Here is a 72,089-nt window from a genome sequence, read left to right as displayed (position 1 = left end):
TAATTCTGTATTTCCAAACATTAGATTGTTTGCATAGAATGATGGATATATTTATACATTAAGTCCCTTCAAGGAAACGTAAAGAAAAAAAGATGGATGTTCTGTCAGTTGAAACCGATAATGGAAAGCAGACTTTATAGAATTTGAGGCTCTAATGCAGTGTATGTTTTTTTTGTTTAATGTGTATCTCTGAATGGCGAAATACTTGCTTTTAAGGAGAGCTATTTCTTAACACACACATATATAATATATATTAGAATATATACACACACAAACGCGCGCCGAGATAAAATAAACGCAAGGAGTAGCAAAACGGGGGAAATAAATATAAATGGACGAAGGTAAAATACATATCCACATTCGTTTAAGATTTAAGACAAGCACAATGGTTCCTTAAAACATTAAACTTACCATCTAGCAGGTCCCTTATCTTGTCCAAATATATTTCAAAGTACGACACCTAAGCAAAATAAAATTGCATGAGGATCGCGCGTTTTCATTTAGACCATTACAAGATTTTAATTTTGTTTCTTCCAGATTATTTTATCCGATTTAACGAGAGGTCCGGGTAACTATGACCATGAGGAATCCAATATGTTCTACAAGCAGCCCTTAAAACATTTTTTCCGAGGTTTAATTGTATTTTGGGGTAAACATAGCGTTGTGCTAAGATATGGTTTACAGGGATATCAATAAAATGATTGCCTTAACTTTTGAGAATCGAGGAAACGGTGGGCAAGCACTCTGATTCTAAAGCACGTTGGCACGAATATGTAAAGTTATAATCTTAAACATTTTAAACTGTATAATTACCTTTATATGGAATTCCAAATTTTCATCCATAGAGTAAATATAATTAAATATATCTTGTACTATTCTGGGAATAATTCCCATCCCGTCTGGATCATGGAGTTTCCCCTGGATGGAAAGGAAAAGATTTGTTTATCGGCTCTACAACATAACAAGAAAAACAAACAAAACTAAAATAAATGTTACCTCCATTGTATGGGTCTTTCCAGATGAGGTCTGCCCGTATGCAAATATTGTACCATTATAGCCCTCAAGCACATCTATGAAAAAACAAAGTCAAGAGTTAATTGAACCAATAATCCTCCTATTACCTCAACTGGTTTTAACAGACGAGCATCCCAACCAGGCCCCTATAGCTATACAGATCCTGGGATATGTGGACAAACTACACACTCTACAATCCAATCAGGGGAAGGGCAAGGCTATTTAAAGCACTCGCAATCCTCATTCTCCTTTTAAATACCACGTTTTTGGTACTTAAAAGTTGTGAGGTCTTAAATTGCCTAAAATAAGTGAATATTAATTGGATGTGAACCTAATTATGAAAAATTGAGACAGATACAAAAAGGGCCTCCAAATTTTTACAGATATTGTGAATAGAAACTGACCAGAATGTAAAGACTCCAGCGAAGAGTAATGCAATGGAAGGAGAGCCCCTACCTACCGCCAAGTACAATATGGATGCTTAGATACAGCAACTGGCCAGACACAAAGACAGAGCGCAGGGCTTGTGACTTCCCAAAGGAGTCATCTCCCTGTCATCAATGCCTGGACCGATCATACGCGTGATCACAAGTCACTTAATCGATAACGGAACAACTATTTTAAAGAAGTCATCCTTAATTTAGTGCAAACACTCAGCATGCTTACTTGTCATGTAATAGCCTTTTAATGTGTTTAGGACCAATTATCTATATATAGTGGTTTTCACAAACAAAAGTGTATACAAACACACACATATCTACACACACAAACATTACCTTTGACGATTGCTTTTGCACATGCATTGTAAACTTGCTCTTGAGACGCATTAGACTGAAACACTCTGTCAAAGGCATATGGCTTGGACTGAAAGAAAAAGAAAGAATGTTATTTACATATAAAGATGTTCAATGAAAACGGTTCTGCATATCAGAGATAACCAGGGGCTACAAGAACCAAATCCCTCTGCAAAACGGCGACCGCAACGTAACACGGGATAAATCACTTCATGAGCAGAAAGCCAGGCAGGTTCCGAGCTGGAAGCGCAGACGGAGATACTGAGCGCTTCTACTACAGCAGCAGCCGGTGGCAGATCCAGCATTATCTTATCGACAGGTACATTTCTTCTAATAATTACTGCGAGAGGGCCTACTAGCAGCCACGGCTATAAATAATTATTCCATAAAAAGAACAGGGAGAACAATCTAAAAACATAACCCAGCGATGGCGACTGCTGTAGGTGGACATCGCTTCCTAAAGTCCCCATAACTCAAATGTTCACAATTAACTCAATCTGCTATCGAGGGTTTGAATTAAACACAATACAAAAAGTTGTCATTTGAAAAAAGAAGTTATTGGCCTTTTCTCCTAGGCAACGGCCCAATCAACATAATTTGGTTGCTATGGTGGTAAAAAAAAACCTCACTTAAAATTGAAAGCATAAAGTCAGAATATTTCTATAAAGACAGTTCTAGAATCTGTGCATTAAATGTGTCTAACTTTATCTCACCAAGCCTAAGGATTTCAGAACAAAAAGTTACAATATTTACAATTTATAATTAACTCCTCACAACGAGCACAACAGCCCAAGAATAGTTAACTAAAAATACTGATTTCTGAATATAAATCTGTTCTCCGAGGGACAGAAACATTGAAATCAAGCGGCAGACGCAAGTGCGGGATTAGCGCGATGCTTCACGATGGAATCCATACGATGGAAACAGAACGTAAATTTAAACTCCCCAGTCATCAGAGACACGACCCACCCTGCGAAGCTATGTGTGCGAACCTGGCACATACCGAGTGAAAAATAAATGCGTGATCGCTACACGAAGCAATTAAGCCAAATCCTCAGACGAGACAATGATGTAGATGACAACTCGCGTTGAGAATGACATCATACACGCGTTCTGCAGAGTATTCTTAAGAGCACTGCCAGCCCTGAAAAAGCCAAGGAAGACGCAGGTCTGGTTTTTCAGACCGGACAAATGGGAAGATATAATTACACAATTCTTTGCGGGGTAACGTTAAGGCGCGACACGTGTCCGGCAAGAACATTCTTCCCAAAGACTCACAAAACAAACGGAGCTACTGGTGGAGATCTTTCACCAACGCGGCACATTACAGCGTAACAAGAATTAAACAGCTGCGCTCCGTACACATAATCAGCTTTTATGGCCATATGGAGATAAATAAGAAAAAACAGACCAATTGCTTGGTAACTACTTCCGATCAAAAAAATAAAAATAAAATAAACTCTGGTTCATGTAGCAGACGAGCAGAACAATGAAGTTTCATATATATATAAAAAAAAAATAATAAATAAATATACATATAATTTGTCTTCTTTACCATAACCACTGAGCGCCCCGCATCTTCCACCCGCTGAAGACTGCAGTTCAGATGCAGGGAAGGTTTGGACTCTTAGGCCACAAGGCAGCCCGATACACAACCGGCAGAGAACATGCGCCAAGTGCATCTAACCTTTACCGAAAAGGAAAAAATGCATAGAAAACGCATAAAAGCCACAGCAATGTGAAATAATTCCTGAATTCCACTTTACAGCTATATGGAGAACACATGAAAGACACTCACAGCTTTGGGTAAATCAGATAAGGCCAAGGGGTAAGAGAGGGGGTAAGAGTCCCCATGCCCCTCTAACCTTGCCTGTTTAGGTCCCAACTACAACTGTGCTTGTGCCAAGGTTGGACAGCAAGCCTGAAAGCAGCGTCCCGACAATACATTCACCGCTCGCAGCCGGGGGCAGGACGGAGTCCATGGAACGGTTTGTGCCAACGGCATCTGCTGAACAGGCTACTGCTTCGGGGGCATGGAAGGTAGAGCTGGGTTTGCTGGAGTGAAATCCAGAGGTAGCTAAAATGTCTACACTCCATAGATTGTAAGCTCTGTGACACAGGGTCCTCCTTTTCCATTGTATCTATGCTTACTGTACCCCGTTTGTGACATCTATGACTACCTACCCTTTATCATACGGCTAACCGTAAAGCTCTATATAAATAAACATGCTCCTGTACTCGAGAAAACCATCAACTGGAATACTCAGTTACGCCAAGATATAACCCCTGACTCCGCAGGTAAGATCCCACGTGTGCTGCAGTGTACAGTAACCCGTTTAACACCAAGTTACACAAAAGCCAAAATAAGGAAGATAAACGGGTCAATCCCCACAGAGTTTCATACAAGAAACAGAACAGCGTAGGTACATCAAGCATTCTTCTTAACCTCAGAGAAATATAATGCAATCTCTGTATTAGAGCCCAGAAACGGGTGCCTGGGGGCCAAAGATGTCTGAGGTTCAACACCAGTACACAGTATGCATTAACAAAGCTCTGGTCTGATACAGAACAACATCCGCATTACAGCTCCCTAAAACATCTAAACATCTGATCATGTCACAAATAACTCTGCTTGACACGCAGTATCTCAGAAACGTCCTCCATTAGAAAAGGTTGGCGGAAACAGTCACAGAATGACTGAAACCTCACGGGACCCCCAGCCATCAAACGCACTTTAACGGAGCACGGCCCATCTTTGAAAGGGGGAAAGATCTTGTAGCATGGCTGCAAATTCTATGCCAGATAAGCACTATTATTTTACCCCATTTAGGAAGAATGTATATTAAAGTACGCACAGAGGGTGAGGGTTACTCAGAGTACTTGAGTATGCATTCTTCTACAGCAGGGGCGTCGGGGACATTAAACTGTCCCTTTAACAAGAGAGACAACTAAATAGATTGAGGGAATAGAAAGTCGCTGAATCTACAGTATAAACGCAAAACATGTCTCAAAAACATAATATCGCAATCTGTTAAAAATATATGTTTGGCACATAAGATTGTTAAAGGTGCCATTCCACTTCGACAAAATATTAATTGCATTCCTTTATGCTACGCAAATAAATTAAACTAGTTGCCGTTTTATGCAATTAAAACTCCAGAGGAAAACAATAAAACCAATTCTCTGCTATTAAGGAGGTACCAATAGGTTGTTTCCATAGAAACAGGCTTTTTTTGCCACAAGACAACTAAGCATTACCGAAAAATATTACCGTATTTGCTCGATTATAAGACGAGGTTTTTTTCAGAGCAAATGCTCTGAAAAATACCCCTCGTCTTATAATCGGGGTCGTCTTCTAATCAGACCTCAAATAGAGGTCTGATTAGGAGACTAAGATCCAGATCCCCCGCACCGCTGCAGGGGACCTGGATCCTCCTGTCGTCGCCCCCCCCCCCCCCCACACACACTTACCGGTGCTTCCGGAGGTGAAGTTGGCAGCGGGGGTTTGTATGCGTCCGTCGCAAATACCTTCCCCGACTGTCAGAGATCATTGTTCCAGAGTTCCTGATCTCTGACAGCCGGGGAAGGTATTTGCGACGGACGCATACAAACCCCCGCTGCCAACTCCACCTCCTTCCGGCTGCCGCGGAATGAGACGTCAACCCGCTGCCCCGGCAATACACCAGGAAATTGGAAGCACCGGTAAGTAAGTGAGTGTGTGTGTGTGTGTGTGTGTGTGTAGGGCATTTCTGGAATGCCTTACACCCCTATATGCCACTCTGGCACTTAGGGGGTTAAAAGGCATATTATGGGGCAGAGTGGCATATAGGGAGGTATAAGGCATTTCAGGAGGCAGAGTGGCGTTAAGGGGGCATTTAATAGTGCACTCTGCCTCCTGAAATGCCTTATACCTCCCTATATGCCACTCTGCCCCATAATATGCCTTTTAACCCCCTAAATGCCAGAGTGGCATATAGGGGTATAAGGCATTTCTGGAGGCAGAGTGCTCTATATAATGCCTTTCAACTCCCTTAATGCCACTCTGCCTCCTGGAATGCCTTATACCTCCCTATATGCCACTCTGCCCCATAATATGCATTTTAACCCCCTAAATGCCAGAATGGGATATAGGGGTATAAGGCATTTCTGGAGGCAGAGTGGCACATAGGGGGTCAAAAGGCATACCATGGGGCACAGTGGCATATAGAGGGTTAAAAGGCATATCATGGGCCACAGTGCCATATTGGTGTGGCAAGCCTGGGGGCAGATGTGCGTAACTGGGGGACAGGTTGGAAAATACAATAGAAAATATAAAAGAAATAAAAACAAAAAAAAAATATTTTTCTCAATCATAGCTTTTATTAAAAAAAATAGTTTACATGAATTAACATTTACTGGTAAAACTTTTTTCCTTTAGGGTCGTCTTATATTCAGGCTTTTTCTTTTTTTCCTAAGTTAATGTTCAGATTTTGGGGGGTCGTCTTATAATCAGGGTCGTCTTATAATCGAGCAAATACGGTACTAACAAGGCAAAACCACTGAAATAATTATTTCTGGGGATGGTTTAGGCTTTCAACAGCAACAAATGGCTCAACATAGGTGAAACAGCACTTTTTGGGGTAAGACTTGTGTGCCCAGAATCTGTATTTTTTAAGAGGCAGCTTGGTTCCACTTCCACCACTTATTTACATACACACTGTTGAAGCAAACTACATTTCCACGAAGAACATCAATCATCACGAATACAAAATCGAGTTACCCGTGTGCCAGGGTTTTACCAAATAACATCCAAATCTTAATGATCAAGCATTTAATAAAGAATAATAAAAAAAAAACACAAGAAACGCATCACATTTCTGTCATAATGGGAACAGTCAGCTATGAATTTGTTTCTGCACAAACATATCTGATGTACGATATCTCCAGATGAAGACGAGGTATACCAGCCAATATCTTGCTCTCTCTGAACGGTGGCATTTAATGAAGTCCAACACGGCCTCAATTAATACTGGCTGCCTGGAAGGTTCCAAGGTCATTAATTATTAAAGACCAACTTTAACTCTTTATAGGCTTGGTGTATTTAAAGGTTATGGAAAAAAAATAAAGCAGAAAGCATTAAAACAGAAATGTATTCCTAGACCAGCAATGGCGAACCTACGCCGTCTGTGCCATAATGGGCATGTCAATGACACGCAGCCATGCTGCCGACCGCCCAGTTAATTTTGTAGCCCGTGCTTTGTCCGCGTTGACGATGTTAAGCGGGGTCAGTTCACAGACTTAATCGACGCCAAAGAATACCTGCGTACAGCTTGTAGGTTCATAGCACAGCGAGGAGTATACTTGGTGTGTCACAATAGAAATCACAACAATATTTCCTACGTAATTATAAGCCCATGGCCGATGTGTTGGCGAGACTGCACCTAGCAACATGCATGCAATTGGCTCCTCGAGCAGCCACATGCAGGGAAATGCTTCCCATTGGCTGCTGCTGGTTTGCCTGGCTCTTTGGGCAGCCGTGCCCCCCGATAGTAGCTGCAATTAGCCACAATCCGTGACGGTAGCGGAAGAATATATTTCAGCTTTTTTTGCAGGGGCGTAACATTACGTCCTCGATCCAATAAGGAGTAAAAAATAAATGAGCACAAAGACTAACGTAGCAAACAAGTCACACTGAAAGATTTCATTACAAACAAAAATCACATAAATGCCAAAGCACAGCCCTGATGTCATTCAAGTCACATCCAAACTTGCTTAGTCAGGAGCCGGCAGCCTGAATTCACCGTCACACCCTTTCCTGAAGAGAAACGCCATAATCAAGAAGTACGAGGCCTGCCCGACTGCCTCCGACACGTGCTTCCAGCAGCCATCAAATGCAAAACCAGAGAGCTGATCTCACCCCAAATGTCAATAGAAAGTCCAGCGGCTCTTGTAAGAGTCAGGAGCTGGCCGGGCGGGGGGGGGGTGGTAGTGGTACGGGCAGACAGACTGGCACAGAAAATTATTAAGATGCAGGCATAAAGAACGCGATCAAAGTAATACGACCTTCCTTTACGCCACTTAAGGGATGACCTCCGCCAATAAGTGTTACCAGCGCATAGTAGGATGTTCATACAACTCCAAATAAGAATGACTACAGTCCAGCAACCACACAGTTTTAAATACACTTGCATGGTGTGGTTTTTAATGCTTAAAAGGGAGCCCCCGGCAATCACACGCACTTTAAAGCATCAGATAAGCGAGACGTCCCTTTAAACTCATGCCCCCCCTGCAAACGCATGTGGGAATTCTGCAGTTCGACTCTATATGCCACGTTTCGTGCTCGAGAGGTGTTTGGCATTACATGTCCTCGCACGCGATGCACTTACTGCCCAGTCACCTTCAGTGCTGGCTCGGCAAACAACGCGGGTGGTGGGCTATGGAGACCCCTATGCGGAGCACGCTCCATTGGATTTCAAAGCAGGCAATGAACCTGCCACTGATTGGCCGTTCAGTGGCGTTAAAAGCTGGGACATGAGGGGGGTTGGAAGCTGCAGCTTCTCCCTTTTTTAGGGGGCTACTTGGCACACCGGAGTCTGAAAAATAAGCCATGTTTAATGGACATTAATACGTAAATATTATACACCAGGCTGTTATTAAAAAGACTGTCAGAGCTGGCAGGTGCAAAAGCATTACAACAACTGTACCTTTCCAAATAAAAAGGCACTAAGTATTTGATCATCAAGACAGGACTCTTCATCGTTTCCGCAGCGGCTGAAGTCAGCCAATTCAGCAAGGGCTCACCAAAGATGAATGCAAGCTAAAGTGCCAAGTAAGTACTTTAATATCCATTTTCTTAAATGCCGCAGCGTACTCTCCGCTAACGCAGCCTCTGGCAGGAAAGTCCGGCCATAAAGATGTAAGAGAGCGCGTTATTAAAGGTTAGTGTATGTATGTATGTATGTATGTATGTATGTATACACAGCTGCTGGGACAGGCATTCCCAGAACAGAATCTTTGAAACAGAAGACGATCCCTTAAGATTGTAAGCTTGTTTGTCAGTCTGTCAAGTCTACCCCTTGAATATATGTATTGTATTAAGCGCTGCGTTGGCCCTTTATAAATAAAATAAATTCTTGGAGGACGTGTGGCCTACTTGGAGGAGCGTGAGGATTCTGGGAGACAGAGACTTATATTAAATCACACAATTTCTACAGACTGATCCCAGATAGACTTTATCCCAACATTTAATATGAAATTATCATTATTTTGTGTTATATGCTTGTGCTGTAGTTAGTTTTTGTTGAATATCTTTACATTTAGGATGGAACTGTGTGCCAACATAATTTTTTAGTAAGATAGTAAATCACATGAGTTAAAGAGCTTGTGATGGCTTGAGTGTAGGCTTGGTTGTAATGTTGCTCATGACTTGGTACCTGTGCTAGTAACAAGGATCTCCCGCCTAATAATTCTAAATGTACTATTTCTCATTAAACAAGATGCCATCGCTCCTTTCATTTGCCAAGTTATGCTATGTAGGCACCAACTTGCATTATAAGGGCTTTCAAAATAAAACGAGAGGGTAACAGTATGAAGCGTCACTCCATCGGCACTAGCGAGTCGCGAGAGATGACTAACAGAAGCCAGCACGCCCAGCGATCAGACAGAAAAGGCGTAAGCAACATCACAATCCCACAGGTGGCACGGCCTATTCACAGAATCACACAATAACAATGAGCTCATAGCTCCTCTGCGAATTCACACGTTAAAGAAGATAATGTACAGGAGGTAAGACGGATGCGTTCAGCACTTATCTCGAAGGCCGTGGAAATCAACTGAGAGCAACAGTCGATTTGTGGCTTTTTAAAATTCAGAGTCACCTTGGCAATCCGAGCGCAAATCTCTCTGCCAAAGATATGGAAAGTCTGAAAATCTCAAAAAAATAAATAAAAAAAGCCTTCAAAACTTTGTAAGACTAAGCAGGGAAATACGGTGCGTCAATCATTTTACTGCGACATAAACCACAAGACGTAGGAATTTGTTTTTATGTAAATACAAAGCTTTTTGCTCTTCCTTCCAATGGGAAAGACGTGGATACTTCGTGGTACCTTTAATCTGCGCATGGAGCACGATCGCTCATCTTCCTGCCCAGAAAGCCCTGCGTGTCAGGGGCAGAATATCGCACCCTGACCCAGGACCCCATCCCGCTGCATCCTACGCTGCCCGGAAAGAGACGTCCGGAAGGCAACCTGAACGTCTCGCTAATTAATAATTTGCTGTATATGTAGCTGAAACCCTTACGAGTTCTAAGAAGTAAAACCGACCATTGAAACAGAAACATGGACAGTAAGTAAGCGCCGCCGTTCAATTAACTCAATCCATGGCCGCGAGGATTCTGCAGACACCTTAAATCAGGTAACGATCCGTTTAAAGCACAGGGAACAGATCCCCCAAACCGGCCGAGATCCGGAAACCTATCCATTCAAAGTATCTACTAATCACTTCGGGGACAATACGTTTAAGTTCCAGATAGCTTTAGATGGAGTTTAGATGGAGAAAATCAGCCGCAAACAAACAGCCATTCACATAACCGTGTGATAACACACCAAAGTATAAATGATCGTGGGTCATGGGCATCTCGGCACTATCACACAACTTTTTTATTTCCAGTATTAAAGCAAGAGCCTTATGTTAAAGGCAATTCTTTTCTTGGACCAACAGATATGTGCATAAACAGAAGCTTCTGGGACCTCGGGGGTCTCTGCTTCACATGTAATCGATTACATCCTCATTGTATAGAAATATAAAGGTAGCCCTTGATCTTTATCCTCTTATAAGCTGAGCTACGTCAAGAATTGTTTCAGGTTACAAATAACCTACATTTTCTTTGTACTTGTCTACTATTGTATAAAAAGGGCTCTAACAATCATCTACCATGATTTACACGCAAGCAAATTAACTCTAAAACCTGTACCAAAAGAAGCAAAACACTTGTCCCTTTCACCTTTATAACCCGAGAAAAGTCACAACACACACACACACATTTTGGGCCGTGTATACACACCGAACCTGCGCTAAACACACAACACCGCCGTATTGTCTCCATTTACTTCCAGGAAAAAACACACTGTGCTGCGGAAAATGTTGGCCTGTATAGAAATTAATAGCAATATTAATAGCAATAATAGAAGAAACAACAGCAATAATAATAATAATAATGGTGTACTGAAATGAAGCAGGCGGGGGAAGAACACAGACGCTGATGCAGTAGAGAACAGCCCAAAAGAAGTATATGAACAGACCAGGGCCGGATTGGGGTGTATGACATCATTAAGTGTTTTAGAAAAACCATGTCATGATGCGACTGGCGACTTAACGGCATTCGTCCGACTCGCCTTTATTATAATTTGTGAATTCTGGTCTATTAAGAAGTGCTTTGTCAAGAGGAGCAGCCCCGTCTCCAAATGAACACAACAGGAAACAAGGAAATCCAACAGAACCATCGGAACCGGTTACCAATCCAAAGCATAACCATGTCAGGTACCGGTATGACGGGCAGGTGGACTGTTAGGGTGCAGGTAAATGCCCCCAGAAGCTTACGCTCTTAATGAACTCCGCACCAGACTGGGATGAAAGGTAATATCACCGATGACACATAACCCGTGTTTCATGGGACGCTGACAGCACGCGTGTCTCTAGTGTATATCACGTCACACGGGTAACACCTCTGTACCTAGAAAAGGGTTAAATGACCCACTCAATGCCTGCTTAACCCTATCGGTGCCAGAGGTACAAGCAGCACATTGTACACAGTTATGTATGAAGCTAATGGCAATCCCGGCTACTGCCTGTGGCTCCTGGCCAGACGCTGACAGGGGCCACAATATGCAGCGTCCCCAGGAACTAAACGCGCAGCTATGGGCGGGACTGCTGCTCAAACACCAAGTGTTACTGTCCGTGAGGGGACTCTAGTCCGGCAATGAGGCGGCGAAGCCTTCCCGGCTCAGGCAGTCATATCCCGGTAAATTACATTCCTCTGGCCAGGGGTGGGGCAGCTTCGTCCCATACATTATATCCCCAGCCCCGCATACCCCTGGAGTCAGTACCCTAACCAGCCGGCCCATGGGTAATGTCATTCCGTGACAGTCCCCCCGGGCTCACAGGTCTGTGCTAGTAAGGACTGTAGCCGCCATGTACAGGTCACCCGGACACTCCCAGCACTCACCCCGATGACCACCGTGTCTTCCCCTTGGAACTTGGCCACGTACTTGTCCCCACGGACCACCTCGGAGTCGTTGAGCGGCCTGAAGCGGCACATCACTTTGATGCTACACTCCGCCGGGTCCGCCATCTTGTCCGTTCACTAACCTCCGCCTCAGTCCCGGGGCAGCTTAACCAAACAAAAATGAACACAATAGGCGGCGGCGACCGGCTGACGTGATGGAGACGGTGCACAGACTAAAATCCGCCACTTCCCAAACCCACCCCCCGAGTCAGGGAGCCGCCGAGCTCAGTGGGCGGAGGGATGAGATTCACTTCCCATCCAATATGGCAGCCATGGCGGTGGCCGGCGGTGACATCACTTGACTCCTCCCCCGCCACTCCTGGTGGTGACGTCACCTCGCCCACACAGCGCATCGCCCTGCTCCTGCCGCGCATGCGGGTTGAGGAGGGAACGGGTTCGCGGTGACGCAGGCGGGAGACGCTCGGTGCGGGGCGTCCTGGGGCAGTCTGTCTCCTGGTTTCATGCAGCAACTTCCCGCTGACGTCAGATTTCCATATTCATCAAAAATTGCCTCGCGTCATCTGCCTTCTATTTGGTATAAAACTAAATAATTCCTGAACTGCAAACTTTCATGTGCTTTCTACATAATTTTCAGGCTGAATTAGTGAAATCTTAGGGCCACGCGTTTTAGAACCGCCTCCAGGTTTAATAAGATCTCAACATCCTCTGTGGTGCTTATCTTACTTGCATATTCAAAGCCGAACTCCCTGATTTAATACAGGTGGCTTCATTAAGTATGACATCACCATCTGACGCATAATGGTTCCTATAAAGGCCATTTGTGTTTATTCACTAAAAAGAAAGGGTTCGAAGGTAAGTTAGTGAGACGGTTGAGGTTTGTCACTATACATTATGATGAGCCAACCCTAGAAAGCTTCTGCCACAGGAAGTGCTTAGCTGGCCCTGTATCATGTATAGTTAACCCAATGAGAGTTCTCCCCTATTGAATTATACATTATGCAGGGCTCTAACGAAAGCATGGAAACTGCAGCCCGCCGGCCAACTGTTCTTTAGTAACAAACCCTGCTTTAAATTATGATGAAGCGACCGAGGATAGCCCCTGTGTAATGATCGAGTCACCCATTAAACTATGCATTATGCAGGGTCCGGGAGCTCAGACCTTCTTGCAGAGAAATTTGTCAGGGACTGCCCTTTATAATGCATAGCGAATACAGGCAGCTTAAACCACATCTCTGCAAACACACAGGTTTCCGCTGAGGTCAAAGGTTGCTTAACGAGAGGGATGCTTTCAGTATCTTCTGTTTAGAGGTCACCTATAGTTTACAATGTTTGTAACTAATTACCCCCCGTCCTAAACCTACTTCCCGTCTCGCTTTCTGTACCGCTGCCAGTTTCCAATGAAATAACCTAATGGGGAGGGATAATTGCGGAAATCTTGAGAGCAGTTAGTTAAAGGCTCGGTCGTACCAGTGGACGAATTGGCAGCTGTGCAGCTTTGTGCTATTTTAAGATCACAGATACTTAGCGCATGATGTCGTTTATAAAAGGAGGACTTTTTCCCACTTTTGTATGGGTTTCTCTATTATCTCCTTCTCAACCAGTGATGTAACTGGTACCTCCTGATAAAATGTCCCTAGAGGACCAGCGACGTACTCTGCAGTAAAACAGAGCCCCCCACCCCCAAACCAATGATCACACGGGCTCAACACAGCATAATCAAAATTGCAAAATGAGTATCGATTTTTTTTTTTTACATACTAGCACTTTTGTGCACTAAAAACCTTAAGTGGTTAAGGGGTATTTCTTTTGGAACAATCTAATATCTGATTTGGTGTTACCCCCTTCTTTCCCAGACGATAGATTGCACTGTGTTCTGTATTTGTTTTTTGAATTGCCGATGCGTTGGAAATGAAGTGCCGGTGCCCTGGAATACGACGTTTATACCGTATGAGATTAAAGGATTTCCTTGCACAAAATTGTAGCCACAGGAAGATATAAATTGATGCGCGATAGAAGATTATCCAGGAATAATAACGCAGCCTGTCTGATCTTTGAACTAATCCGGCAAAGAAGACCACATAATATAAACTGAATGTATCCGTTCCAGAATAATAGCATTAAAAAAAATGGAATAGCTATATTAATAAGTCACTTTAACATCTTGTAAGAAGATACGTTGATTGTTGTCATGTAACAGGGCGACAGCTGGGAGTCTCATTGATGGATGATGTCATTGACTTAACATGTTCTATCTCCATTCACTCGCTTGTAGGTATCCCTTTGATATGTTGCACAGCACAGCTGTAACTGAGAGAGAAGGCCATGGAATGACTCATGGAGACGTCAGGATATTCATGGGGAACATTCATTTTTCTCCTTTCACTCGTAATATTTTGGGTGGGCATTCCTTGTCCGAACACCACAATGAGTTGATTCTTTATGGTAATGAAATCCTGTTTGAGGAACCAGCTGGGTGATTAACACAAGACAGTATGATAAGGGTCTAGTACAGGGCCAGACAAGGCGGCCCTGGCAATCTAATGGTGTAAGCATTATGGCTTTGTGCTCACATATTGTGTGACCAGGCATATGCAGCCAGTGGTGGCTGGTCGCTGCAGCACCCAATGTGCATACTCTGAAAACATAACATGCAAAAGCTAGAACTGTTTTTAAAAGAGGAAACATCTCAATACTTTTGGGAACTATTGTTTTATATGATACCAGTGGGAAAAAGTGGTGAGGTTCTTCCAGAATTTGTACCCTCAACGGAATGAAGCGCTGATTCCTAATCAGAGAGTCAGGAGACAACGTAGGGGGTTTTGGATGTTTTCTTTGGGTGTTTAACCAGCAATGAGCTCTTCACAATAATTAAAAATAATGCCGGCATTTCTTAAGTTAGATTATGCAGAAGCAGATGGTCACACGGGTTCGTGTTAGCACCGACAATGGAAGCCATGAATCCCCGTCTCAAATTCCAGTGGATGAAACAGATGTCAGACTATTTTTTTCATGGTTGTAAATAGTTCAACAGAATTCGCTAATCTTTGAAACTGCTTTAGCTTTACTCGGCCAGCAACATTACAGAATACATAAATAAAAGTTATCTAAATAGTCCAAAAATCTGAAAATACATATAAAAAATGATTTTCGATTGGCAGATTTCCAGATGATACAATGGAAAAAAAAAATGAAAAGTGATGTATTTCTTTCCATTTCTCTTACCTCACTTAGAATGTGATAATGATTTTTCCCTTTCACTCTCATGAAGGATTAGAATGCTGGAAAGAGTAAAAATTCAGATCAGATGCTTTTCTACAACAAAACAGCCATGTCTTCCCTCAAACACATTAAATTACATTTTTATATGTCTGTCTCCATTTTGTTTTAGAAAATCTGAAATAAATACCCGTCTGTAATATCCAATTAAAGGGACACTACAGCCATCGCATGTACTTTGATACATATGGTGGCTGATGGGTCCCTCTACATTTTTGTGGTGTTTGCCATCCAAATAAACACAAGGGGGGATTCTGTATTTGCCCCTTTGCCCACAACCAAGCGAGATATATCAGGCTGATCACAACTCCTTCCACATGGTATGCTTACTATGGGTTAACATAAGCAGATGCTCTCGGCAGGGCTCTAAAGAGACCCCCATGCACATACACATCAGATCTTTGGGGCCAAAGAGCTGCAGCTTCTCTTTAAGGTAAGTGTTATATGTCTTTTTTAGGTTAAATGAATGCATATTAAAGTACTTACAAAGTTCTCTCTAGATTGCAAGCTCATTTGTGCAGGGCCCTCCTCACCTGTTCTTTCTGTATGTCTATATCTTGTTATATACTACTTATGTCCTGTCTACCCTTTGTACAGCACTGCAGAATCGGATGGCGCTATATAAAACAATAAATAATAAAATGCTTTCATTATTCACTGGAGTAAGGAAAGGCTTATGCACCCTGGAACCTGCATTGCATAGGTAAAGTTTTAGTGAGTGGTATATAATAATATATGCAACTCTTACACATGAATACATTCAGTACGGAGGTTTAAAATTCATTTTGGTTTACGTTATGATTTATGAGTGTAGAAAGCCTATTGTGCAGGTAATTTAGAGAAAATCACCAACGACATTTAGATGCTTAAAATGTATATTCTTTAAACAATGTTTGTCATTGCTTAAAATTATCAGAGATAGTCCATACAATGCAAAAGTTAGAAGGTGGACACAAAGCAAAATACTATATACTTGTAGCATTTTAATAATGTACAAGAGCAGGAGTGCATCCAAACAAACACTTAGGAGTGGACACGGATCAATACGGTATCCGGTTTCTGAGTGTTTGCTTTGGGTGTGCTGAACTTCTTCTTCGGTTTGAATTACGGTCGCCTATTTGATTTGCAGGCTGTACATTACTGCAGAAGACATCAAATCTCTTATTGAAGCACAAATAGTATAATTTACTAACAAGATAGACGTGGTCCAGTTCCACCTTAGGAACGTTTCGGTGGTGCTAGACCTTAAGGATTATATTTGGGCATCTTTACTTTACTCTCTTTACTAAGAGGACTGGAAGGAGAACTCACCAAGCCTGAAGTTCCAGTAACCGTGAAAGCGTTTTTGGAAAGCGATAACCGTTTTTATTAAGAAGAATGAATGTCCTGAAGTCTGCCACAAAGGACAATGCTGTGTGATCTTTAAAATAGAACTCAAGATGCTTACTGTGTGAGTTTTATATAAAAGCTTCAAGCTGAACCAAAAGGGAAAATTCCATATCATTTATTTTCTTCAAATAGTTTTAAAAACGGCTTGGAACATTGCTAGATATATTGCATGATAAAATTGTGCTAGATTTAATTTAATAGCATTTCTGTTATGTACGTGCTTTGATTACCTCTATGTGTGATTCTTCACAATAAGATAAAGGAGGACTAGCTGAATTTATATAAAACTCTGAATTCACATCCATCGGCTAAGTTTAGTGCCTGAATATACTCAGGGGTAGCCCTAGACTATTGCAGTAACTAAAAAGTTTAGACAAACTCTACAGAGTCAACATTCCCAAAGGTGACTTCCCAACCTCTGCAAGATGTCCCAGCTGATCTAAGTAAACACTCAACCCAGAAGCTCGACTTTATTATTATTATTATCTTTTATTTATTTAGTGCCAACAATTTACGCAGCGCTTAATACAATACAGATATTCAAGGGGTCTGACGAGACCGATACGTTAGGTGGAGAGAGCCCGGCGCACAAGCTTACAATCTAGAGGGAATGGGGTGCAAAAACATAAGGCACAGAGAAAGGGTGAGAGGTAGTGTGTGTGGGGGGGGGGTTGTATTAGTGGTGGATACCGAGATGGTGCGTCTTCTCTGAAGAAGTGGGTTTTGAGAAGTTTCTTAAATGTTGGGAGGGAGGGTGAAAGCTGAAGGTTCTCAATTTGCTACAAGTTTCCATGCAGAGAAAATCCCATTACCGTATTTGCTCGATTATAAGACGAGTTTTTTTCCAGAGCAAATGCTCTGAAAAATACCCCTCGTATTATAATCGGGGTCGTTTTATAATCTGACCGCAACTAGGTCTGACTATGAGACTAAGATCCAGATCCCCCGCAGCGATGCAGGGGATCTGGATCCTCCTGCCCCCCCCTTCCCGGTACTTCTGAGGCCCCGGTGCTTAGTCCAGGCAGCGTGTTGAGCTCTACGCAATTCGTGTACACAACCTCCACTGCAGCCGGGAGGAGGTGCGGTTAGCGGCGGGGGTTGTCTGCGTCCATCGCAGCTGTCAGAGATCACTGAGAATTGCGTAGAGCTCTACACACTGCCCGGACTACGCACCGGGGGCTCAGAAGCTCCGGTAAGTTTGGAGGAGGGAGGGGGAGTGAGTGTTAAATGGGGGTATAAGGCATTTCTGGAGGCAGAGTGTTCTATGAAATGCCTTTTAACCCCCTTAATGCCTCTCTGCCTCCAGAAATGCCTTTTAACCCTCTATACACCACTCTGCCTCCTGAAATGCCTTATAGCCAGTTATACCATTGACCCGGTGTGCCGGAACACTAAGCTCCAATTGCAGCCGATGCAGCTGACAGTTTCAAAGCGGCTGTAAAACCGCCTCCACTGGCTGCTTAATGGATTGCTGGCATGCCGATCACTGACTGAGGCTCTTCGTCCCGCCCCTTTGAAGGGGGCGGGCTCTTACGGAACAGTTGCTTGTCACTGCCTGACAGGGAGGAGAGCATGAGGGAGAAGAGCAGTCTGCTGTGTTACAGTGGAAGAATGAAGGCCAGCAAAAAAAGTATTTTATTTAAAATAAATAGTGGATGTGACAGAAGGAGGGACATTAACAAGGTGGGGCTGCATTAGGAAAATTAAATAATACAAAAAGATGGTGGCTGGGGACATAATTACATATCAGTGTGGTTAGAAGGATGTCACATATATCAATACACAAACGGGGGGGGGTTAATACACATGGGTATGGGGGCCATTATATTAACCAGTACAAGGGGTTGGTGCATCAATACACAAGGGAGGGGGGCTGGCTGGGGCATCAAATGAATCAATACACAAGGGAGGGGGGGCTGGCTGGGGGCATCAAATAAATTAATACACAAGGGTGTATTGCAAAAATGCACAAAGGGGGGTGGCTGGGGGGGCACAAATACACAAGGGTCAATACACATAAACAGCAAAGCAATGTGGAAGGCATTTTATATGGTTATCCCATCCTGATGTGGGGGTCCATGTGGCAGCAGAGCCTGTCCTGGGGTATGTGTTTGGGTGTCAGTGTGGGAGACCCTGTCCTGATATGAGTTTGGTCATCTGTTTCCTGGCACTTTACTTGCTCTAGAGGGTTAAATAGAACTTTGTGATTTTTATTTATCCAGATTTTGTGGTCACTTCAGAGGACAAAACTTTCTAGGCCTAGAAATCAGAGGAAAAGTAAAGGTTTTGTGTTATTTACTCTTATTTCAATCTGAATATATTATTAAAAGTTAGATGTTGGTTCAGAGTTTGTGAAACTCAGTTCTTGATTTCATTATACAGGACGCTATTCCCCTTTGGTTTCACAGGCCTTCACAGACCAAGTGCTATTCAGCTTAGTTATATGCAGCTGTATGCATTGTGTTATCTGTGATGAGTGTTCATTTGTTCATTTGGTGACGCAGCGCTAAGATGGTTGTGATGCATTAATGGCTAAAAGTTTTGTTGAAGTTTCCATTATGTCTAATCTCCTTAATTTATTTGGGCCTTTTAACTTTTTTGATTTCTGGGATTTTAATAATGTGATAAAAAAGAATGATTTATAGTTGTTTGGATGTCAAATAGTGTGTCAAATTCTGTTGATCTGTAACTGCTATGTTTCCATACATTATTTATGTATACCTGCAAATACAGGTTTTTTTTTATCTCATTCAGTTGTGTGTGCTGTTTCCATTTGTTGTTTATTTGATCTATACCTGAACTACAGGGTGTAAGTAAAAGAGCGGTATGGTTTAGTGAATGAGGGGACAAAGGGACTCTGGGGATGATTACAGGGGAGAGGACCTCTCAATGTCACGATGCAGTCAGAAGGAGGGAACACTGCACTGACTCTCACTGTCTTCCCCTGATCTGCAGTCAGTGTGGCAAATATATTGGCAGCAGGGTCTAATATTAATATATATTGGCAGGGCCGGACTGGGACTGAAAAGCAGCCCTGGAAAAATTTGGAGAGCAGCCCCATCAAGTTTATCTCACGGTCGCGCTCTTTAACCACACGCACCCCTTATACACACCCGACTCACACTATGTGCCATTCTTTTTATCTCATTATTTGTATTAAAATGCCAGAAAGCAAAAGTGTTAAAAGGCCCTAATAAATGAAATACATTACACATAATGGGATCAAAACATTTACTACTGCGAACATTTTTAGATGAAAGAGTTCCATTTTATTCAGTGGAACAAAACACTGATCACATTATTCTTCACAATATTCTGGTAAGAAACTTTTGTTTCTTTATTAATTCATGTAGACTATTTTTTTCATATTTAATATAAGCTATGATTGAGACATGTTTGTTTTTTTTTCCTTTTATTTGCCAACCTACCCCCGAGTTATGCACCTTTGCCCCCAGGCTTGCCACTCTGCCCCCCTGATATGCCTTCTAACCCCCTATATGCCACTCTGCCTCCAGAAATGCCTTATACCCCCTATATGCCACTCTGTCCCATGATATGCCTTTTAACCCCCTGTATGCCACTCTGCCATATAGGGGTCAAAAGGCATATCATGGGACAGAGCGGCATATAGGGGGTATAAGGCATTCCTGGAGGCAGAGTGGCATAAAGGGGGTTAAAAGGCATATCATGGGGCACTCTGCCTCCAGAAAAGCCTTATGCCCTCCTATATGCCACTCTGCCTCCCCGATATGCTTTATACCCTCCTATATGCCACTCTGCCCCATGATATGCCTTTTAATCCCCTATATGCCACTCTGCCTCCCTGATATGCCTCAATCCTCCTATATGCCCCTCTGCCCCGTGATATGCCTTTTAACCCCCCTTTTGCCACTATACCTCCAGATATGCCTTTTGACCTCCTCTATGTCACTCTGCATCCAGAAATGCCTTATACCCCTATATGCCACTCTGTCTCATGATATGCCTTCTAACCTCCTATATGCCACTCTGCCATATAGGGGGTTAAAAGGCATATCATGGGACAGAGTGGCATATAAGGGGGTATAAGGCATTTCTGGAAGCAGAGTGGCATAAAGTGGGTTAAAAGGCATATCATGGGGCACTCTGCCTCCAGAAAAGCCTTATGCCCCCCTATATGCCACTCTGTCCCATGATATGCCTTTTAACCCCCATATGCCACTCTGCCTCCCTGATATGCCTCAACCCTCCTATATGCCCCTCTGCCCCGTGATATGCTTTTAACCCCCTTTTTACCACTATACCTCCAGATATGCCTTTTGACCTCCTATGTCACTCTGCAGCCAGAAATGCCTTATACCCCTATATGCCACTCTGTCCCATGATGATATGCCTTTTAACCCCCTATATGGCAGAGTGGCATATAGGGGGTTAGAAGGCATATCATGGGACAGAGTGGCATTTATGGGTATAAGGCATTTCTGGAGGCAGAGTGGCATAAAGGGGGTTAAAAAGGCATATCATGGGGCACTCTGCCTCCAAAAAAGCCTTATGTTTCCCTATATGCCACTCTGTCCCATCATATGCCTTTTAATCCCCTATATGTCACTCTGCATCCAGAAATGCCTTATACCCATATATATGCCACTCTGGCATATAGGGGGTTAAAAGGCATGTCATGGGACAGAGTGGCATATAGGGGGGTAAAAGGCATTTCTGGAGTGGCATATAGGGGGACACACTTACATACACACACATGCCGATTTTTTTTGTTTTTAACACATTCAAAAAAATATTATACATTTTGTACAAAAAAATACATTACTTTACTCACCTTCTACTTCTCTTGACTTCCGTCCTCTGATAGCCGCACACTGTTCTCTTCTCTCTCCTGACAGGATGTCACTGACCTGACATCCGGTGCTGCAGCGAGGGGGCGGAGCTTCCACCCCTCACGCTGCTCCCATCACTATGCAGCCATCAGACTGCTGGGAATGTAATCTAAACGGCCGGTGCGTGCTGATGCCCCCGGCCGGAGCTACTTTAACACTTTTTTTTAATTTATATGGTAAGCTGGATCGGCTCGCCATATAAAGTTAAAAAAAAAGTATTAAAGCAGAGCCGGCCGGCGGCATCAGCACGCATTGGCCGTTCAGATTACATTCCCAGCAATCTGACGGCCGCATAGTGATGGGAGCAGCGTGAGGGGTGAAAGGTCAGTGCGAGGGGGCGGAGCTTTCACCCCTCACGCTGCTCCCATCACTAGACTGCCATCGCACACGGCTGCTGGGTGCCGATGCGGCCGGCCGGCGATACTGTAATACATTTTTTAAATTTAATATGGCAAGCCGGACCAGCTTGCCATATTAAATTAAGAAAAAAGTATTATAGTAGCGCCGGCCGCATCGGCACCCAGCAGCCGCTCAGATTAGATTTCGGGCAGCCTGGGGGGCAATTGCCCCTGGTCCCAGCCCACGGACCTGCCGGCCCACCGGGAAATTTCCCGGTATCCCGGTGGGCCAGTCCGGCCCTGTATATTGGCTGCAGGGACTAATATTTATATATATCGGCAGCAGGGGCTAATATTAATATGTATTGGCTGCAGGGCCTATTATCAATAAATATTGGCTGCAGGGGCTAATATTTATATATATTGGCTGCAGGGACTAATAATATATATTGGCAGTAGGGGCTAATATTAATATATGTTGGCAGCAGGGTATAATTTCTATGTATAGCGGCAGCAGGGTATAATATAAGTATGTATCCGCAGCAGGGGGTAATATTTATATATATCCGCAGCAGGGGTTAATATTAATATATATCGGAAGCAGGGTGTAATATTTCTATATATCTGCAGCAGGGTCTAGTATTTATATATATTGTCAGCAGGGGCTAATATTAAAGAATGAAAAATAACTGTTACTTTAGCTGTTATTTTGAAATCATATTTTAATCGCAGTCTTTACTTCAAAGAGATAAATACATATTATGTAGTTAAAAATGCACGTCTTACGTGTGTATGTGTATATATATATATATATATATATATATATATAGTGTATATGTACCGTTTTATAATTGGCCCCCCACTTTGGTCCCTGGCCCCCCATGTGCCCCCCCTAAATATGAAAGCTGGAGACGCCACTGCTTATAGCTCCCTATATGCCACTCTGACCCATAATATGCCCATTAACCCCCTAAATGCCAGAGTGGCATATAGGGGTATAAGGCAATTCTGGAGGCAGAGTGGCACATAGGGGGTCAAAAGGCATATCATGGGGCACAGTGTCATATAGGGGGTATAAGGCATTTCTGGGGCAGAGTGGCAAGCCAGGGGGCAGATATGCATAACTGGAGGGGGCAGGTTGAAAAAAAAGGAAATAAAAACAAAATATTTTTCTCAATCATAGCTTTTATTAAAAAAAAATTGTTTACATAGTTTACATGAATTACCATTTACTGTCTTTTTCTTTTTTTCATAAACTAATATTCAGATTTTGGGGGGTCGTCTTATAATCAGGGTCGTCTTATAATTGAGCAAAAACGGTATATTAGTGCTTCTGGGAAAACAAGTGATACTGACGGGTTTAACCCACAAGAGTTCTAAGTTGGCCCTATAAACCCCTAACAAATGTCTAGAGATGAACATTATTATCTATTCTTGTAACAACTGAGCACTTAGTGAAAATAGGCCCTGTTGTATTAGGCAGGTCTTAAATTAGCTATGGTGGCCGGTCAAAGTAAGTTCACAAAAGAGTGACGGTGTCATTACTTACGGCTATTATCGTCTTTTTTCGTTTGATTGTCTTTTATAATAATTGTTTTTTTGCCCAGCTACCTGTATTCTGCCCTCTAGGAAAAAAATGCCCGTCTCTGTAATTCTAAGAACCAGTGACCTGAAACAAAGGTGGTTTTTCAATTAGAGTTTCTTTCAGTTAAACTAAACTTTAAATTCACAGAACCCGAAGAAGATCAGACAGGTGAATGTTTCCAAAACCCCACGAAAGTGTTATTATTATGGAACGCTATCAGTTTAGAGTGCGAGTTCCCTGGAGTCAAGGACATAGCTTCTCGTCTTTTAATATAGGCTATTTAGATATAAATAGAGGAGACATGGTTTTAATGAACATTTAGGGAAGAAAGGAAAGAAAATCCCAGAAGCTGTGAAAATGAGACACATAATGCGTATAGCACCTGTGTTTCTGGTAAACCCCCCCAAAAAAACTGTATAACAAAAATGACCATTTTTGAACATATAAAAGATTTCGGCAGACAAACTCCCCACAGTCTCTTCCATTTTGTGATTTTAGGTACAATTCCAAATGGTCTTTCTTGTTTGTTTGTTTTGGGGTTTCTTTTTACATTTTTTTGACAAAGTAGGAAGATTATCCTATGAAGCACTTTGTAGCTTTTTGAAGCCAAAAATACACAATATAGTTGGCTTTTTTCCCGGGGTCTATCAATTCATACAGTCTAGACATCCAACCCTAGCTGCTAATGACTTTTCCACCAAGGAGAAAGATTACTTTACCGATTATAGATCTGACTCCTGCCAATTCTTTTTCTAAACGTGCAAGATGTTTAACAGTTTAATGGTTTATATAACTACACACACACACGTACATATATATATATATATATATATATATGTATTCCTATAGAAATCTTTATCTATAGACACGGAGGCTGCCATTCATGATATATCCATGATATTTTGGGGGACCTTCCATGCTCAAAGACCAGACTGATATGTTCCAGGCCGGGACTGGCCTTCTGTGCCCCGTGAGTGTTAAGACGTATTGTGCGGGTCCACCTAGTCATATCCAGTCCGACCCTGGCTGGCTGTTTATGGTAATGCTAATGAAGTCCGCTCTTCTTCTTTCATTAGTCAGTGTGTCCAACTCTGGATGATTAAGACTGAGCCATTCTGTTGTTTACCACAGGCGGTATGATAATGTGTCATGGTGTTTGTCTTGCAGATTGTTGACAGAGCTAAAACATATACAAATGGCTTATATGCAGCTGTGTGAAAATATATTAATTCATGTAGATCTAGAACTGTTTTGAAAAAGAAAACAGCACAATGTTTTTGAAAATGTATTTTTAATGTGATAGAAGTAAACAATACATAAATAGTAATAAAACGGTTTTTAAGTGGAAGTTCCCCTTTAAGGAAAGTGGTTGAGAATTCCAGATCGTGGGCCGACAGCTCATGTGCAAGTCATATGTGTAAATATGAAACCGGTAAAGCAGTTTGAAGTTTAATCATCTTGGAAAGTAAGACCCCTATTTGTGGAATATCAGAAAACTTTTTTCAAGGGTAATTTAATATAGCTGTTTGTTTTATTGCTGTAATGTAGTATGTTTGTACGGATAAAGACACTTTTCCATTCTCAGACAACACAACGCTTTAAAATCCACACCTTCTTCCTTTAAGGCAGATCCAAATTCACTTTAATAGCTGTTTAACCCCTTAAGGACAATGGGCGGTCTCTAAACCCATTGAAAACAATGCATTTTGTAGGTTACCCAGATCTTTCCTGTCTGATCTGGAAGTCCCAACCATCTCCAATATCTGATCCTAAAACAGGATAATACGAAATCCTTATTGATCCTGGAGACAATATCGTTTAGGATAAACTTTACGTAAATGAAGTGATTATAACCCTGTATTCCTGGTTTGTTGAAGATCTTGTTTGCCAAAAACTTGATATCGCTATGATTTTCACATATTAATTATGTTTAAAGTGCGAAATCCCATCCCATGCTGAAGATCAAAGATTTGAAACCTGCGGAATGTGAACCACATGATCTGTAGAACACTTTGAAGCTTTAACGCTGGAGTCCGATGTTGCGTTATACAGAACATAGCGATTGTAGGGTAATCAATGCAATATGAACCGGTTACAAAATCATAACGTGTTTATGGGGCATGAGGGCAACATTTTAGAGCATTTCTGGACAATATAACGGGCTCATGCATTCAGTCACAAATTATGTTATGTGCCAAGTGACTGCCCCGGGACCAGAAGGCTTGAACTAGAGGGTTTTGGAAGACCTATTGCAGTCAGTAATGAAAACTATAATCTACCCATGGTGGTGTTTCTCTACTTAATGCTGATTCCTGTATTACCCGGCGTGTTGGGAATCATACAAAAATCCAGTGGGACTTTCAAATTATAAAAAAAGGATAAAATCTCCAAATATTTTATTGATTTCCTTTTCATGAATGGAGCTCAATGACTTTTTGCCCTGATCCTCATTGTGTTGTAGACGTCCCTCAAACAGGTTTTTTTTTGAGAGTGACCGCATGGCCAAGAGAGGATTGCCCTCAAGAATCCTTTATCTGGAAAATACACTTTGTCAAATCTTTCATTCTGACATGAGTTTTCTTCATTAGTCACTAAACAAATATGCTATTGGAGAATCTTTTGGAGGTTCACGTTTGCTCAGAAGTAAAGTGTTTACTTATTTTATCAGTTTTCTCAATACTGAAGCTTTTTTTTGTGTTGATAACATCTAGAAACACTGGACTTTAAATTGCCCAGTGACAAAGTCTAGCGGGCCTTGGCTTGCTTTCCGGTGCAATAAATCCATTTACTTACATAAATAAAAAGTACAATCTCATCGAGAAGCCATTGCTTGTACAAAATTCAAAATAGTTTTTTTTTAGTATTAAATTATAGCAACATTTTTTTATTTTGTTTCTATAAATGCACTGCGATACGGGAATGGGAGATGGTTTCTTTTACCCAGTGCTGTCATTTGTCACTAACATTTAATGCAGGATATGGTAAAAGGTAGCGTAGGTATAAAAGTGACTTTTTCCAGAGAAAGACTGCTTCTGAAGATCCACCTGCTATGGATTTCAATTTAATTCTACGTTTTGTAACATCCAATGACCAATTACGGAAACATTTGTTCTTTTAGGTGACTTAAGAAACTATTGATAACTACCAGAAGCATTATTTAAGAAAAACGTATTATATTTAACTGATTTTATTGATTTTGTGAGATTAGGCTATGTAGGCAATGTATGTATTTGAGGAATCTGTTTTTTTATAATAGGGGAAATTAAAAATGTCTATAACATTAAAATAGACAGTATAGAAAATCGACAAGAAGATGAACATGCATTGAGACGAAGAGGTAACGAAGGAAAAGAGATCCCTGGTCTTGTGAGCTTACAGTCTCTTAGGAGGTTCGTAAACTATGGCTATGTACAAACTTGACAAGACATCTGCTTACGTTGGTTCTTTTTGAGGATTAGTTTCATTTTCTTCATACTTTATTGTACTAGGATTTCTTCGCTCATAAAAATAACCTTGATCTCACGCTTGCCCAAATAATACAATATATCACCGAGTTATCCACACCCTCCTTTCAAACGCCAAGCAAAGAAAGAAAGCGCTGTAAGACACACTGTTCCTTTGAAGTTGTTTCAGAACAAAATAAATCTTTGAAACTCGATTGCCTTCAGATCCTACATGCTTGCTTTACTGAACATATTAAAGCTCTAGGTACACTTAGGGTTTTTAGTACTAATGAATATGGATATTACGCTTTGTACTAGTATTGGGCATTATATGCAAACCCCATAGCTTAATACCCCTGGCTATCCCACCCATACCTGGAACGCTCAAGGTCTGAGCTCCAGGGTTCTAGGTATATAGTCAGATTCTCACTCTTGCATTGCCTGCTTGCCTTCTATCCAGTGTCTGTAGAGGCTCAAAAGCTCATGAAATCCTAGTTCGTTCAAAAGCTACAAACCCAGGAAGGGCTTGTTTAGGAAGGTCTGTAGATAAATGCGAAAGCCAAATGCCAAATGATTTAGGTAAACTATAAAAATATTCAGAAGCCGTGGCTGGTGTTTAATGTGGATAAGTGCAAGATAATGCCCCTGGGGCATAAAAACCCAAGGGCAGCGCATAAAACATTTGATGTTGAGGTTAGGACTGTATAAAAGGAAAGGGGTTTGGGGGGGTATGTGATTAAAAACATGTGAATACATAAAGGGAATCAGCACGATAAAGGAGGAGAGTATATTTAAAAGAAGATAAACTACCAAAACAAAAGGACAGATTTAAATTAGAGGGGCAAATCAGGAAATATTACTTTATAAAGGTTGTGGATGCATGGAATAGCCTTGCAACAGAAGTGGTAGAGGTCAGGGCCGGATTGGCCCACTGGCATACCGGGAAAATTTCCAGTGGGCCAGTCAGTCCGTGGGCCGGTCGGTCGGCAGACCAAAATTCAAAAGAGCTGCTGAGTGCGGGATTGAAAGCGGCTGCCGGGCCTCCTCCCGCTGCTGGCGTCCAATGAAGTTAAAGGGGCTGGCGTGTACACATCACGCCGCCCACTTCGTCCCACGTCTTAAAAGGAGTGGGACGAAGAGCTGAGGCACGGCCATTGGGAGGTGCGGTGCATGAACACCGGCCCGTTTAACTTCATGAATGCCGGCCTCCACCCGCTGCCCTCACCAGACACCAGAAGCAGTGGTAAGTCGGGGGGGTTGTTATATGGTGGCTTAAGGCTTTTCTGGAGGCAGAGTACCCCATAATATGCCTTTTAACCGCCTTTATGCCACTATGTCTCATGATATGCCCCTGGCATATAGGGGTATAAGGCATTTCTGGAGGCAGAGTGGCATATAGGGGGTTAAAAGGCATTTCTGGAGGCAGAGTGGCATATAGGGGGTTAAAAGGCATTTAGTGGGGCAGAGTGGCATATAGGAGGGTATAAGGCATATCAGGAAGGCAGAGTGGCATATAGGGGGGCATAAGGCATTTCTGGGGGAAGATGTGCATAACTGGGGGGGCCTGGTTGGCAAATTAAAGGAAATAAAAACAAAAAAAATATTTCCCTCAATCATAGCTTTTATTAAATATGAAAAAATTGTTTACATGAATTAATAAAGAAATAAAAGTTTCTTACAAGAATATTGTGAAGAATAATGTGATCTCTGTTTTGTTCCACTGAATAAAATTGAACTTTTTCATCTACAGATGTTTGCAATAGCAAGTGTTTTGATTCCATTCTGTGTAATGTATTTTATTTATTAGGGCCTTTTAACACTTTTGCTTTCTGGCATTTTAATACAAATAATGTGATAAAAAAATAGTTATTTGTATGGCAAATAGTGTGACTCGGGTATGTATTAGGGGTGCGTGTGGGTATAAGAGCTCGAGCGCAAGATAAACTATACGGGGCTGGTCTCCAAATGTTTCCAGGGTTACTTTTCATTCCCAATCCGGCCCTGGTAGAGGTTAATAGAGTGAAGGAGTTTAAGCATGCGAGGGATAGACATTAGGCTATCCTATGTGTGTATATATATATATGTATGTATATATATGTATGTATATATATGTATGTATATATATGTATATATATATATGTATATATATATATGTATATATATATATATGTATATATATATATATATATTATATATATATACCGTATTTGCTCGATTATAAGACGACCCTGATTATAAGACGACCCCCCAAAATCTGAATATTAACTTAGGAAAAAAAGAAAAAGCCTGAATATAAGACGACCCTAAAGGAAAAAAGTTTTACCAGTAAATGTTAATTCATGTGAACTATTTTTTTTAATAAAAGCTATGATTGAGAAAAATATATATTTTTTGTTTTTATTTCTTGTATTTTCCAACCTGTCCCCCAGTTACGCACATCTGCCCCCAGGCTTGCCACTCCAATATGGCACTGTGGCCCATGATATGCCTTTTAACCCTCTATATGCCACTGTGCCCCATGGTATGCCTTTTGACCCCCTATGTGCCACTCTGCCAGAGTGGCATATAGGGAGGTATAAGGCATTCCAGGAGGCAGAGTGGCATTAAGGGAGTTAAAAGGCATTATATAGAGCACTCTGCCTCCAGAAATGCCTTATACCCCTATATGCCACTCTGGCATTTAGGGGGTTAAAAGGCATATTATGGGGCAGAGTGGCATATAGGGAGGTATAAGGCATTTCATGAGGCAGAGTGCACTATTAAATGCCCCCTTAACGCCACTCTGCCTCCTGAAATGCCTTATACCTCCCTATATGCCACTCTGCCCCATAATATGCCTTTTAACCCCCTAAGCTAAGTGCCAGAGTGGCATATAGGGGTGTAAGGCATTCCAGAAATGCCCTACACACACACACACACACACACACACTTACTTACCGGTGCTTCCAATTTCCTGCTGTATTGCCGGGGCAGCGGGTTGACGTCTCATTCCGCGGCAGCCGGAAGGAGGTGGAGTTGGCAGCGGGGGTTTGTATGCGTCCGTCGCAAATACCTTCCCCGGCTGTCAGAGATCCGGAACTCTGGAACTCTGATCTCTGACAGTCGGGGAAGGTATTTGCGACGGACGCATACAAACCCCCGCTGCCAACTTCACCTCCGGAAGCACCGGTAAGTGTGTGGGGGGGGCGACGACAGGAGGATCCAGGTCCCCTGCAGCAGTGCGGGGGATCTGGATCTTAGTCTCCTAATCAGACCTTATTTGAGGTCTGATTAGAAGACGACCCCGATTATAAGACGAGGGGTATTTTTCAGAGCATTTGCTCTGAAAAAAACCTCGTCTTATAATCGAGCAAATACGGTATATAGGCTGCAACTATATACATACATATATAGAGATATATAGATAGATAGTCAGGGACTAAGAAATACAGAGAGTGGATGGGCCGAATGGTACTTATCTGCCGACACATTCAATGTAAGCTATGTACTGGAAAAGGCGGCCTGGAGGTGCAAAAGCAATGTCCTTTCTTTCCAACAAACTTTCTACATAGTTCTATCGGGACTCTATATTTAAGATGAAAATATCTACATTTCTGCACTGATCGTTCACAAGGCACAGGAAGGTACTAAATGACAATAACAAGTGACAGTTGATATGAGGCAGCGTGGCCAACCGGTATAAGGCACTGGAGGAGGAGGAGGAGATAGAGGGCTCCAGTCTCCATGAGAGCGTGGGCTCGAGTCCCACCGCTGCCGTTTAGTTTTTAAAATCCCAGTAATCCCGTTTAGCCCTCCAAAATAGTCTGAAAATTTCTTTTATGGTCTTCTATAGATTATGTGTGGCTGCGCTGCCATCTAGTGGGGAGGACTGCACATCACAGGGACACATTCACAATCCAGGCTGCAGTGTTTGTATGAATGGATAGATATAGATACACTACATGACCAAAAGTATTGGGACACCCCTCCTAATTATTGAGTTTAGGTGTTTCAGCCGCACCCATTGCTAACACATGTATGAAACACATAGGCAGTTAAAGTTAATTAGATGTGTATTTTTGCTATATTGATGTTCCTGGAGGGATAAGCCAAATGCTAAATGATTTAGGTAAGCTATAAAAATACTCAGAGCCAGTGGAAACTGGTGTTTATTGGGACGCACCGAGATGAAAATTCTGGACCTAACCGAAAATTCAGCATTCACTTGTCTGAAACCGAAAATGACCCCCCACCTGTAAAAAAAATAAATAACCACACCTATTAAAAATAAGTAACACAAAAAAATTGGACAAAAAAATAAGAATATTTATATATAATATATATCCACCTAGATTGTAAATTCCTGCAGGAACAGGGCCCTTCATTCCTCTTGTATCTGTATGTCAATTGCTGTATTGTACTTGTCGTTATCTGTAAAATGTTCATCTTTGTACAGCGCTGCGGAATTTGTTGGCACTTTATAAATATAGTATAATAATATATATATATAAATATTGTTATTGCATTTGAATTTTTCTGTCTTTCTGTCCAATTTTGGTGTGTTACTTACTTTTGATAAAAGTGTGGTTAACACACCAAAATTGGACAAAACAAAACAACAATATTACTCATGACTCAGCTGGGTTCCTGTTTTCCTGGCCAGTACAAGAGATGCTCCTCGCCCACTATGCGACCAACGCACAAGTAAGCAGCCTGGCCCTTGTAGACAATTATTTTCTGCCGTTTTTTTTTATTTTTCGGCATTTTGCCTATAATGCCCTTTTCCGACGTTATATTTTGGCCACCGATATATCGGTGCATTCCTAATATCCATCCATTCATACAAACACTACGACCTGGATTGTGAATGTGTCCCTGCGATGTGCAGTCCTCCCCACTAGATGGCAGCGCAGCCACACATAATCCATAGAAGACCATAAAAGAAATGATCAGAATATTTTGGAGGGCTAGGTGGGATTACTGGGATTTTAAAAACTGAATGGCAGCGGTGGGACTCGAGCCCACGCTCTCATGGAGACTGGAGCCCTCTATCTCCTCCTCCTCCTCCAGTGCCTTATACCGGTTGGCCACGCTGCCTCATATCAACTGTCACTTGTTATTTTCATTTAGTACCTTCCTGTGCCTTGTGAACAATCAGTGCAAAAGTGTATATATCATCAATTTATATCTGTATATCTCTTAAGTTTATATATATATATATATATATATATATATATATATATATATATATATACATATAAAGGGCTGCAACTAACGATTATTTTCATAATCGATTAGTTGGATTATTTTTTCAATTAATCGGATAAAAAAAATGTAAATGTTTTCATTTATTTAATAAACAAACAGGATGTTAAAAACAAACAGCAGTATAAAAAAAAACTGAGAAAAATGCATTTCTTGTTTTTATTTTCCAATCTGCCCCCCCCAGTTATACATATTTGAGTTATGCCAGGCTTGCCACACTGCCTCCCAGGTATGCCTTATACCCTGAGATATGCCTTATGTCCCCTGATAAGTCACTCTGCCCCCCCCCCAGAAATGCCTTATATCCCCCATATCCCAGTGCCCTCTGATATTCCTTATACCCCAGATATGCCTTATACCCCCTTATATTCCAGCATGACTGTGCCCAGTGCAGAAAGCAAGGTTCTTAAAAATGGTTGGATGAGTTTGTTGTGGAAGAACTTGACCGGTCTCACAGACCCCTGACCCCACTGAACACCTTTGGGATGAACTGGAGCAGAGATTGTGAGCCAGACCTTCTCATCCAATATCAGAGCCTGACCTTACAAATGCTACTGGATGAATGGACAAAAACCCCCACAAACACCCCAAAATCCTTCCCAGAAGAGTGGAAGCTGTTATAGCTACATATTAATGCCTATGTATTTAAAGTGTGATGTCATCAGAGTTACTGTTGGTGTAATGGTCAGGTGTCCCAATACTTTGGTCCATAAAGCGTGTTATATCTTTACCTTAAGTGGCAGCAGCCCTATCAATTGTATCTTGTGTAAAAGAAAATCATGTCTCACCCAATGTATTTGGATAAACAATCACTCAAGGGACTGTTAGAAGCTGGGCATGGAAGAGAAGTCACAAGAGATTGAAAAACAGGCGACAAATGCTCCAGGTTGTCGATGTAATCAATGTGGCACCTTCAAAAGAGACGGACTCCCGCATACGTGGTTAGACTTACACATACATTTTACCGTGCCCCAATTCCTTGTATAATTCACAGGTCTTTATTTAGGCCCAGAGTGGGCCGGCCAGACACAATAAACCATTGCTTTCCAGTGAGGTTCCCCATATCTACTACCTTACGCTGGCAACATCTGGGTGGCATATATCTATGATACCGCACCATCGCTACATACAATGCAGCTCTGCATATAATATTCAATGATGAAAGTGGTAGGCGTAAGTGGAATTAACATATAGAAGGCTGGAAGGGCCTACAGCCCAAAGACAGAAACCATGTAGTTAAATGTGGCAAGTATCAGTAATTGAGAAAATCCCTCCAAATGTACCAAAAAGCAATGTTAAAATGACCTCATCGCCATGTTCTCTAAACACACCAGACACAAGTCAGATTTTTTTGTAGGTATTTTTTTTTAATATTTTTCCTTAATTTAGTGGGAGCTTTTCCTTCCTTCCATTTATGGTAAGAAACAAGTGCAGAACATTTAAATCAGTCAGACAATGACCTTTAAAGCAGAAATTAATACAGAAAAAAAAACTTCACCACACATTTGTCAACATGTAATGCCCTGGGTTTATTTTGTGAGAATTCAGTCACAATTTTTCCAGGTGGGATTAAAAACCTCAAGGATGATGTATGCCGTTGGACTGGGCATTCACACTCCGGTACTGACAAAGCTTTAGTAGTCTGTAAAGTACCATTCTCTTCACAGAAGAGAGGTCAAATATTTCCAAAGGAAGGCACCCGATAGTTGTGGTTCTGGCCTTTCAGCCTTCTGGAGAATTGTAAAAGAAGAAAGAAAGGAAGAAAAAATAAAAAGCTGGCTGTTTTAGAAACTGGAATGATGATACATGTACAGCAATTACTGCATTCTTCTCCCTTATATCCATGTTTTTCTTAATAACAAGTAAAGAATGAAGTCTGAACAATTACACAATAAAAAAATACAATTTTTAAAGTGTTTTTTTCCTATTTTTTTTTTTAAAAAAAGGGCAGACATAAAAAAAAAAAAACTCCAGTCATATGGACTCCATTTGCATACTTGATTTTAACACTTTTTTTGGTGTAGGGGGAGATGGGGCAGGAGGGGGTTTGTTTGTAAAGCAGCAACAAAACCTTAGTGCCTGAAGTACCAAAATCACCCGCATAAAGTGCGGGTGAATGGGAAGATTTCAGAGACTTCATTATTATCTTGTAACTTGCGATATTTGTACATTCCCGGTTTTATAAAGATGCCTCTTGTTTATATTTTGTGTGTATGTCACCATTTCTTTACATGATAACACAGAGATGGAGAACCAAGTTATGTTATACCATTTACAAAATACCAAGGAGTCCACAGCTACCTAACACATTTACTACAGCACAGGAACCAATGAAGGTACAGTGTACAAAAAACTGTAAACACGGCACAATAAATAGATAAAACAGCAGGTTCCGCACCATGCACATGATGTGATGACACTTCTCATCTCTATACAATCTCACACTCTTACTTTGTTGCAGTTTTGTTTCCCGTTACCGCCCCCCCCAGTGCAAAGCATCACAAATGAACAGTTCTGTATTCAAGTAACATATATACAAGAGTATTACAAATATGCAGGACTGTACAGATAATTGCTGTATTCATAATTTACAGATGTTTATTGTTTCCTATTAACAGTACGAAAAGAAAAGAAATCAAAGCATGAGAGATGTGGATTGCTGTTGAGTCCCCACAGCTGCCATGGAAATGCGGTGTGCTGCTTCCCATCATCCCTTGCATTCGTAATGCTACTGATGCATAGCACCTAAACAAGTCCCCAAGGCTAAAGTCCTGTGTCCGTAGAAACTACGTCACCTCCATTGCTACTGTGTTGTCTGTTATACTGTTCAATGCTGGCTTTTCTGTTTCATGGTTTTCCCTGGACAGGGATACAAAAAGAGAAGGTTTTTATTATTCAGACTTAACAGATCACATTTAAATTACATTTGCGGCGTTATTATGCCGTTAGAATACCTGCATGTAATATCTCTGTACTATTGCCCAGCGTAATGATAATATTCATTAAACCCAGAGAAACAGCTCCCTGAAAGATTGTTGTGGTCTCCATTACATACCATAGAAAAATCCTCGAAGCTGGTAGCCATCTGGCTCCAAACTTATTGTGCCATTTTATGGGATAATTTCTATGCTTTATGACGCCAAAATAATATCGAGCTGGCACTCATTTTTCTGATCGCCTTCCTTATTCTGCACAAACATAGCCCTGTAATATTTTTTTGGTATCCAAAATAAGACATCAATTGAAGGACCACTCGGACCGCTCTATCATAATGTGTTCCGACATGCGGAGCATAAAACACCTTTACCTTACTGAGAAGGGTATACATCTTCAATAAAGAATAGAGAGGGGTGCTTTTGAAACTAAGTATTTGAGATCGGCAAAGAGATCATGGATCTGAGTTAAATCACTTGCATTCAAGAATAATTTATTTTTGATTGTGTTGCCTGAACTCCAGCCAGGATATCCCAAATGACTTGCCTGTTTGTGGACCTTTGGGACTGGAGGTAAACATTTCTGATCCTTATTGAGCCCTGCACATAAAATTATTAAACTGCTTGGTAATATTTTGTTAGGTGTTAAATGTGCAGCACAGTAAAATATGTGCAGTTAAAGTTAAAAAATGAACAGTTTATTAAAAACCGGACTCTCTATTTTAGATTAATGTTCTGCAGCAACACACACACACACACACACACACACACGCTCATAAGCTCAAAAACATTTTTTCTTTTAAATCTGGCAATTCTGCCCCCATGTCCTATTTGGTAGTATTTTAACTATTTCCATGCCCCCTACCACCAGTAGTTTGTGGTAGCGATTGTTTGTGGTTGTTCCCGCGCACACATTGTCCTTTAGGTATGAAAGTATAGCTCTTTGTATGTCACCAACCAACACCCCAATATGTGTGAATCCTGCATCATTTTTTTTTTTTAAACACACATTTTGTTGGAACTAGTTGTTCCCAATGATAGTGACATTTTACTAATCACATTGTGAATAGAAAGCTGGGCTCCTTTGACTTGCATGGTTGGATGCATTACTTGTATTTAACTTGCAGAGTTCTCAGGAAAGCCTGGGAACTTGTTTATTGTTATTATAGTGGGCACCACCATCCTGCAAGAGGCAAAATCGCTAACTATGTTACTTGTGGCCTCTCTCTGGAGCCAAGGCATTTCACCAACGTTGTTTGTGCTTAGGACGCACTATTAAAGCAAGTGTCCATTGCCATTATCAAGTCATATCATATACAGGAGTCAGGCATTTAGCTTACCTTGGTACTGCATCCACAGGTGATGATGCTGGAATACTGGGTACCTGACAATTTGCTGCTGCGGCTGCAGCCAGCTTTAAGGCAGATGGAGGAACAGCACTTAAAGTCCTAGGTAAATGGCGTGCATTAAGGGTGTTTATAGAGTTTACAGTGGCAACGGAGGAGGGTACAGTTAATCGGATGTTATTCCCAATCAGGACCTGAGTTGTTGCAGAGTTGGCAGCAGTTACTTGGTGACTCAGAGTGCTGTGGGAACTAGCAGTCTGTGTAATATTGGAAGGCTGTAGCAAGGTTGAACCAGTTGAAGATGGTGTTTGACTTGTATGTACGAGTGCTGCAGATGTATTAGTACTACTGAGGTGTAAGCCCTTGTATACTCCTGCAAGGGAAAATACAGACACAAAGTCAACGTTACAAGAACAAAAACATGTACTATAAAAATAACGAATCCTAGAATAAAAAATATACCTGAGGCTTGAAGGATGCCATTCACTCCAATTCCAAGGACCACGTCATCCTTCATTTTGAAGGCCATCAGCTGTTCAGACGTTACCAAGGCTGTAACTGCAAACTGAGCGCTAGCAGAATCTAATGTCTTGGATACGAAACCCTATTGGAAAATAAATTATGTTCTCAGATTATAATTATTTAGTAACAAAAAAAAACAAAAAAAACTGAGTTACCCTAATCCATGTGACTGATCACTTTTTGTTTTTAATAAATTAAGAAAGGTCAATGAATGGGATAATGTAGCTGCAGCTTCTGTAGATACCAGGAAAGCTCCAACAACTGCCTCTAAGCCCAGAATTTGCTGACCTCTGCACTTGTATGAAAACAGGGAACTTCCGTTCCTTAAAGCGAATTAAAAAGAAAGAAAAAAAAAGGTTAAAGAGAATAAAAGAAAATTCTGTACCTGTGAAGTGTTGGCAGATGAGTTATTGTTGGCCTGCTGTTGGTGAATCTGAGCGAGCTGTTGTTTCTGCATTAGTGCCAGTTGTTGTTGATGTTGCTGGTATTGTTCTGCTGTAAATGCTGGAAGACAGAGCACTGCATTATAATCTGTACACACAACTCCCTTAAACTAAGAGAAAACAATAAACAACCATTTTAAGCAATTTATAAAATACTGTACATCTCCTGAAACCATACTCGAGGGATAATGGCACTGGGAGCATAAGTATTGTTTCGTTTGCATACATACAAAATTTTGGTTTTAAGTGAGAAAAAGCTAAGCACATGGAGAAACAGCTCCAATATATATTTGATTTTGTGCTGCTCTCATTGGGGGCAACTTTTATATAAAACGTATTTGGGTGAAGCAAAGCCATATGATAAAACATATTTAAGGGCAAATACAAAATGGGAATTTAACTTTCAGAGCAAGTTCAGGATTCCAGAAGTTTGGAGCAGCTGTATTAGTCCAGTGTATAAGAATGCAAAAAAAAAAAAAACAACCAGAATGCTGCAGAATCTTGTAATACCTTTTTTATTGGACTAACAGTATTTAAAATAATAGACAAGCTTTCGGGAGTCCTCCCTTTATCAAGTCAAAAGCATTTCTGACCAAGCAAGTGAAAACCAGTTTAAAACTAAGCAGTACATGTTCTGATACAGGGTTAAAATAACAAGGTAGAGAATTTGCAGACAAAACTTAAGAGGGTTGTAAATAGAAAATAGTGGCATATACTGCACAGATAAGGCTGGGGGGCAGCAGGGGTAAGCATGTAAGAAAGAAAAAAGGCACAGGTTATAGGAAGTTTTGATAGTGTGCTAAGAAGCTCAGATCCATATTAAGTCCTCTGTTTTTGCAATCATAAAAATTGATCACTTTGGCTTCATATATGACCTGTTTGGTTAAAGTGGTGCCCAACTGGAGTGCAAAGGTTTTCTTCATCATGATGGTTGATGGAGTATCTGCGCAGATTCATCCTTTTATTCAGTTGCTGGCAGGTTTCACAGATGTAACACCCTATTGTACATTTGGTGCATTGAATCATGTAAAATGTTGTATACAAAGAAAGACATTTGAGGCCAAAATGATACATTTCTATGATTGCAAAAACAGAGGACTTAATATGGATTTGAGCTTCTTAGCACACTATCAAAACTTCCTATAACCTTCCTATGCCAAGCATGTTGGTGGAGGAATTATGATTTGGGCCTGTTTTGCAGATTTTGGGAACCTTGCAGCCATCAAGTTGATCATGAAATCCTCTGTATAGCAAAGTATTCTAGAGTCAAATGTTAGCACACCAGCAAACCTACAACAGAATGGCTTAAGAAAAAAAAAAAAAAAAGAAAAAGTATCAAGGTGTTGCAAAGTCAAAGTCCAGACCTGCTGTGGCAGGACCTTAAGAGAGCCGTGCATAAACCAATGCCTGCAAACCTCAATGAACATTGTAAACAAGAGAGGCCAAAATTCCTCCACAACAATGTAAGAGACCGATAAAGTCATACAGAAAATTATTACTTCAAGTTATTGCTGCTAAAAGTGGTTGTACAAGCTATTGAATCATTATATATAGTTAGTTTTTCCACAAATGGCTTCTCCATTTTGGCTTTATTTTTGTTGAATAAATCATGACACTGTGTAATGTCATCATGTGTTTGAGGTGGTATTTACCTATTTTGTACCCCTACTAAAACCATAGAATCCAAAGAGGGAGTACTTTCTGTACTGCAAACTCTAAAAGGGGCTGTCAGTTCACTTCCCCCACTGCATTTGTCACCAAGATTCTGGTGGCAATTCCACACAAGTAATGGATCGATATATTTGCTTGATGGTCACTATGACCAGAGCTTATTATTATTATTATTATTATTGTTGTTATCTGGGATAGAAACCTCTCCCACATCTTTGCAGCAAGAACTTCAAGATACTAAAATAAACTAAAAAAAGGTGTTCAACAGGAACACAAATCACAAAAAAATAGTAAAATAATTTTTGTTATTTTGGTGTAAATTTTTTGTGCTTTTATGATAAAGAGTAAACAGCATTTTTTTTTTTTTGCATCCGATGGTCCCTTTGTAGAAGTGCAGCAGGCACCCTACAGACAAAAAGGGAGCAAAAGAGATGATCACCGTTAACTGATCTTGAGTTGCCTCTCAAATCTATGAGTCAAGGCCCCTGGTAAGAAGATTATCTGCTAGATTCTCATTCTCACTACATGGACAGTGTAACTAAAGCTTCAGAGACCTAAAGAGATCCAGTATTATTTCATCTTTTATGGAAAATATCTAATGAGGAGTGGAGCGTTCTGTTTTGTGTTTGAAAGATGTGGTTGCAAAGAATAGTCCTTGTAGGTTTTCCGCTACAAACAGGTACACTTGGTTGACTGCAAAATTCTCTCCGTCATCTGTACTGTTGAAATAAAGCTTAATATCACTTTAACCAATTATAGATCCACAGGCTTTCTGCAGACTTTAGTGTTCTGTGATTGTTTTAAAATGTTAACACTTTCATGATCATCTGGGAAACAAACATTAACAGAAAGCTTTCATACGCCTCGCGTACTATGTAAGTGATGTCTCCCGATCCCCATCCTGCCCCCGCCCCAATCCTTCACAGTCGAATTTGTAGTTCTAATTTTCCATGCAAAAACAAACCGACATCTGCCTTTTTTCTTTACAGTCTGGCTTTCTAATCCCATCCCAGTTCTGACTTGGCTTTTTTGGACAACATCAGTGTAATGACTCCTGGGATAGACTCGTAGCCCGCAGACTCCTTGCTGTAATGCTCTCAAATAACCACAGTAAACTACAATGACTTCTCACCAACGTGTTATTTTTACCTTAACTTTACCAAAACTAACAATACATTTTATACAGAAGCAGCTGAAAAGCATAATGTAACACAATGATGTGCAACATGTTGTAGACTACCACAAAATAATCAACAAAATTACACAGATGGATGGACAGATAGATCTGCCAAAGGTGAAATCTTATGTATGAAACTGTTGTGTATAAAAATTATCTTGAAACTGATAAATTGTGTGTAAAGTAGGTACCAACTTCGCAAGCACCCAATATATGGAAAAGGTTGTACCAGAAGAGCCCTGTATAAAAACATGGCATAGGTGCTAAATGCCTTGGAATTATATTGAAGAACTTTGCACTAAAACTGCCCTTTATAAACTATGTCCGGCTGTATTATCAATGACTAGAGTGGTTCAAAGGGCCACTGGAGAGGCCAATATTGGGTAGATCTAAGAACCAGTTCACCAGATAAGGTTATTATAAGAGGCTTCAAACGCTTCATGAATGCCAGCTCCGTATCATAAAACGTATAAAAACTATGAATCGGTTTTTGTGCCCTGCCTTTTAGCACAACCTCTGTTACACACATGCTGCAGTACAAACAGCAGAGTAAACATCCAACTTTGCGTTGACTGCTTTGCTTAAAGGGTGGCGTTTATACAGGACTGCAATCAGGCAGCAGTATTAGTTACTAAACAGATTTAAAGGCATATTTAAAATGTTCATTAATATACTTTTTCCCCATTCTACCCAACAGCTTGAACCGCACAATAAAGCTCAAAATTAAGCTCAACCCTCCAAAAAAGGACATCAAAACCAGACTACTCAGTAAAAAAAACAAATCATCCAGTTGGGGGGCTGCCCACAAGCTAAATGTTTGTTTCAGAATTAGACATGAAACAGAAAAGACATTAAAATTAACAAAAGACTAAAAAGGAGGTAGTTCCCCTCCAAAGCTTATACTCATTTTATTCAGCTTCCTTTACCTAATGAGTGACTAACTGGTTTGATGGAAACACAAAATTATATCGTAGTATGGATAGCATCATATGCAGTTCACCATTATTACCTTTACTTAGAAACTTCAACATAAGTAAACTTTTATGACAAAAAGAAAAAAAACCTCTAAAGCTCCAAGTTTAATACGTTTAATCTCTTTCGATGCACAGACACCCATCTCAGGGATCACAAATCAGCAGAATATGTTGATATATAAAGAGAAATAGAAAACATACCAAAGTGTGCTGAACCACTGCTACTTTTACTTGATGTCGAGGTACTGCAAGTCTGGGTCCCAGATTGTGCTGTGCCTGTTCGTGTTATACCTTTGCGAAACGTTCTATAGGAGAAGTCATTAATGTCACTCTCATGTAGGGATGTTGTCCGAGGCCTAAAATGGCGCCACCTACATGATTTTATGTTGACCAATATCTGGCTGAGGTCTTTAGAGGAACATTTATCCGAGGTATTCATTTCTGAGGTATTGGCAAATAGATTGTTTGAAGAGTGTTCTGAAGAGGAAAGCGAGTCGACATCCAGCTGATGAAAAGCGCTGTCATAGTCCGAATGTGCTCTGTCCAGGAGCACCCTAAAAAGCACAGCACAGAATATGATATCCGCTCAACAGGTTAGCCCCCCCCACCTTCTATACATTTTGCATTCTACAATGGAGCCTGTTTATTTACAGCAAATATAACACAATTGGATTCGAATCACAACTCACCTTCCACCACGCCCGACCCGTCTTCGTGCAAACCCAATACACTTGCGGGGTACAGTGAGAGTAGTGAGGCAGTATCTATAGCGAATGTCTCCGAGTCCTCCTTGATCCGGACTACACCATGGCCAGTTGCCAGCTTGGTCCAAACGAGGCTAGAAATGAATTGTTGGGAAACTTTAATTACACAGAAACTGTCTAAACAATGTAATTAAGTTACTACAACCGATTTTACTTACAGCATAGTACCGACAACCAGCTTTCCTACGGAAAGCAAAGGGACCATCTGGATCATTTTCTTCCTCGGCTTCCGAAGAACCTGACACGACCTTGGGAAAAAAATAGTTAAAGACAATTAAAGTATGTGTTGTCTTTTTTTTTTTTTTTTTTTTTTTTTTTTAACACTACCTGCTCTGTCATTAAAAAAAAATCAGGTCTCCCTATACAGTAGTGGAGCCAATTATGAGGATCAGAAGAGTCTAAGTAATTTTTACAATTATACATCGGCAGGAAAAAGTAAATGATCCCACTGGATCACTACCTAGTTTTCTGCATTAATTGTTCATAAAATGTGACCTGATCAATGTCAAACGTGATGGAATTCCCAATATTTATACCTTTTTTTTTGTAACAGTATTCACTGCATATGCTTTCTTTTCTGTACTTACTGGTCGTTATTATTCTAGCAGCAGCCCTAGAATCTGAAGGTGCGCGTCTTATGTTTTTTAGGTCATGCGCCCCCCTAGTTTGTATTTTTTGTGCATATTTGCAGGTTCTGACTAAACCCTAGGATTGAGCAGCCCCTCCTGCCACACAAGAGCCTCATTAATGGTGCCCAGAAAAGGCTTAAAATTGCTTGAGTCTTTTTGGTTAAATTGCAAATCAGTCCCGCTGATTCAGCTGCTTGATAAGCAATGCAGCCGTGAAAAATTAGATAGGACTGGCCAAACATGGGGTACTTTGAAGTAGTGGTGGGCTTAGAAATACATGGTCATATAGTGTCATATAACAGAATCGCCAGTATTTAAGCCTTAGATCTATTGAACACATCCATTAATTATTCACAGTATCCGTGGAAAAAGGTAGAGGCAGATCAGATCTTCACAACGTTCAGGTGGAATTTTAGACCATTCTTCTTTACAGAACTGCTTACACTCAGCCGTATTGCTAGGATGTCTGGTGTGAACGGCTCTCAAGGTCACTTCACAGCATCTCTAATGGATTAAGGCCCGGGCTCTGCCTGGACCACTCCAAAAGGCAGATTTACTTTAAGCCATTCTGTAGTAGATTTACTTTGATGTTTGGGGTCATTGTCCTACTGCTTTACACAACTTCTACTAAGCTTCAGCTGGTTCGCAGTCATCCTGACATTGTTGGTGTCTGGTTATCTTAGTGTTAGTGTCTGTGTGCATGTGCGCCAAGTGTGTATGGTTGTATTAGTGTCAGAGTAAGTGTTAGTGTCTGATTATGTTTGCGTGTGTGCTTGTGAAAGTGCCCCTCCCAATATCAGGCTCTGGATTTGTCCCTACTTCCAATTATGCAATTGTATTTAAAAGTGACAAACATACTTTGTTATGAATGATCCAAATTAATGAATATTTTGAATAAAAGAGACAGCTTTTGCCTTTGTGTGAAATGCAAAGAGGAAGAAGAAGATTCTACTGAATTTTATTTTTGCCTTGCTACATGCGCCGTGTACATAATAGCATACCTGGGACATAGGTTCGTCATCAGAGCTGGGAAAGTCATACTGATTCAGGTCTTTAGCATTAAATATTGGCAGTGCAGCAGGGCTTGTCTGTTGAGCAGCAGGAGAGGAGGGTAGGGCCTTGGGCTTTTTCTCATATTTTCGTTTCGGTCGTACAAATTCAGATTTTTCTTGCTGAAAAAACAAATAAAAAGTGCCTCAGACCAAAAACACTTTAAGCTTGTACTAAATTTTACATCATCGTCTTACTTGGGTATGAAAATAACACTAACGTGTTAAACCATGCCAACTGTAAATGACAGCTGCTGCTGCTGTGGGAGAATTTTAATATCTAACTGAAAGTTAAGAGCTGCATGATTAGATCTGTTCATCTCTACTTGTCCTAATACTGTAATTGTTGCATATTTTCAATTACATACAATAAGTATGCTCTTTCATACAGAACACAAAAAAAAAACCAAACAAAAAAAACACCTATGCCAGGATGGGCCTATCTACAAACAGTTGACTGCATGTGAAAATACAGGAATGGTTTTTATCGCATAGGTAAATATCCATACTTAGCCGTTTCACTATTTGTTAAACAAAAAGGCCCATAAAACCTGTAGACAGTCCATCAAAAAAGCGTTACTGTGGGGAAATTGTTCAGTTTCTGGTTATACTTTGCATTGAAGCACTGAGATTATTTTTACATCAGTATTATAACTTGATATTCTTGGGAACATAGTAAACATCAATTATTTATCTCTGTAAAGCACCTGAGTTTTAACTTGTGCATGTCTTACCTTGTTAGCTTTAATCTCTACTGTATCCTGATGTTTAAATGGACTACTAGAAATAGGAATGATGGGGATGGCATAGGTGGGCTTCAATGGCTGTCGTTGTGCCAAAACCTCCGACACTATATCTCCATTAAAGTCACCTAGATTATACCTGCAATTAAGGGAGGAATGATTTCATTCTACCATCAGCACAATAAAGCAGAAAACCGCTCATTTTATATGCATTTTAAGCAGCCCCTTGCAAATTGGAAAATATACCACGTGCGTATAACTATAGCGGAACTTGACAATCTTTGTATACAAGGTGGTAGTTCTTAACTTTCTAGCCTAATCATTGCTTTTCATAACTTTCACCAGATGTTAGCGTGTGAATAAGCAAATCAACACATCAATGTGATAAATAGTAACAACAACCGTTTCTAAGATTTACCTCTTCTCCATTATTTCCAGTGTTAAGTGCAATAATTCTCTCTTGCTTTTTTCTCTCCTCTTTATCATTTCTAGAATGGTGACCGCTCGACTTAGATCCCGACGCAACTTCAGCATTTTTTCATAGGAAGCCTCATCATTCTTTCGATTCTGTGAAAAACAGAAGGAGAACATGCTGAAGACAGCCATGGAAACTCTTATAGGGAACCCAATAGTGAGCTCTGTCCCTCTTTATTGACTTAGGCACAATGATCATAACGGCACTACTGAAAAAAATTAAACAAATTGCCAGCACACAAAACCTGCGGAATTATTAACGAACGTTTTCAGTACCATTTGGCAAAAGGCACACAATCTCATTTGCCCATAGGAGGAAACGAGGCCTCAGATAACAGGGTTACTTGTTAAAGAAAATGGAAGGATTTAGTAGGATTTACACTCATAAAAGGAAGAGGTTGACATATTTTCTAAGCCAAGTGTCATTGGGAATGAGCACAAAGATAATGTACGCCTCTTTTACATCGCATTACAGCAGCAAATTAGTCTGTACGGCTCGCATTTTGCCCTATAAAACCTCTTCATTACAAATACTCACTTTTCGAGTTTGCATTTTTTCCGTCCGCCTTCTAAAAGCTACATAAGGATCACTGGTGCTGGAGCCATCTCTCTTCTCCTGTTTCACTGCTGGTATTAAGGAAGGCCCACGACAGTTTTTCCTTTTCTTAATCCAATAGTCATACACCTCTGCGATTAAGTCATCATCTTCCTTCAGTAATAGTTTGGCTTCTTGGAGATTAACTGGCTGATAAAAGATGGAGGATGGTTACACATCAAATCCGACATCGATCTCACTTTTTTTTTGGTTCCTAGATAAAACCTAAAGGATTACCTGTTGTCCGCTGCCCTTCTCCAATCTGTCAATCATTTCCTCAAACTGGAGAGGAGAGAGGTCCATTTTCTTTTTCAGCTTATTCACAAAGACATCATCTTCAGAGTCCAAGTCATAATCTGGCTGCTCAGCATCCAAACTGAAAGCTAATGGTAAGAAAACAATTTAGTTTTTGCAATATGTAAATTGTGATTAATTTATGCCGTAATGTCCCACAAGATTATACTCCAGTCAAAAGCCATGTGTCTGCGCAACCGTGAACTTGAAAATTAGGCTCGATTTCAAAAACAAACAAGAAACAGCTGTTTTCGGGCAATTTCAGTGATTTAATGACGCTATAATCACAAAAGGGTTTTGCCAGACGACTTACGCTGTAAGTGAATGAGCTGCTTTGGCATCTTAAATTCCCCTGGGTACACAGATTCATAATAAGCGATGTTACTTTCCGCCTCTGGGACAGGAATAACCATGTTATCCCGCTTCTCTCCATATACCTGCAGTGCTGAAATTGCTCGTTGGAGATGATGTTCCTGGAAACAAAGCAAATTGGATTCATGTTAACTGAGTGGAAGTAACTAACACTTTATACATTAAGCCCATTGATTATCACAGGGAAAGTATGGCACTAATATATGAAACAAATCTGAAACTACCGTATCTGTATCGACTCTTTAAAAATGCAAACTTTACATTAGTCAGCAGAACATTTAATTTATACAAGCAATGGACTCCTAGCCTAAAGCAATAAATATAGGGGTGTGTGTGATATAGAGATATACAGATTATATATACACACACACACACACACACACACAAAGTATATATATAAAAAAAAACCACCAAGACCCTCTTCATATGTGAATAAATTTCCATTTATCTAATAACTTTAACCATCATTTCATTGCCGCTGTATATTCTATGAAATCATTGGTTCTGAAGAATGCAGCGATTGAAGTAAACATGCATCACACTTGAGGCTTTAATTAACATCCCCAGAATACAAAGACAAACAAAATCAATACCCTACAGGATAAAGAACTGTTCCTATAATGAAAAGCTTTCTTCCCAAGTACAGGGAAGGGATCCCAGTCAAATTAAGTGAAAGTCTATATTATTGTGGTGAGCAGAGAAATCCAAGCAAACGACGCATGACTGACAGCAATGGCAGCCTCCGGGTCTGCAAGATTATTGGAACAAAATGAGATAAAACGTACATGGCTGTACATAGAACGATGTCATTCTGAAGGAGGACCCCACCCCATCAGAATATGTTATTAACTTTTATTTATACAACACCAAAAATGCACGCAGCACTTCTTCAAATATATAGATTTAGGGTACCTGACAGACTAAGACAAACCGATCCATTAGGCAGAGGAGGCTCTGCTCGCAGGCTTACAATCTGATACAGAGCCGTCGCAATATCTCACAAAAGCTGAAAGCTGCAGCCTTTCAGAGACCCGGACCATGATCAGGGCAGCACCAGGCAGAATATTGCGCCAATTATAGGATTTTGTGATGATTGCACGACTGATAACGCGTATGGAGAGCCTCTTCATTGTTTTTATTGTATTTATAGGATGTCTGATTCCTGCCATCTTAGTAGTTATCAAGTCCCTGGAAGTCAGCATCGCAGTCACATGTAGCAGATATTTACTAAGTATTTTAAGACTCATCAGGACAGGTATTGCACCAAATAAGAGTATTTTGCATACTCATTACTCATTTTTGAATACTCATTACACTGAAAGCCATTCTACTTTCCCTGACCCCGGAACTACGATACAAAAAGCAATGAAAGCGAAGACCCATTTATACCAAATGCACACATCGATCCGTATACACATGTATTCCACACACACTATACTCGTTTTTAGCATGTTCCATTAATGTGCATTTCGTTTATACTGCATTTTTCCTGCCTAATGTGCAGAATATTGGGGAGCCGACTCGTATACAGCGTCCGCTAGTTCAGAAACCACCGGGGTATATGTACTACTAAGAAAACGCCACCATTACGTTTTCAGTTGCTGAAAGGTTGTTTTAGAATGGGAATCTAATAAAGAATTTTGCATCCATCCAACTCCTCAACATTATCACTAAAGGAATATGTGAAGTCTTGGTAGAAAAGCACCGCGCATGCATGTACTTATGTATGTATAGCTGGAACCAAATCAGCTGATTCTAGGAAATAAAACAAAAAAAAAACCCTCAGGAGTACAGGTCTGACATTAATATCGAGTTGGAAAGTCCTCTTTAAGGCGACCCGCTAGCCAGCAGCCATTCATCCCGACATCAATGGGTCTCTGCATCCTTCACTTGTCAGCTATAGAAGATGAGGCGTATTATCTTTTATTTATATAGCACCAAAAATCTACGCAGCGCTTTATAAAATTAATATATTCAAGGGGTATAACAGGACGAGAATTGACAGATTGACCGATACATTAGGTGGAGAGGCTCGGCTCGCAAGTTTACAATCATGAGGCGTATTTCAAAAAGATACACCTAGTCTTTTTTGAACGTGCCGAGACATTCAGTTTATTGGGACTGAACATAAATTGCTGTTTTACACATCATGTAAACGATTGTTTATCCCAGAGGAGGTGCGGCTCACAAGAAACAATCTCCTATTGCAGCTTTTTAACTGAACCGTGTTGCATTTTTGTTAGTTATATTTTTTTTTTTAAAGCAAATTTCTCACCCCGTTTGCACTTTGAGCGTTAAACCACTAAAGCCTCTCATATGTTAAGTGTAAGGGTATGTTTAAAGGCCATGTTATTCTGTGCATGTGAACACACACACACTCTAAGTGTCTTTAATATGAAAACAAAATGTGATGCATAAGGTTTTATGGCATCATAGTGGTCATTGAGTGAAGTTTAAAATGGTAATGGCTGCCCTTTATATAGAGCGATGCTGTATCTCCCAAACTATATAACCGCACTATGCAGAATGAAGAATCGGACGACAGCAGGGAGCTTCTTTTGGGGGAAAACAAAAAAGGTATAATGGAGGACAGTTAAGAACTCTCCCCACGTTATCGTTGCACTGAGCCTACGGGCCCTCTGGCCATTCTTACAGTTTGAAAGTTTACCGATTCAGATCCCACAGGATCCAGTTTAGCGAAGTCTAAATCTGCATGCGTTGTGTGTTTTGCATTAACTCCATTAATCAAAATGAGACTGTATAAAAGTCACAACCCTCGCTGAGCTCAAATGAAGAGGCACCTCTGCTCATGTAAGAGGGGGCGGGGCGTAATTAAATGGTACGGGATCCAAAGCGGGAGGGCGCTGCACCCACCGCGTACCGACTCGCAGCTTTCCCAATCTCCCTGCGTTCTGCTAGCATCCTAACCCCTAAATAAAAATAGTTGTGTGCTGGCTGAGTAGATGGCCATAAAACACCAATTCCCCCATAAGTGGCATTGTAAATGTGGTTTATTTTCTAAGTATCTACACACTTTGTGAAATAATCATGTCTACTTTTAGTTTCTAAGAGCAGATGTGATGCTCAAAATCTTTTCCCTTTGATTTGCTTTTTTCAGCATGTATATCTTTCAGACGCATTGTAAAAATATCTATATACAGGACATTCACTTTTCTCATAACACCAAGGTGATTCATAGGAATTCCACATTAATGATGCGATTATAAATGGCTTGGCCATTGTTTTATAAAGATTACACCAGCACTCAAACGGAATTAGGGCTGCAACAACTAATCGATAACATCGATAATAATCAATAATGAAAATCATTGCCAACGAATTTCATTAATCGATTAGTTGAATTGAATATAAGATGAGGGTTTTTTCCAGAACAAATGCTCTGAAAAATAAAAACAGAGGTCGGATAATAACAGTAAGATCCCGATCCCCCGCACCGCTGCAGGTGACCCAGATCCTCCTCCCTGACAGCCTGTGGGGAGTGTCTGTGCGTTGCACCCAGACAACCTCCGCTACTGTCCTCCACTTTCGCCGGGGCTTCTATGGTGGAGCACCCGCGTGACGTGACCTTCCGGTGCTCCACCATAGAAGCCCCGGCAGAAGTATAGGCCAGCACAGCAGAGGTGGTCTGCGCACATTGTGCAACGTTCGCTGGCTGCCAGAGAGAGGATCCGCCGCAGTGCTGAAGGGGACCCGGATTAGTCTCTCTGGCAGCCGGTGTGCATCCATGCGATACGCGCAGACATACTCCGCTACTGCCCGGCACTTCCGCTGGGGCTTCTATGATGAAGCACCGTTGTCACATGACCTTCCGCTGCTCAGTCGTACAAGCCCCAGCGAAAGTCCCAGCCAGAAGCAGAGGTTGTCTACGCACATCGCGCAGACGCTCACCGGCTGCCCCTACTAGACACCATGGAGTCTGGAGCACGGGGGTAAGTCGGGGGTATATCAAGGGCACAGTGGTATATAGGGGATTATAAGGCATATCTAGGGGTATAAGGCAAATCTGGGGAGGGCAGAGTGGCATATCTGGGAGGCAGTCTGGCAAGCCTAGGCCAATATGCATAACGGGGATGGGGGGGGTTGTTGGGAAATAAAATGCATTTTTTTTTATTCTGCTGCTATATGTTTTTAACATCCTGTTTGTTTATTACATTTTAAATAAATGTACATTTTTCATTTTTTTATTCGATCAAAAATAATTGTTAGTTGCAGGGATAAAAACAGACAACGAAACAAGAGTGTTAACATGTTTATTAAAATAATAAGTTAAACTACGAATCCAGTAGCAATCACGTGACAGCTGTCTACCTTTCCAGGTTCCAGATTTAGTTTAGTAAATTAAGTACAGCACACAATTCTAAGAAACCAGATTTATGTTTAAACCAGCAGATTTGGTTTAATCCAGGTGACAGAAACCAACAGAATTTTAAAGAAAGAGACAAAAAGTCTGATCAACAACAGGGGACTATAAAAAATATATAGTTTACGGAAAAGAAGCATAAAATAAAATGAAGGCCTCGTTCTGATCTGTAACAGGTGCTAGAAATGCATGCGGCTCACAATCTGTAGCGCTGCATCAACGTTAAAGTCGTTAGTTGCAGTTTTATTCATTTTAAGGATTTTTAACTCACTATAGATTAAATTACAGTGACCAGTATACAGGGATCCTAAAGTGGATTTGCAAAAAAAAGTGTGGAAAAATATGGTAAGTACTTGGTGCTAGTGTTTCTTTAGATAAAAATAAAGTCCTGTTTTAACAATACTTGTAAGTTTCATTTACATGCAGCAGCCGTTGCACGTTTAGCGACTAACATGTTCAATCCCGGTAAATACAGAAATACTTTACAGACTCGACCTGGCTTTATAGGCAGACATCCCCATCCCCCAACGATGTAACTCAAATTATTTTCACAGAGACGGGGGATGCGGAGTCATTGAAGAAAATCTGTCTCATTCTCATTCACAAACTACCATGGCAACCAGCTTATAACATATCCATCATGGCAAGCAATGATACACTTTACCCTTTAAAATGCCAGCCAATGAGAACGGAGTTAGACAAGGCTTAGCCAATTCAAACTATGGCTGCAAATAACCTGCCAGAGCACCACTAACACACAAAATAAAAACATTGCCCAATCCCTCATCTTTAAAGGGAACGCATTGTCAAAACATACTGAAAAGCAGGGCTGGGGGAGCTTCCAAGCAGCAGCTAAACAAACCAACAGGATGAGTGTGAGGGGCTCTTATACCTTATACAGATTACCGCACACATTTCACACATTTCTGTGCAAAGACTGCGGATCGGTGGGAAACGGTGATCTTCAGACTACTGACATCATTAAAAAAAACCTTCTGAAGGCTGTGAGAAAGGTAACGTGATTGCCCAAACCATGTGAAATGGAACAAATGCGTCTATGAAAAGAGAATGGCGATAATGACTATAATGAAACATTTTTCTATAAGACAGACCTAGATAGAAAGAAAGGAGAAAAAAAAACAAAAAAAAAAAGTTTTGCCCGAGGTCTCACGATACCGGCACATTCAGGTAAAGACGCTTACTTATTGTAAAGGAACATCTACACCGGGATTTTCTACTCGCACCGAATAAAAGCCCCATTATTTTCAGCTTGAGCACAAGATACAGAGTTATACATCGGCAAGCGCTGCCTAAATAAAATATAATAGGTCAGCGCTTCCAGAACTGGATTTTATCGTCGTTTCAAGTAAAAAACTTTATCCGCAGACACGGAGGCCGCCATTGTCGCCGGACACACGATACTGTGAGTGACTTTAGCAGCTCAAACACCACACTGATTCTTTCTGGCAATGCTAAGGAAGTCTGTCCTGTTACGGTTTCATTAGTCAGAGAATCTGGCTGGGTGCTTAAGACTCAGACATTCTATTGTTCCCCACAGATAGCAGTGGAAGTAGTCAGGGTGTTAGGGCCAAGATAACAGAGCTCAAGCGCATACACACAGCCTGAAATCATATTCTACAAAAACTACAATTATTTTAAAAATAGAAACAGCCTAATATTTAATGTTTTTGAAGCAAATATCAGCAAAATATTCAGATTTGTTCAATAAGTTTCAGAATTCCTCATCTACCCCTTTAAAGCTCGCTAATAATCCATAATTATTGGCACCTCCACTGGGGCTTCTATGATGGAGCACCAGTGGCATATCAGGGGGTACAAGGCATATCAGGGGCACACTGGCACTTAGGGGGTTATAAGGCATATTTCGGGGGGCAGAGCGGCAAATATGGGTATAAGCCACATCAGAGGGCAGAGTGGCATTTCAGAGGGTGTAAGGCATTCCTGGGGGGGCAGAGTGGCATAAGCCATATAGGGGATATAAATGACATCTGGGAGGGTATAAGGCATATCTGGGAGGGAGTGTGGCAAGCCTGGGCTCAAATGTACATTTTCACTACATTCTAAACATTTTTTTTATTTTTTTTTAAGCACATTACGCATGAACAGAATGGTAATCGGGTCTTCCATAATACAATGTTTTGGTGTAGGGGATCTTATGTGTATGTTTATAACGCGTCCACACTATTCAGGAATAAAACTAGACCACTAGCCAATTCTAGCAGTCACTGTCCTTGTATATAATTTTTACAGTAATATTATGGGAAAAGCACCAAGTATAATGTGTGTGTGTGTGGGGGGGTCTGCATTATTATACAATTGTGTCCCAAAAGCCCAATAAACGATTAATGCATATCCATGTACATTGTACTTTCCCATGCACCAGCATAAAAAACCAAAACCGTTATTAATTTACGGAGAAGCTGCAGCTTCCGACAGCCTCTGCGGTGCAAAGCAGGCAATCCATGGCAGGAAAGCATTCCCACTGAAAGCAAATGGGAGTGCTTTCCATGCATTTAAAAGTATTGCACCACAAAAAGGGACCTCTCACATGCATGAAAGCGCATACGACGGCTGGGTTGTCTCATTAAAGGAAACATTTTCATAGGGTTTTTTTTTTTTTAATATGTGAGGTGGATTTACGGCCTCATTTCTTCCCACACCTCGTAACTCTTCTCCCCGTCACTCTTACGGAGGGATTATTACGGACCTGTTCTTTCCACATAACAGCCACACAGTTATTCACATAACAGACTAAGTATCCAGCATTACTCTGGAACAGGAACGCAGCACATACAAGACCGGTTACATTTTGGAAGGCAAAAGAATATTCACTGTATGAGAGAAGTATACGGCCATCCCACCTAATTACTGAATTTAGGTCTTTTAACCACATTCATGGCTAGCAGGTGTATATGGATGGTTGCCTGCATGCTTTATTTTAGACCACTATCTGCAGTGGAACGGGTCGTACTGAGGAGCCCGGGGCCGCTGTAAGTGTTATTACTGTAAAGCGGGAGCATCTAGGAGTAACAACCGCTCAATCACAAAGCGCTGGACTGCACACACTCCAGAGCAGGACCCTCGAGTGCTGAAGAGCGTAACATCTGCCTGTTCTCTGTAACATCCTCACTACATATTTCCAGGCTGCCTGTGGAAGCGTCAGCACAAGCGCTGCCTGTCGGGAGCTTCACGAAATGCGTTTCCACGGCCGAGCTGCCGCACGCAGAACGAAGATCGCTATCGGCCGGAGTCGTGTAAAGCGTGCAGCCAGCGGACTCTGGAGCGATGAATCGCATCATCTGGGAGTCCGATGGATGAGCTCGGGGGATGTTACCCACCGGAATGCATAGTGCCTGATGTAAAGCCTGGTCGGGAAGGATAAGGGCTGGGGCTGTTTTTCAGGGTTTGGGCCCCTGTAATGTTAACGCTACAGCATAGAGACATTTAGACCATTTTAAGTTTCCATCTTGCGGCACCAGTTTGGGGAAGGCCCTTTTCTTTTCCAGCATGACTGCCCCAGCGCACAAAGCAAGGTCAATAAAGACACGGTTTGGGGAGTTTGGCGCAGAGGAACTCGACTGGCTGCAGAGCCCAGACCTTCACTTATTTCACGCCACACGGATGGATAAAAAGAAATTAAAAACAACTTAAACGGCTAAAAACAGACAATTAGCTGCTAACTAGGAATGACGTTAGACGCATTTGTATAAAAATGCCAGGATTATTCTTTGTACCTGGAATAACTCCCTCGATTCCCTTTTCCTGGCAGTAACAATTAATTGTTTGGGTAACATGGAAGTCATTCGTCTACTGACGTCAGAACAAGATGGACTCAAAAGAAATTCAAATATTTGAGCCACGGTGCCCATTTCTTGTGCCCACCTTACCATTATCAGTGTTTTTGCAGGACACGTATGTATTACAGGTAGCTACATATCTCTCGCTCTGTTATCAGCCCAACCTACTACACAAGCACCCCGACTCCTTATTGTACTGCCTTGAGGCAAGCGATAGTACGGCTCAGTCTTAATAACCCACACTCTGACACTCTCGTATGAAAGTAAGAACATTGTATAATTAGGACTCCATTAGCACTGTCATACACAGTCAGCTCAGTGTGGTTATCGAGCAGAGAAATTCACCCAAATATCACACAACCGACAAAAATTTACTATCTCGCTGGCATAACAGGCAGGCAGAAAGTCAGCAAAGAAGCCGAAAAAAAACAACATAACTGAAACCGGTATTGTGAATACAACTTTGTGCCAAAAATACTCATATCATATGATTTCAGAAATGGAAGTACTACACATTTTTTTTTAAGTAACATTTAAATAGAATCCAGGAGAGCATCCCTGTACCCAGGGAGAGGAAATAAGCCAGCGGCAAACCGACGGACATGCAAATCGAAAGAGAAAGCTAAACAGGAGCGTTACACGGCTGGCGCACACGTGCTTTTCCCACTATCTATTTACGAAAAGAAAAAAAAAAGGTCACTGCACTGCAAACGCCTTCCCGTTATTTAGAACGCAGCGGCCAAATTATTGTTAGATATTTTTCCTTTAATACTAAGGCTACCTGACGTGTGCCAACAATCTTTTCCATGCAACCAAGAAAGATTTCAACTGTAACCACAAGTATTTTGTATCTGATGTAGTGCGATTTTGTATCCAGTATTCCTCTTGGCTGGAAAAGGCAATTAAATGTCACAAAAAGACATCAGCATTAAGCCTGCAGAACATCTTACATTGTTTGAAACTTTTACAGCACCAGTGACATTATTTCGGTTTTCCACAGAAACTGCCCAAATACACAGATCCTCAGCATACAGCAATCCCCTAGAATTATTCTCCATACGTACACATCGCGTTTATATAGGTTTAAGAGCATGCCTACAAATTCATATTAACTATGCGGTTTTACATGGTCCACTGCAGGACGGTCAAAGCGTCCAACTAGTTACATCTATGACAGATGAATATGACGTGTAACAGATATCAAAGCAGACATTTAAACGCGCTCGTGTAATATAAGAATTTGTTAATATGCATGCAACCTAGAACTCAGATAGCAATTACAAATGATACGGGATAACTGAAATGGTTTACGATGGCAGATTTCACTTACGGCCAGAAATAGATATTCAAGAAGCCCTAGTAAAAAGAAAAAAAGAAAAAGTACTACCAAAGATACACTATTACAATTACACCTCCGGTGTGTCAAGACTCACATGAAGAAATGGAATGCTACTATGTAAGGGTTAATATATATATTCTATCACATACATACACACAGAGATGTACAGACACGCTGTGCGGTAGGATATTATAACACGCAGGTATAGTAGGATAAAAGGGCCTTGTTTTAGGTGACAGGTTAATGAGGCCCTGCTCTTCTAAGCTGTCAGCTTTACATGTACACAAACAATCCACAATGTGAGCGGAGGCTGTTCTGCAGCGACACCCTGCGGCCGCACGCAGTAATGCGCCTTCGTTTTCACTCACACAGCAGGCCCAACCCAAAGACAGGAGAGAGACACACAACAAAATGGCGGACCGCGGCCCCGTCACGTGACCCCTTTGTGCTTTCTAGGACTCTAAAATCCCAAATAAAACCACCGGTAAGCAAAATAAAACGACCTATGTCTCATTGGCAACCTAACGGAGCTTAACTAGGGCGAAACGGAGAGTTATTAGGCACTGGACGGTGTATCTGCGCCACCCCCCTCGAGCGGCCGAGAAAAAAAAAAATGGCGGCCATTTTGTGCAAGCTTGCGCAGACTAAGACATCGCCGGCAAAGCGGCTGCCAGAGCGACAATAAGCATCATTACCGACTCCTCTTCCTTCTCCATGCCCGTTGGCATCTGCGGCACGGCCCGGTTGATGGAGGCATATTCGTGCAGGTCCGGTAAATCCTCGCAGCGGAAGACGGGTAACGGTTTGGACGCGTCTAGCGCCCGCGCCCGGAACGACAATTTACTCATTTTTGTCTACCACAGAGCCATGCGACCGATGAGCGGGGAAATCCTCCGGTTCCGTTCTTTCATGGAGGTCTCCGTGCCCTCCCGCTGCTCGCTTGCCAGACTCCGTGATAAAAATGGTGCTTTTTATTCCCGGCACTCCAGGTGCCCGTGGGTGGGTTTGCTGTGTTTCGGGGGTGTTTTTTGGTGGGGGTTTTAGCGCTTCGGTGTCTCCCTCTCTCCCTCCCTCTTCAATACGCCATGGCCAACATGGCGGACATTAAAACTCCGCTGTCTGCTCCCCCAGCCAACCCGAGCTGCGCAGCCATTCCCAGAGTGCATCACGCGCCTGCGCGCACCCCGGGCCCGACCGAGCTGCAGCGCACCGGAGCGCGGACTGGGGGAGAGGTGGGGGGCGCGCACAGCTATGGGGTATATGCCTGGTTTCTGCAGCAGACCACAGGGCAGTGTGTCACCTATACACTGCATGCACAGACAGCCACACACACACACTGCATGCACAGACAGCTGCACACACACACTGCATGCACAGACAGCTGCGCACACACACACACTGTATGCACAGACAGCTGCGCACACACACACACTGCACGCACAGACAGCTGCACACACGCACTGCACGCACAGACAGCTGCACACACGCACTGCACGCACAGACAGCTGCACACACGCACTGCACGCACAGACAGCTGCACACACGCACTGCACGCACAGACAGCTGCACTGCACGCACTGCACGCACAGACAGCTGCACACGCACTGCACGCACAGACAGCTGCACACGCACTGCACGCACAGACAGCTGCACACGCACTGCACGCACAGACAGCTGCACACGCACTGCACGCACAGACAGCTGCACACGCACTGCACGCACAGACAGCTGCACACGCACTGCACGCACAGACAGCTGCACGCAGACAGCTGCACGCACTGCACGCACAGACAGCTGCACGCACAGACAGCTGCACGCACAGACAGCTGCACGCACAGACAGCTGCACGCACTGCACGCACAGACAGCTGCACGCACAGACAGCTGCACGCACAGACAGCTGCACGCACAGACAGCTGCACACACAGACAGCTTAACACACGCAGAAAACTGCAGACAGCGGCATGTACTGTGCACGCACAGACAGCGGCACGCACAGACACACACTGCATGCACAGCTGCGCACACACACAGCTGCACACACACACTGCATGCACAGACAGCTGCACACACACAATGCATGCACAGATAGCTGCGCACACGCAGACAGCGGCACGCACAGCGCATGCTACACTGCATTTAACACATATGACAGCTGCATCTGCATAATAGACATGTATGTTCCAACACCATTTTCACGGTACATTATAGGAAACAGGGTACCATGAAGACATCTTGCTTGTGCAGAATGCGTCGTGGGCCATCTTTTCTTGCAGAGATGCAAGTCCGTTATATAACACCAGATTATTGCATATCTTTTCGTATCTCTCTATACATAGAGTATATTTCGGTACACTAAAATATACGTTAACCATCGCAGCGCACACCTACACACACACACAGCCGTTTGTCTTAGCAGAATGCATTATATAAGACAATGTACAGCGTTACGGAACACGACGGAGCTATATAAAACCATGTACAGCATTACGAAACACGGTGGCGCTATATAAAACAATGTACAGCGTTACGGAACACGGTGGCGCTATATAAAACCATGTACAGCGTTACAGAACACGGTGGCGCTATATAAAACCATGTACAGCGTTATGGAACACGATGGCACTATATAAGACAATGTACAGCGTTACAGAACACGGTGGCGCTATATAAAACCATGTACAGCGTTACAGAACACGGTGGCGCTATACAAGACAATGTACAGCGTTACGGAACATGATAGCACTATATAAGACTGTACAGCGTTACGGAACACGATGGCGCTATATAAAACAATGTACAGTGTTACGGAACACGGTGGCGCTATATAAGACAATGTACGGCGTTACGGAACATGATGGCGCTATATAAGACAATGTACAGCGTTACAGAACAGGGTGGCGCTATATAAAACCATGTACAGCGTTACAGAACAGGGTGGCGCTATATAAAACCATGTACAGCGTTACAGAACAGGGTGGCGCTATATAAAACCATGTACAGCGTTACGGAACACGGCGCTATATAAAACCATATACAGCGTTATGGAACACGGTGGCGCTATATAAGACAATGTACAGCGTTATGGAACACGGTGGCGCTATATAAAACCATGTACAGCGTTACGGAACACGGTGGCGCTATATAAAACCATGTACAGCGTTACGGAACATGGTGGCGCTATATAAAACCATGTACAGTGTTACAGAATACGATGGCGCTTATAAGACAATGTACAGCGTTACGGAACATGATGGCGCTATATAAGACAATGTACAGCGTTATGGAACACGGTGGTGCTATATAAAACAACGTACAGCATTACGGAACATGATGGCGCTATAAAAAAAATGCCCAGTGTTACGGAACACGGTGGCGCTATATAAGACAATGTACAGCGTTATGGAACACGGTGGCGCTATATAAGACAATGTACAGCGTTATGGAACACGGTGGCGCTATATAAGACAATGTACAGCGTTACGGAACACGGTGGCGCTATATAAAACCATGTACAGCGTTACGGAACACGGTGGCGCTATATAAAACCATGTACAGCGTTATGGAACACGGTGGCGCTATATAAGACAATGTACAGCGTTATGGAACACGATGGCGCTATATAAAACCATGTACAGCGTTACGGAACATGGTGGCGCTATATAAAACCATGTACAGCGTTACGGAACATGGTGGCGCTATATAAAACCATGTACAGCGTTACGGAACATGGTGGCGCTATATAAAACCATGTACAGCGTTATGGAACATGGTGGCGCTATATAAAACAATGTACAGTGTTACAGAATACGATGGCGCTTATAAGACAATGTACAGCGTTACGGAACATGATGGCGCTATATAAGACAATGTACAGCGTTATGGAACATGGTGGCGCTATATAAAACAATGTACAGTGTTACAGAATACGATGGCGCTTATAAGACAATGTACAGCGTTACGGAACACGGTGGCGCTATATAAAACCATGTACAGCATTACGAAACACGGTGGCGCTATATAAAACAATGTACAGCGTTACGGAACACGGTGGCGCTATATAAAACCATGTACAGCGTTACAGAACACGGTGGCGCTATATAAAACCATGTACAGCGTTATGGAATACGATGGCGCTATATAAGACAATGTACAGCGTTACAGAACACGGTGGCGCTATATAAAACCATGTACAGCGTTACAGAACACGGTGGCGCTATACAAGACAATGTACAGCGTTACGGAACATGATAGCACTATATAAGACTGTACAGCGTTACGGAACACGATGGCGCTATATAAAACAATGTACAGTGTTACGGAACACGGTGGCGCTATATAAGACAATGTACGGCGTTACGGAACATGATGGCGCTATATAAGACAATGTACAGCGTTACGGAACACGGCGCTATATAAAACCATGTACAGCGTTACAGAACAGGGTGGCGCTATATAAAACCATGTACAGCGTTACAGAACAGGGTGGCGCTATATAAAACCATGTACAGCGTTACGGAACACGGTGGCGCTATATAAAACCATATACAGCGTTATGGAACACGGTGGCGCTATATAAGACAATGTACAGCGTTATGGAACACGGTGGCGCTATATAAAACCATGTACAGCGTTACGGAACACGGTGGCGCTATATAAAACCATGTACAGCGTTACGGAACATGGTGGCGCTATATAAAACCATGTACAGTGTTACAGAATACGATGGCGCTTATAAGACAATGTACAGCGTTACGGAACATGATGGCGCTATATAAGACAATGTACAGCGTTATGGAACACGGTGGTGCTATATAAAACAACGTACAGCATTACGGAACACGATGGCGCTATAAAAAAAATGCCCAGTGTTACGGAACACGGTGGCGCTATATAAGACAATGTACAGCGTTATGGAACACGGTGGCGCTATATAAGACAATGTACAGCGTTATGGAACACGGTGGCGCTATATAAGACAATGTACAGCGTTACGGAACACGGTGGCGCTATATAAAACCATGTACAGCGTTACGGAACACGGTGGCGCTATATAAAACCATGTACAGCGTTATGGAACACGGTGGCGCTATATAAGACAATGTACAGCGTTACAGAACACGGTGGCGCTATATAAAACCATGTACAGCGTTACAGAACACGGTGGCGCTATATAAGACAATGTACAGCGTTATGGAACACGATGGCGCTATATAAAACCATGTACAGCGTTACGGAACATGGTGGCGCTATATAAAACCATGTACAGCGTTACGGAACATGGTGGCGCTATATAAAACCATGTACAGCGTTACGGAACATGGTGGCGCTATATAAAACCATGTACAGCGTTATGGAACATGGTGGCGCTATATAAAACAATGTACAGTGTTACAGAATACGATGGCGCTTATAAGACAATGTACAGCGTTACGGAACATGATGGCGCTATATAAGACAATGTACAGCGTTATGGAACATGGTGGCGCTATATAAAACAATGTACAGTGTTACAGAATACGATGGCGCTTATAAGACAATGTACAGCGTTACGGAACACGGTGGCGCTATATAAAACCATGTACAGCGTTATGGAACACGGTGGCGCTATATAAGAATGTACAGCGTTATGGAACATGATGGCGCTATATAAGACAATGTACAGCGTTATGGAACACGGTGGCGCTATATAAGACAATGTACAGCGTTACGGAACATGATGGCGCTATATAAGACAATGTACAGCGTTATGGAACACGATGGCGCTATATAAAACCATGTGCAGCGTTACCAAACACGGTGGCACTATATAAAACCATGTACAGCGTTACGGAACATGGTGGCGCTATATGAAACAATGTACAGCGTTACAGAATACGATGGCGCTTTATAAGACAATGTACAGCGTTACGGAACATGATGGCGCTATATAAGACAATGTACAGCGTTATGGAACACGGTGGCGCTATATAAAACAACGTACAGCGTTACGGAACACGATGGCGCTATATAAAACAATGTGCACACAAAACAAAAAGCAGACCAGCTTCATAAAGTCCTTACGTGGGTCAAGGTACAACAGGGGCCCAAAGCCACTGGTGCATGTAGCAAAAAAGATTTAGTATGAATATATTCTATAAAGATGGTTACATATATATACTCAATAACCAGACATTAACATGAGGAATTGTCACTCCATTAGCTGCATCAATGCACAATGTATGTGTAGTACCGTCACGTTTCGTACGCGCTCCTCAAAAGGTGTCAGAGCAGCCATTACACTAATAATAAAATAATACAATCTGACAAATTCATACCCAAAACGTAAGCGACACAGACCAGACTGCAGGCAGGGAACTGCAACAGGACACACGCGGGAACTCCATATTATTGAAATACACATTATAACTGAATTCATACAAAGAAACGTAGACACTTTCAATATTTTTTTTTAATCTCAATAAAAAACTAAAAAAAAAAAAAACTATACATTTTCTCCATAGCCCGGCATCATTGTCCGTATATGTTCAGCAAAAAAAAAAATTCTAGAACGGATAGAGTCCTGGTGTTATTCACTAAAGGAGGCGTTTGCAAGAAAGTTGTGGCTACAACGCCTTAACTTTAATATACATTATAAAGGCCCATCCTCAAGAAGCTTCTGCTTTAGAAAAGGCTTTCCTAGCCCTGCATAATGCATAGTTTAATCAGTAACAGTCTCGCCACCCATTAAGGAATACATTACGCAGCGCCAGCCCAGATCTTCTAGTGCAAGGAACATGCTGCTGTTGGCCCTTCATGATGAATAGTAAAGTGACGGAGTTGAACCAACTCTCCTTTTAGTGAATAAACCCCTCTGTGTTAAACAGGGAGTAGTTTATTCTTCAACTTGGATTTCTTGACTTCTGTAAGGCAGGACACCAAAACAAACGCGCTACGTGTCCTCCGTATAGCAGAAAATGTCCTACGGCTGATAAAACATACAGCGTGAAGCCCGGGACAATCATTTTGGCTCCTGGATTATAATCAGAGCTTGGTACTATTCGATTCCACAATAAATGGCTGGATCTCCACAACCAGCTCCTGGTGGCCTGAATGTCAGCGGGTTATTACAAGGTGTATTATATAGCTAGATTATATTATATATATTTGCTACAACATAAGCATATTTTTTCAAACTTTTTTTTCTTTAAATACATAAAAAAAAAAAAAAATTATATATATACACACACACACACACACACACACACACACTTTGAGTGAGCAAATCATACTTCGATAAATAAAAACATGACGTGACCTTTCACTGGGTAAGACACACAAATGATCGGTTCTGCAGGACAGCTGCCCTCTTACGGAATCTGTTGGCACTGCAGCTTTAATAGTTTCACATTACATTCCATATAACATTTATATAATACATTAATTATTTGTGTTCAAGGTTAGAAACGGCATAAAACTTTGAAAAAACGTTGAAAACAAAATGCTTAGGTTATTAGTGGTCTGCCAGCAAAATATTAGAAAATAGGTAAATGTCTGCACGGTTAATTAACCCAGTTGATTTAGGTACAAAAGGTACTGTAGAAGCCAATGCCTAGAAGCTGTCTAACATTCATGCAAACTGAGAAAACAAATAATCTAATGGCTGCGTGCGCACTAGATCGCAAGACACTTCTTTCCAAAGAGAGAACAGTGACTGCTTTAAGTATTTCTGGAGTTTATTAGATATTCTTGCTGTTGGTTAGCAAATCGGTGTAATGAATTTGATGACATTTAAATGCTTATGTCACAGATGCAGAGTTACTATCAGCCGGCCCGGTTGCATTGGGTAGGAGGAGCTAGACATGAAAGGGTTAACAGAAATCCAGCCAACAGTACCCAAAGCAATTACACATTTACCTAAACCTGCTGACCCCAAAGACTACTTGCTGCCACCACCACCACCACCACCACGTTCTATTTGAGGCTTTACAACTACCTAAGGAGGCTTCGGGTAACCCCCTGAATGTAGGCATTTCCAGCAAGGACTCCCACAGGCGGTGTTAGCAGATCAATTTCTCTCCTCTTCACCCACCCTTCCAAAGGCTGTCCGAACCAAATCAACAACAATGCTTAGGGATATTCTGCAGATGGGGCTAGAATTCTGCACTTTAAAATCCTAGTGAAAACCACCAGACCAGAGTCAAATCCTCACTGGTCTGGGACATCAGAGTGAGTGAAGTCTTGTAAGCATAAAAGGAAGAGGTGATGAGAGAAGGAAAGCTTTAGCACCCAAGAAGAACGTAAGGATCGAGTAGGGGAGTATTTTGTTATAAGGGCAGAAATGTAGGGGGGAGAAGTATTACAGAGGGTCGGTGGGGGGATTCACAGAATGGGAAAGAAGAGCGTCAAGTATGGAAGATAAGGCTAGCAGCATTTTGGATAGATTGAGGAGAGAGTCAAGACCGAGTGATGCTTACCACAAGAATGTTGCAGTAGTCAAGGTGGGAAATAATAAAGGAATGAGCTAGGGGTTTTGTGGCTTATTGGTTGAGGGATGGGTGGACGTTGAGTGTTGGGGTCAAAGTTGACCCCAAGGCATCGGGCCTGGTTAGTGTGAGCGATAGTCATGCTGTTAATGGAGATAGAGATTTCAGGTACTGGGCTGAAAACGGAGGGAAGATTATTAGTCCGGTTTAGATATACCCAGTTTAAGGTGACGTCCAGGAAGAAAGCCATTTATAATACGGGCATGGGGAAGACACTGAGATTTGAGTATAGTCTGCCTATAGGTGATACTGGGAGCCAAATCTGTCGATTAGTTTACCAAAAAGACGAAATAGAAAGAAGAGCAGACGGCCATGGCCTAAACCTTGGGGATGCTAAGAGAAAGTGGAAGTGAAGATAAAGTGTCCTTATATACCTGCACCTTTCACTGGTTCTCTCCTTTCTCTTATTTAAGTAAATACTATCGAACACCTGGTTCAGAAATATCTAATTTCACTATAGCGTTGTGGCAGCTCATGTTTTTATTATTATTATCTTTTATTTATATAGCGCCAATAATTTACGCAGCGCATAATACAATACATATATTCAAGGGGTATGACAAGACTACAATTATCAGACTAAGACAACCCAATGCATTTGCAAGCTTATGTTTTAAAACATTTACTCCTGTCAACCCAACTACTATTTTTACATAAATGAAATCCTGTATGCTTATGTAGTACATCACACAATGTATAATGATTTATTGGGCATTCTGCAAACAACTCAAGGCTACTTGAGGAAAAAAATTATTAGCGCTAAGAGGGCTTCTGGACAAGAAGCTACTTCCCATGGCTCTACTCTGGCTTCCAATGATCTGCATTTGGACCCTTTTAGAACTTTGTATTTCTATACTGTCACGCATTATATTTTTTTATTTGATTTAACACATCTTGGACCTCTCTTCAATCTTTGAACCAGTAGCACTGCTCTCTCCAAGCTCAAATCTCACTTCTCACCGTACCTTTAGCTTCGTTCTTATTCGTGCTCTCTGCATTGGTTTTCATCAGTGAAGTATCGACACCCAAGAGCCAACATCTCCTGCCTTGGACACTTTTTGGGGGAGGGATTCCCTTAACACCTCTATACTGGTGACAAACAAATCCCATTTTCCGCCGCTGACTGTCTCACGTCCATCCAAAACAGTCAATCACTCACCAAGTCCTGCTGCCTTCATCTGTAAAGTCTTCCAAATGTTCCTTTTGCTCATACAAGCTACTATTAAAACACTAATTAAATGCCTTGTGATTTCCCTCCTGAATTATTGGAACTCTTGTCAAAACTTGTCAATAAGACTAAAAGAACAAAAAGGAAACCGATCTAATAACAGGAAAAACTCTGACAACCACAGACCAGTAAGTCCAACACCAGTAACTGGGAAATGAATGGAAATTATGTTTAAAGAAAACATTGTTTAATATATAGTTTGCGAGATCAGAAACAAGATGTGTTTACTACCGGTGGGCCTTGTCAACTGATCTGATTTTCTATCAATTGGGTAACTTAAATAAATAATAGGCCAGGCAGCAAACAAAGCCTTTCTAGAGTCCGGGAAAGCAGAGAAGACATACATGCGTTGGATGTTGAATCAAGGCATTGGTAGACAGAAGGTTGTAGTTAGTGGTATATAGTCAAAGGTTATGTTACTATTGGGGTACATCAGCGTTCAGTACTGCAAATCCTCTGGAAAATACCCTCATCTTGTATTTGAAGTAGTTTTATAATCCAACTTCAAATATAGATCTGACTATAAGACTAAGATCCAGATCCTCCGCAGCGCTGCAGGGGACCTGGACCCTTCTTGTGCAAACAACCTCCGCTGCTACAGGCGCTTCCTCGGGGCTTCTATGACCAAGAGTCGGCATGACATGACCTTCCGTCGTGTCATGCACATCGCCCAGACCTTCCCCCGCAGCGCTTCAGGGGACCTGGATCCTCCTCTCTGGAAGCTGGTGAACGTCTGCTCGCAGCCTCCGATGCTACCCGGCACTTCCGCTGGGGCTTATATGACGGAGCGACAACATGACCTTCCGGTGCTCAGTCATAGAAGCCCCGGAGGAAGCGTAAGGTAGCAGCAGAGTTTGTTTATGGCATTGCGTAGACGTTCACCACTAGACACTAGGGAGTCTGAAGCACAGGGGGGGCAGAGTGGCATATAAAGTGTATAAGGCAAATCTTGGGGGCAGAGTGGCAAGCCCGGGGGCAGATGTGCGTAACTGGGGTGCAGGTTGGCAAATAAAAAGGAAATAAACAAGAAATTCATTATTCTCAAATCATATTTTTTTTTATTAAATGTGAAAAAATTAATATTTACTAGTAAAGCTTTTTTTCCCTATAGGGTAGTCTTATATTCAGGCTTTTGGATAATATTCAAATTTTGGAGGGTCGTCTTATAATCAGGGTCATCTTATAATTGACCAAATACAGTACATTTCTGCACTGATCGTTCACAAGGCACAGGAAGGTACTAAATGACAATAACAAGCGTCAGGTGATAAGAGGCAGCGTGGCCAAGCGGGCTAAGGCGCTGGAGGAGGAGGGCTCCAGTCGCTACGGGAGCGTGGATTCGAATGCCACCGCTGCCGTTCAGTTCAGAGGAGGGCTACTAAGTAAGAGAAATGGGGTTATAATCTAAAACTACAGGGTTAGAGTCCTAAATGGCATGTAACATAGTTCAAATTTACTGAGAAGTTGGAAGATAAGTGGCATAGGCTAATAATACAGTTAGGGAGTTTAAAAATGCATGGAATAATAGGGACATAAAAAACATTCAGGGTTCACTTAGCCAAAACCGAAAATGGCCCCCACCTTTAAAAATAATAATAAAAACTCAAATTTTTAATAAAAGTAGGTAACACACAACTGGACAAAATTAGCAATATGACTTGGCAACCAGTAAATGCTGGCAACCCAGGCAACCAGTAAATGCTGGTAACTAGGCATGATGGGACTGTGCTCGCTGTGATTGCTGTTAGCAATCACACTCCTATCATGCCAAGTCAGCCAGTACACGCTGGTACAGGGTGGCTGTAAGTGATGTGCAGACCCCATACTGCTGGCAGCATCACTACACAAGGGGGGCAGCTAGCTAGGTTTCAGCATGTACTGGCTGACTTGGCATGATAGGAGTGTGATTGCTAACAGTAGTCACAGTCCCATCATGCCTAGGTTCCAGCACTTACACATCCATCCAGTAAATGCTGGAACCTAGGCATGATGGGACTGTGACTACTGTTAGCAATCACACTCCTATCATGCCAAGTCAGCCAATACACACTGGTACAGGGTGGCTGTAAGTGATGTGCAGACCCCATACTGCTGGCAGCATCAATACACAAGGGGGGCAGCTGGCCAGGTTTCAGAATGTACTGGCTGACTTGGCATGATAGAAGTGTGATTGCTAACAGCAATCACAGTCCCATCATGCCTAGGTTCCAGCACTTACACATCCATCCAGTAAATGCTGGAACCTAGGCATTATGGGACTGTGATTGCTGTTAGCAATCACACTCCTATCATGCCAAGTCAGCCAGTACATGCTGGTACAGGGTGGCTGTAAGTGCAGACCCCATACTGCTGGCAGCATCAATACACAAGGGGGGCAGCTGGCCAGGTTTTTAGCATGTACTGGCTGACTTGGCATGATAGGAGTGTGATTGCTAACAGCAATCACAGTCCCTTCATGCCTGGGTTCCAGCACTTACACATCCATGCTATCACACACACACATTTATTCATATAATCATTCATTCACAGATTCATTCCCTCAATCACACACACTCATTCAAACACCCTCCCCACCCCCTTACCTGCACTGCAGCTCCTCGATGCCGCTTACAGACTTCAGCAGGGGGCGCGGCCTCCCTCTGCCTTCTCTGCTAAAGCACAGAGGAAGTAGGATGTCACGTGAACTCCGCTTCCTCTGTGCAGTCCAGAAGACCCTCCCACAAGTAAGTAGCAGGGCTTGAGGTGCGGCTCGCGTAAGATCGGTTGCCCTGGCTGCCGATCTTACGCGGGCCGCACCTCGATGTCTCGCGGGCCGCATTTGGCCCGCCGGCCGCATGTTAGACGCCCCTGCCTTATTTAAAAAAAAAAAAAAAAAAAAAAAAAAAAACTGAAAAAAGATGTCGGGCGGCCCCTTGGCTTGGGCCCCCCTGCGGCCGGGGCCCGATTTCGGGCGGCCCCTTGGCTTGTGCCCCCCTGCCGCCGGGGCCCGGTCGCAGTCGCGACCCCGGTAGTTCCGCCACTGTCTGCCGCTTTACAGATCTCTGGTGGGACCTCACTGAGAATATTGGGTACATTGCATTAAGGATTATGATATTCTGGATACTAAAACGATGGATGGCTGGCAGTATAAAAATGACCAGAAAAGACTAATGGATCTCAATATGTATACTATGGAGGAGAGGTGATGTGACATTTATGTACATAAAGGGATTTACAGGAGGAACGTTCATTTCATAGGAGGAGAAATATTTGAACAAGGTCATAATCAAAAACTATTATTATCTTTTATTTATATAGCGCCAACCTAGAGGGTCAAAGGCTTAGATGTCATTTAAGGAAGATTTACTTTGTGGAGAAGATGGTGGATAAGAGGAATAGCCTCCTAGCAGAAGGGATTCCGAATCTACGACAAGACCCAGGACTAAGGTCAGAGTCCTTACAGGAGACAAAATGCGAAGACCTAACATACAATGGCCCTTTTCTTTAATTCCAATGGTGACTGAGTGACATGAGGGAGCGGAAATGCTCAAACGTCCTACAGTCTCCATGCAATCTGCTTTATGGATGGGAAGGGCCCCATCAGGGCGGGTTTCAAGAAAGGAAACATATCTACGTACATTTTGGACCATCAGTCAGTGTTGCGTAGAGGTAGGTTCCCTGAATCACATTACTGAAGGGGCAGTGAATGACTGTCAGCGACTAGATAACTCGCTAGAAGCAGACAATGGAGCTCGTAACTTCTAAAGTACAGGCTGCTTTCTCACATTTTTGAGGGACATTGTAAAACTAAAGATGGCTTCTTGAAAGTGGGCCAAAGTTAGTTTTAAAGCATACCGGTACGATCAACGCCAGCCTTTTAGTGCCTTACAAGCGAAGGTCAAGTGGGCCACAGGTTGTTGCAATTGTGTTGCTTTTGACTTTCTGCATGGCAAGCGAAGGCTCGACACACTGGCCGGTGCTTACAGTTTTGAGCACTTCCTTCAGAATCTTACAAACATACAAAACCACCAAGAAGGAAGTGAATTAAATTTCCACTGTTTGCACGGTTAATAAACAGATGCGATCAAATACAGAAAGCCATTAGGTGCATAATCTAATCTTACATGTTCTGGAAATACGGTTAAAATCAGATACTGGCATATCATGGTTGAAGTGTGTGTGCGTGTGCGTGTGCGCGTGTTGTACCTCACTATAGCCGAATGCTTTCTATCAGCTTGAGCTGGAGTTGAAAGAGAAGCCATTTTGTTACTAAAATTCTCACAATAGTTTTCCACATTTCTCAAACTCACTGAGAAGCAAACAAAACATAAAAGACACCAAAGTGGTTCCCATTTTCTACCTAATGTAACTCTTTGAAACTGTATCTTCTAAAGAAGGGGTTCAATACACTTTTTCTTTTAAGTTTACACAAATAAATTCATCACGCAGCACGCTGCCACATTTCAACTAGGAGACTTTATTAAATGTAGGTAAATAACGCTCCATCCGTGATCAATGATTAAACAAAGGCACTGCTTACACTCCTAGGAGAAACGTTACTGACGCACCAGTTTTTAAACCAAATACTAAGATTAAAATATTAGGGATCGCTGAATCTCACAAAAGGACCCCTGTGAAATATGCATTTCCATTTAATGTACCATTTAGAAGCAGCTATGTGTTGGCATTTATTTAAAACAGCGAACATTTTATAATATGTATTTTAAATTAATGTTTTCTGACATTACATCAACTCTTTGTGGGTGTGTGTGGGGGAGAAACAGACATGTGGACCTTTTAATCCAGATCATCAAAATTATGGGGGGGGGGGCTTATAGCAAAAAAGGAAGTACGCTTCCTTTACTCACATTTTCTTTTTTCAATTTTTTTTTTGTTTTGTTTTTAATTATTATTATTTTTTTTTTTTTTACAAAATAAAACTAAAGCCTTATACTGACATATATATGTAATAAAGGCAGAGCAAAGCTAAAAATGAGGGAGGGGAGAACTCTGAAAACTCACAGCACTCAATGCTAAGTAGCATAAAGAAAATGGATCAGATTCTGAGCTGCGCTGGTTCTCATGCCTACCATTGTTTAGAAATAAATGGAGATTAGATATTGGTTTTAGGTTACAGATTAAAAAGATGAGGGGTGCTAGGCATTAAAAAATAATAATTTCCACATACAGGTAACTGAATTATTATGCACATTTATGATATAACCTATAAAAGGCATAAAATACAATGATCAAATCTTGCTACCACCTCTCCCCTTTCTCCTCCTGAAATTGACATATTAAATTGTTTAAGAGCACCACAGCGCCACCAACACAGATTAATGTATTAAAAAAAAAAAACTCCCACCGTGTGCAAAATACAGAAAAGAAATTAAAATGCTAAATGTCTCCATAATCATTTCCTAATAAAATACAGATCCATGGTACGGAAGCAATTTAACCAGTATATAATTCCAACAGTGCCATTCAAGCCTTCTTAATCACCCACGTAGACCAAGCCAATCGTCGCAAGAAATAAAATAGCCACCATTTAGTACCAGTCATAACTTAGAATATAATAAACCTTCTTTTGTGGATCCCCTGCTTCGCCATACGGCGTATTAAATAAGGAGGCGGATCATTTAACTATCCATTATCAGCCAGAATCAAATTTAATAATGCCAAATTTTTTTTAAAAAAAGGTAATTCCAATAAAGATTTTTATCACAAAGAAATATTGTTACAAACAGTTGTTGTTTTTGTAAGCGCCTCCTCTACCGAATAATCATGCACACACAGCACTACACTCAATATATACATATTCAGCCACATTTATAACATACACAATATATTATTTTGATTATTTATGCGATAGATTTTGCAATATATACTATTTTGCCACAAAAAAATCATACAGTGATACATTGTAGAATTTTAAAAAAAACTCAAGATATAGCAAAAGAATGCAAATATACCCTGTTTAAAATTTTAAAAAAATAATAAAATAAAAAGAGGAAACTATTAAACACAAAATGACACAGATCACACGCCTGTACTTTTATATCACTTTGAGATGAACTTGAATGCATTTCTCCTTGATGGCAAACTCACCTCCAAGACAGGCAGTGGCGAAGGCAATCCAGAGAAAATAATTATCAGGATAAAATCTGCAGATCTGTGCCCAGGCAAACAATTTCCAAGCGGTATATGGCTTTCCAAACATCTTGAGACAGTAAGATAAACAAGCAATGATACTTTGTTTCCTGGTGTCTGATTAAAATAAAATGAAGAAGAAAAAAAAAGATGGGGGGTTTCTTCCTCAATCTTCAAGCTTTGGAAGAAAGGGGGGAAAAAAATATTAAAAAAAAAATAATTTAAATTAAAAAAAAATCCAAAAAGAAGATTAGAAGGAGAGAAAGCCTGAAGACTCCAGGGTTAACAACTTTGCAATGGCAAATAGACGGGTTGTGATTGGATGGGAGGGCAGTGTCTGCACTATCCTACCCCCCCTCTTCCCCCTCAGCCCCCCCCTCCCCTTTTGCAGCCTGGAAAAAAGGCAGTGTGCCATTTTATACTCCTATCATAGAAACACAACCCTGCTTTTATGTGAAATTCAAACTATGGCACCTCCTGTGCACAACCTTTCAGCCTTATTCTCAAA

The 72,089-nt window shown here is 41.7% G+C and overlaps 2 protein-coding genes across 3 annotated transcripts in view; both read right to left on the bottom strand.

Annotated features, from left to right (window-relative positions):
- The window catches only part of KIF5B (kinesin family member 5B), a 22,325-nt gene extending 10,015 nt beyond the window's left edge, over positions 1 to 12,310 (bottom strand). Inside the window, exons 1-5 of the mRNA XM_053466529.1 lie at positions 12,010 to 12,310; positions 1,791 to 1,878; positions 997 to 1,070; positions 814 to 918; positions 412 to 460 (exon numbers count right to left, since the gene is read on the bottom strand). Of these exons, the coding sequence (XP_053322504.1) occupies positions 412 to 460; positions 814 to 918; positions 997 to 1,070; positions 1,791 to 1,878; positions 12,010 to 12,135 (442 nt within the window). The 5' untranslated portion in view covers positions 12,136 to 12,310. The remainder of the gene's footprint in view (positions 1 to 411; positions 461 to 813; positions 919 to 996; positions 1,071 to 1,790; positions 1,879 to 12,009) is intronic.
- A 22,156-nt stretch (positions 12,311 to 34,466) lies between these two features.
- Positions 34,467 to 71,704, bottom strand: EPC1 (enhancer of polycomb homolog 1). 2 transcript variants are annotated; one of them, XM_053466183.1, is made up of 14 exons: positions 71,540 to 71,704; positions 46,104 to 46,263; positions 45,734 to 45,879; positions 45,440 to 45,646; positions 44,846 to 44,994; positions 44,419 to 44,566; positions 43,637 to 43,807; positions 42,165 to 42,254; positions 41,932 to 42,080; positions 41,444 to 41,796; positions 37,363 to 37,481; positions 36,918 to 37,059; positions 36,450 to 36,828; positions 34,467 to 35,035 (listed from the first exon to the last, which is right to left on the bottom strand). In XM_053466183.1, exons 2-14 carry the CDS (start codon positions 46,201 to 46,203, stop codon positions 34,963 to 34,965), a joined length of 2,226 nt encoding a protein of 741 aa, XP_053322158.1. In that variant the 5' UTR covers positions 46,204 to 46,263; positions 71,540 to 71,704; the 3' UTR covers positions 34,467 to 34,962. The 2 variants fall into 2 exon arrangements, with proteins under 2 accessions (XP_053322158.1, XP_053322157.1); XM_053466182.1 differs by lacking the exon at positions 71,540 to 71,704 and adding an exon at positions 56,396 to 56,572.
- Positions 71,705 to 72,089: the final 385 nt, after the last annotated feature.

Source organism: Spea bombifrons, chromosome 5 (genome assembly GCF_027358695.1).
Source record: "Spea bombifrons isolate aSpeBom1 chromosome 5, aSpeBom1.2.pri, whole genome shotgun sequence".
In the NCBI taxonomy this organism is placed as follows: domain Eukaryota; kingdom Metazoa; phylum Chordata; class Amphibia; order Anura; family Pelobatidae; genus Spea; species Spea bombifrons.
Note: the sequence above shows the minus strand (reverse complement) of the source record. Positions and strands in the feature narration are given on the sequence as shown.

Bases quoted from the DNA above. Each gene is read 5' to 3' on its own strand.
- EPC1 (XM_053466182.1), bottom strand. From the start codon at position 56,548: ATGAGTAAATTGTCGTTCCGGGCGCGGGCGCTAGACGCGTCCAAACCG. The intron at 44,567-44,845 runs GTAAATCTTAGA...CCTTAATTGCAG, and splicing joins CTGGAAATAATGGAGAAGAG to GTATAATCTAGGTGACTTTA. The intron at 36,829-36,917 runs GTATATTTTTTA...TTTCCCTTGCAG, and splicing joins TGGCATCCTTCAAGCCTCAG to GAGTATACAAGGGCTTACAC.